Genomic DNA, 71,007 nt, shown 5'->3' on the forward strand with positions numbered 1-71,007 from the left:
AAAATGTTGTTTGCTCAGCCCAAGGAAGCTGGTTTTTCATTTAGCCACGATATCAGTAGTCACTTGGCCAGCCTCTCCATTGGTGGAAACACGATCCCCACAGCGGACCCTGCTGTTAAGGAGAAGGCTTTCTGTGCCCTGGATAACTTGAATGCGAGTGTTGAAAAACAGGGCCCGATTAAGATGTACATCAATGAAGTGTGTCGGGAGACTGTGTCACATTGCTGCAACTCATTTCTGCAGCAGGCCGGATTAAATTTGTTAATAAGCATGACAGTTATTAATAACATGCTTGCCAAGTCCGTTTCAGACTTGAAGTTTCCTTTGATATCAGAGGGAAGTGGATGTGCTGAGGTTCAGGTTTTGAAACCGTTGGTGGGTTTGTCTGAAAAGGCAGTCTTGGCGGGGGAATTGCTGGGTGCCCAAATGCTGCTCTCGTTCACATCCCTCTTTATCAGGAACGGGAACAGACAGGTTCTTCCGGACACCCTGGCCTCTTAGATGGCCATGTCGAACAGAACGGGACTGAATCCACCCAAAACCTGTTGGGCGAACACACCCTTGTGTTCTCAGTCGAGGCATCTGCAGTGGGTGCTACTGAAGGTCCAGCCCTCGCCAATCACCACATCATGGGGTGAAAGTTACACTTGCTAACAGGAGGACCACACTCTTATCGGCCAGGCAGGCAGGGTTCCCACGGAGCTCTGAGTAACCTCTTGGTTTTGCAGTCTGCAGGCAATGCACATAGTAAATTAGTCCCTTGCAGCCTCCTTCCTGTGGTAAAGGGATCATTTCAGCTGCCCGCTGTCGATAAAGAACATCACATTATAGCGTCACGAGGGACACCTTGCCTGTGGGGGTCTCCGTGTGTAAGCTGGACTGTTTGGTGGAGACCAGACAGGTATCGGAGCTTGTGCTGAAAATGCAGTTTGTAGCTGCTTAGGTTGACTTCTTTTCCATTTACTCTTTTCTTCTGCGTGAGCTGATGGATAGTGAACCTGTTCATCAAAAAGTACACGCCCCTTCTACGTGCTCTACTGACGTAACCTCATCCACCCAAGCCTACATTTGTATGTATCATCAATAAAGTTGTGTGCTTTGATTGCCGAAAAGGAGCCATGGTACTTGTCCTTGAGTTTAAGGTCTGCGTGGAGAGAACGACAATAATACATGATCAGCGCTAACCGAGGCTTTTGCTCCCCGACAGATGCATGCTTAACAGTGTTCACAGGAGGCAGGAGGAGAGGTGGGCTGCAGTGGTGCTCACGATAAGCCTCCAGAAGGGGCTGGAGGCGGGAGTGGGGGGCGTGGAGGGGAATGTGGTGGAATTAAGATGGAATGTTGGGAGGACTAAGAGAGACAACACCTGTGAAGTGGGCAGCACAGTGCCCAGCTCCTGGTGCAGAGAAATCCCTCGATGAAGGCGTCTTTCCTTGGCTGCTGGCCTAGAGACGCAGGTCAGCATCCTTGGGGTTTGGTCCCCTCCTTGGGGACCACTCAGCAACCCATCCCTGTGCATTCAATGCACAGTTACAGCAATAACGGTTGCCACTTGCTGAGTGCCTGCTGTGTGTAGTTCTCTCTCTCTTGTGAAGCAGCTGTTAAACCTACTTCCAGGCCCTCTCCCTTCCTTGGGATCCAAACCCAAATTCCTGGCAGAGAGAGAAGGGCTGGCCCCTGCTTCCTCTGGGGGAACCCCCTTCTGCCCAGTCCCCGGTACGTTTGGTGGGATCCAGGAAGGGGACAGAGGAGCCCTCCGTGGACTCTCTGTGGAGGTGGTGGGGCAGATGCTGAGGGTGCTTGGCGTGGCCGTGATCCGTTGGGAGACGTCTCCATCCCCTCTGTCCAAGATGCTGACACCCTTTGGAGGAAAGGGAGAACCGCCCTGCACACTGAACCACTCCATGGATCTGGGCAGCTCCTTCTGCTGCTCGCTCCCCAGCATTTCGGGACCCTTCCCAGCAAGCCTTAGCCCCTGCCTCACCAGACCAGGTTCCCTGCATGATTTTGATTTGTCAGGCAAGGGTCCTCTTCCCCAAAACCCTGGCCACCACAGTCGACGAGAAGCTCTCTGGGCAGTGCAGCTTCTGGGCCCGGTGCCTGCTCCTGGTCTCCCTGGAATGCCACCCTGGGCATCAGCGCCCTCTGAGTGTTCTGCCTTCTGATTGCTCTCCTCCATACAGAGCGTAATTTTTGTTTTATTTTTTTCTCCCTTTCCCGGAGTTTGGGTTGCAGATGGGTTACAACTGTCCTGCTTGTGCCCATCCGCCCCCCTCTTTGGGCTGACAGAGGGCATAAGTGCCTGTTAGGTCCCAGGACCAACTCTGGGGAATACTCCTACCTGGAACGGGGACACTGCCTCGTCCTAGGCCCTGGTGCCTTAGATGGCCAGGAGGTGACTTGTGGTTGCTGCGACAGCCCGCTGGGGCTTGGCATCCTCTGCTGGCTCTGGGGCCCTGTCTTGTTTCCTAAGAGTTGCTAATATGACCACCCCTTCTTGCCAAGCCAGCCTCAAACTCTGCTTCCTCATCAGGACCTTATGTGCCACTCTCAGCAGTTTCGACCACAATCCCCTCACTTTGAGGTGCCACCCTCGGACAGGCACAGCCCCTCACCAAGTGACTCCATGCTGTGCCACTGTAGCACCTCTTGTCTATGGGCTGGACAGCTGTGGTGAGGACTGGCTCTTGCCTGCTTTCTAGTGACCACTGGTTGGTCTGCGATGAAGATGGGTGCTGCACCACAGTGCAGAACAGTCCTACAGAGGATTGGCCAATCCCTTGTCTGCTACACATGCTGCATGTGTCACCTCACACTCTGTCCCTTCCCTCCTGTTTTTGCTCGTGGCCTTCTGTTTGCTCTGAAACGTTATTTTCCCTAATTGTCTCTCATTTTTGTGTGTGGCTTGGGATGTCCTTCCCCAGTCCCCGATTACAAAGAGTCTCCTATATGGTTTCCTGCTTCCTTCATTCCTTTCCACTTAAGGGGTTGTCTCACGGATCGACTTGGAATTGGCCTTTGTGATAGGTGGGAGCTGTGATCCAACTTTCCTTCTTTCCCCAGGTAGATAACCAATTAACCCAGCACTGTTTATCACTCCATGCTCCTGCTACAGTGTGGCACATTCATGCACCCAGCTGACCATCCCCTCTGTGGCTTCCTGGTGTTAAGTCCCTCCTGAAGCAAACCCTTTTCCCCTAGGAACCTCTAACTGACTCGGGGACCCTCTACTCCACAGGTGGTCCGTGACAGGTGGTGTGCGTGTTGGAAGAGAGGGGTGTGTTGGTGCCTGTGGGTGGCCTCTGCCCCAGGCACCTTCTCAGGACACATTCTGGCCCACAGGGAACTTAGGAACCTGCACTCTGCTATCTTAGCACCGTGGGAAACTGGGGACTGCTTTCTTCCCTCACCAAAATTACCTTATTTGTATGAGAGAAAAGCAAGTTTGCTATGTATAGACTTGCTGCACAGTCCATAGGGTAACCTTTAGCCACAGCTGAAATATGGCTATTGTCACATGTTGAACTCTTGGCTTGCAATGGTTTCGCTCAATCCTTCCCTTGATTTTTTTGGGGGGTAGTTTATTTGATCTCTCAGGAATTTTAAGTTCTCTGCTTCTGTCAATGTTTTCCTAATGGACTTTTATATTTTCATTTATAAGGATGGTCTTTTACATCCAAGTTTATGAGAAAGCATTTGCCTATATTTCCTTCTAATACAAACGCAGTTTTCTTTTTAGAGTTAGCCTCTTTGTTAACCTACTAGTAGTGTGTGTGTATGTTTGTGTATATTTGGTTTGGGGTAGACTTGTACACTAATTTTCTCTAAATGTATAATTAATTATACCAATGTCATTTACTGCTGAATCCATTTTTTAAGTTTTGATTGCAATTGCACTAAGTTTGTAGATCAACTGGCAAGGATTGGCATCTTTACAATTTTCCCATCTAGGCACATTTATTTAGATCCTCTTTGTCACTTAGTGAAGTTTTCTTTCTAATGATCTTTCACATTTCTTTTGGAGTTTATTCCTAGATATGTGTCTGTTTTTGTTGCTTTTGTGAATGGGTATGGTCCTTTCCTTCTCCTACAATGCTATGCTACTTCAACTCTGCTGTGCTTATCCCTTGTGCCAGCACACTGGACATATCTGTCTGCTGCTTTTTGAACAGCAGTAAAAAAGGGGGATGGTCAAGTGCCTCACCATCATTACTCCTGCAGAGGAGAGAAGGGGAAAAGGACAAGGCATTAGGCCCTATTGTTCTACGAATGCTCTTTTCCTAGAACTCTCCCTAGAGATCCTTTCATTTCTTTCATTTTACTGTTGTAGTTTCTTCCTCCCTTTCCACTGGCAGTGAAGTAGTTCAAACTGGTTCTTCTGGTTTATTCCATCCTGTTTCTTTAACCCTGGCAAGGTCTCCACTAAGTCTAGCCATCAGTATCCTATTGTTCTTTGTTCTTGGTTATCTGGATATGGGATGATTTTGAAGGAAGGAAAGGTAGTTTGATGGCTCAAGTTATTGCCACAAGTAAGCACTCCGAATAACCATGTCACAGAACTCCCCTCTGAGTAAATATTTGCATCTCACAAAAACCAATTGTCAATGTATCGATATAAATCCACAATTCTGTATTTTTCACTACCCAGGCTTTTAAATTGGGTAGTAGATGAATTTGGTGACTTTCTCAACTAGGGAGGACATGTAGAGGTAAGGGAAGTGATGGAGGATGTTCCCATCAGCCTTCTCTCTCAGCCTTTTCTACTCTGCCACTTGTGCTGCCCATGTCTGATCCCACACTTATCGCAGCTTGTGCCTGGGGAGGTGAGAAACTAACCTTAGTGTTTTGAGATTTTCTGAAATTGATCTCGTCATTTCTAATACCCACCACCTCTAAGGTTGTCATTTAGGGATTGATTTGAGCCAGGAGACGTGTGGTTGGCTGTTCTTCCTTCTCCCCTCTCTCCCTCCACAAAGTTCCTCTCTGATGGACACTTCCTTTAGGTTCTGAGTTCTCACTACCTATAGTTTGCAGCAAAGATCTACGGTCAGAGGCCGGCCTGGTGGCCGAGTGGTTAAGTTCGCATGCTCCGCTTTGGCGGCCCAGGGTTTCACTGGTTTGGATCCTGGGCACGGACATAGCGACATGGCACTGCTCATCAAGCCATGCTGAGGCAGCATCCCACATAGTGTAACCAGTAGGACCTATAACTAGAATATACAACTATGTACTGGGGGGCTTTGGGGAGAAGAAGAAGGTTGGCAAGAGATATTAGCTCAGGGCCAATCTTTAAAAAAAAAAATCTATGGTCAGAGTCTTCCAGGCCTGCTTCCTGATATGTAATGAGAGCTTTTGGATATTAGGAAAACTCTAAATTGATGGCTATGAATTTTAAAAATTAACTTTGAGAACTCTAAGTTTCTTGAACTAGATATAGGTAGTAGCTTGCTTCTCTTTGTGCGAGGTTATAATCCCAATTACTTAGTCTTAAAGGTGAATAGGCTATATGAAAACATTAGTTACAGGGGGAATGATTAAATTTTTTATAACATTATCCCTGTTACACGCTAAAGGTACTGCACCAGATCTGGGTTAAGAATGGGCAGAGACGCAGGGGCCAAGTGGACAGCTAGGACACTGCCCTCTATGTTTGCCTCAGTCCTCAGAGGGCCAGAACAAAGAGAGAGGTAGGTGTGGTTAGGAAGCTTATATCAGGCATCTCATATAATACAATATCCATAAGGCTGGGCAAAGAGAGGTCAACCAATTCTTTACATTTCATTTAAACTTCATTTTAAAAAATAGCACAGGCGGGAGGGCAAAAGGGGTGATTAGGGTCACATGTGAGGGGATGCACTATAACTAGTGTTCGGGTGGTGAACATGATGTGATGTATACAGAATTTGAAATATGATGCACATCCGAAAAAAATAAAAAGAAACAAAAAGAAAATTAGAAAAAAAAAAAGATAGCCCCCTTTCTTAGTTCTCCTGGAGCAGCGTGCTGTTGTTTTGCTGTCTAAGGGTATGTCTCCCCTGTTTGCAAACTGTGTGACCAATAAAGCTTTCCTAACTAAAAAAAAAAAATAAAAAAAAAATAATAATAATTAGCACAATAAAAAAAATCTATGCAAAAAAAATAAGTAACAACCTAGTGGTTCAAAATTCAAAAGATAACAAAGGGTATACATTGAAAATCTCCCTCTCACCTCTCTGTCTCCACTACTCAGTTTTCCCCATCAGAGGCAACGTTATTAGCTTCTTGTGCACCATTCTAGAGAGATTTGAGAGAGAGAGAGAGAGAGATTTTAAATATATATATAATGCATATTTATATATATTCACACATACATGATAGTTTGTCAATCCTTTGATATCACTGCATGAAAAATTTGCTTTTTAGTTTATAGCTGAGGAGTATTTTATTGCATAAATATGCCACAATTATTTAGTCAGTCCTCTATGTGTGGATATTTAAGAGGGTTTTTCCCCCATTTTTCCTTGATATTACAAATAATGATTCACTGCTTATATATATTTCTTTTTCTTCCCTTCTCTCTTTCCTCCTACCCAGTTTTGGTTGAATAGGTTATACTTCTTAGTGTGTATCTTTATAGTACTCAGTATACTTAGACCCCTATTGCCGGATTTGTCTGCTTTAGATGGCATCTTTTGACTCCAGCTACTAAGGATAAGAATATCAACATATTTACATTACCTCCCACCATCTTTCTCTTTCCTCTCCCAATTGTTGTTAATTATATCACTTCTACTCCATCTGGGTTTATTACCATTACATTTGCTCTGTAACCATAATCACTGCATTTGTTTGGGTCTTCGTCCTAAATTTACATAGATTTGACACTAATTGCTAGACTTTTGCTATAGTTTCTTTCTTCCCTGTGTTTCTGTCACTTTCGCCTTCATCTCTGTGATTAAATTTCTACTACATTTTCCCTGAGGCCTGACAGCTCATATTTCAGTTCATTCTTGTCTTGCCATCCCTTTCTTGAGCTTTGCTTAATTGCTTCATTAAACTTTCTAATTCATGGTGAAATATTTGGTGACATTTTTCATCTACTTTTTTTTCAGGTGATTTCTCTTTATCTGCCATGCATTTTTCAGGTCCCTTTTCTCATGTGTTACCTGTGTTTACCTCTTGTGCCAGTTCCACTTTGATTCTCCATCTTTGAGAAACATCAGGTTTTATTAAACCAGTTATTTGCAGAAGGTTCATCTAGGACAAGGACCAGGAGTGTCTTCCCTGATACCCCAAATTTTCCTTATGGCTCAAGTCATTAGAGAGAAGCAGCTGTGGAGTCGTTGAAAGCACAGTCTCTCCTCTTCCTTGCTGCTTGGGTGCAAACTCATCTCCAGTGCTATCTTGAGAACAGATTACTTCCTGCAAATGTGACTTGTCTCTGTGACTCCTTGTTTGGCCCAGTCTCTCTATGCTTCTCCTTATGGATCTCCCGCTCCACGGTGGCTCCTGCTATTAACTTGTGCATGCTTCTTGTCTTTAAGAAATACACAAATTTGTTAAGAGAGTGGATCTTACGTTAAGTTTTCTTACCACAATATAGAAAGAAAGAAGGAAAGAAAGGAAGAAATATACAAATAGTCTCTCCCCTCTCTGGAATTCGGTGTTTAGTGGCTGACTTGAGAATGCAGAATCACAGCTAGAGAGCTTCTGGAAAATTAACCGAACAGACTGTGAAGCATAAAACCAACTTAGAAATGCAGGAGATGCTCTCTGTGAAGGAGTTAGATCTAGTACACTGCAGGCTTGGTTTGGACAGAGCCTCTGGTCAGGCCCAGAAAGGCAAACAACTCCATGTTCTCTGCCAGCCTTCCTGAGCTTTCTCATACACAGCACGGTGGGCAAAGGAACACACACACACACGTTCTTCCTGCCCTGGCAACTGAGCTTGTGCCTATGAAGAGAAAAATGGGTGACATGAAAGATGCTTAAATCACATCCCGTTGCATCTTTAGTTGAAGTGGTTTTTCGTGATTAATTTTCTTAGCATTTACTACACTGCATTGTGTTTTCCGTTTCCTTTGTCTGTATTCCCCACTAGATGATAAGCTCTATGAACACAAGAATGGTGCCTGTTTTGTTTACTATTCAATCTCCATCTGCGTCACACATGATTAGTGCACAGTGTCTACTCAGTTTGATTGTCTAGTGTTCAAGCTGCAATTTTGGTTCTGGACGGGAGTTTGTGCTTATCTATGTACTTGTGAAATATCTTCAATAGATGCACAGTATGTTTGCAAAGAGAAATTTGTTTTAAAAATGTGTTAAATAATATTTACAATATGGTCCCAATTAATTTTAAAAATGCAGATGCACGAAAAAGACCAGAAAGTTACACACTCTGTATCTTGAGGTCGTGTTCTCAGATCTTTTCTCTTTCCAGGAATCTCATCCAGTGCCATAGCGTCAATTATCATCAAATATTAATGACTGGCAAGTCTATATATCTTGAGTTCAAGATTAATTTATTTGATCCCTTCAGGTTGCATATCCCACAGATATCTCATGTTCAACATATTTGAAATTGGAGTCATCACTCCTCAGTCCCACACCAAAACTCTTCACCCTCCTGTGTCCCCTGTCTCAGTGAACACAACCACCCCCCACCCAACTGCACCTGCTGGAAACCTAGTCATTATTGACTCTCCCTCGTCCCATATTGCTAGCTTGTCTCAAAGTCCCATTGATTCCACTTCGTTAATGTTTTTGATAAATGTTAATATTTATCAGAACAATACATACACGTGATAGCAAAGCAATTAGTAGAGAGTTTATGATAAAAATGAATAATTTCCCCTCCTGCTCTTCCCTAGACTCAGTACCACTCTCTAGAATCCAGAGGCAGCTTTTCTTAGCTTTTCTGATTTTAGCTCCTTCTGATGCAGTGGTTCTCAACCAAGGGTGATTTTGCTCCCTGCCCTGGGGACATCTGTCAGTGTCCGGAGACATTTTTGGTTGTCACAACTAAGGACAAGGGCGCTACTTGCATCTTGTGGGTAGAGGCCAGGGATCCTAAAATGCACAGGATAGTCCCCAGCCCAAAATTTTAATAGTGCCAAGAGTGAAACCTGTTCTTATAGTTATATTCAAAATGCCAAAAATGTACTTCTACCCCTAACGGCCTTCTGATATGAAAACGGGACAATTTAGCTGATTTGCCTTACAATCCTTCCTCCCTCTCTCATTCCCAGTGTTTATAGTGTTATTATTATTTTAGTTTAATCACACAGTCAACAATAATTTATTGAGCACCACTGTGTGCCAGGCACTATTCAAAGCATTTAGAATTTGGTGGCAAGCAAGACAGAGAGAGCTTTTATTAAGCTTGTTTTCTTGTGGAGGAAATAAGCCATAAAAATCAATTAAAATAAATAAAGTAGCTAAATTCAACTTGAAATGATATACATAAACTTTTATTTTGCTTCATAAAATTCCACCAGGATTTGTATACTTCTCACTTTATAAAATGAGGATATCAGCTTTGCTATCCTTCTTCTTTTATCATCTTCTTCTATATCTTACATTTTGTCAGTTATATTTTATTTAGTCTCATGCCTTCTTAAAAGCTCATCCCCACAAGTGATATGTTAATCATTTTCTGAAACTATACAAAATAGATTCGAGTGTTAGGACACTACTCGGCTCAGCAATGAGCAGCATTTATAAAGTCATAATCACCTAAATACTGTTCGTGATTTTCAATATATACAGTTCAAAGCAGAAAGCTTTAATTGGAAAATTGGTTGTTATAGAACACAATGTAAAAGTAAACTGGAGCTTACTATATAGGTATCTGTTTGTGTGTATGTGTCTATATATGACTATATAAAGCAGAAACCTCAGCCGCATTCTCTTCATTAGAAGGACAAGGTCCCCTTGCTTTCAAGACCCCGTGAACGCACCCCTTTAAGGATGATACCACCTGACTCCTTTAGATACTTTCACAAGTTCAACCTAAGTCTTTTTTGGGGTGTGAGAGGGTTGCCTTTATATCCATTTGGTCACTTCAGACTGTTTTGGGAGCCATGTAGCCATAGTCTATTTATCTACTGTCTTCTGGTGTTGTAGAGCGAGGTGTAAATTGCAAATAAATTTTATCAGGGTATGCATGCATCTTACTCTAGGAGTATATTCTTAGTAATTGAGGAGCTAGTGCAAGCCTGCTGCATCCTATGTGGCGTACTCAGAGCCCAGAAACACGTGGGATTAGCTTTTGCTTCAATCTAACAAAGAATATTTGCTTAGAAATGTTCTGGAATCCAAGGTCAAGGCTCTTGAATCACTTAAGGGATGCTGTTCATAGATTCGAGACTCAATAGATTCTTTTTCCTTATATTCCATCAAATGCTGGACTCGCTGTCTATCTCAATTTGCTGCATATTGGAGCATGTAAACTTTTCTTGTTTTGTTTTGTATCTGTTGTCTATTGCTGCAGAACAACCGCTCCAAAACTCAGGAGCTTAAAACAGCCATCTTATTTGTTCATTATTTTGTGGATCAGGAATTTGCACTGGGCTTACCTGTTGATTCTTCTGCTAGTCTTGCCTGTGATCATTAATGTGGCTGGAGTCAGCTGGAAGATCAGCATGGAGTCACTTGGTGAGGGGCTGTGCCTGTCCGAGGGTGGCACTTCAAAGTGAGGGGATTGTGGTCGAAACTGCTGAGAGTGGCACATAAGGTCCTGATGAGGAAGCAGAGTTTGAGGCTGGCTTGGCAAGAAGGGGTGGTCATATTAGCAACTCTTAGGAAACAAGACAGGGCCCCAGAGCCAGCAGAGGATGCCAAGCCCCAGCGGGCTGTCGCAGCAACCACAAGTCACCTCCTGGCCATCTAAGGCACCAGGGCCTAGGACGAGGCAGTGTCCCCGTTCCAGGTAGGAGTATTCCCCAGAGTTGGTCCTGGGACCTAACAGGCACTTATGCCCTCTGTCAGCCCAAAGAGGGGGGCGGATGGGCACAAGCAGGACAGTTGTAACCCATCTGCAACCCAAACTCCGGGAAAGGGAGAAAAAAATAAAACAAAAATTACGCTCTGTATGGAGGAGAGCAATCAGAAGGCAGAACACTCAGAGGGCGCTGATGCCCAGGGTGGCATTCCAGGGAGACCAGGAGCAGGCACCGGGCCCAGAAGCTGCACTGCCCAGAGAAGCTTCTCGTCGACTGTGGTGGCCAGGGTTTTGGGGAAGAGGACCCTTGCCTGACAAATCAAAATCATGCAGGGAACCTGGTCTGGTGAGGCAGGGGCTAAGGCTTGCTGGGAAGGGTCCCGAAATGCTGGGGAGCGAGCAGCAGAAGGAGCTGCCCAGATCCATGGAGTGGTTCAGTGTGCAGGGCGGTTCTCCCTTTCCTCCAAAGGGTGTCAGCATCTTGGACAGAGGGGATGGAGACGTCTCCCAACGGATCACGGCCACGCCAAGCACCCTCAGCATCTGCCCCACCACCTCCACAGAGAGTCCACGGAGGGCTCCTCTGTCCCCTTCCTGGATCCCACCAAACGTACCGGGGACTGGGCAGAAGGGGGTTCCCCCAGAGGAAGCAGGGGCCAGCCCTTCTCTCTCTGCCAGGAATTTGGGTTTGGATCCCAAGGAAGGGAGAGGGCCTGGAAGTAGGTTTAACAGCTGCTTCACAAGAGAGAGAGAACTACACACAGCAGGCACTCAGCAAGTGGCAACCGTTATTGCTGTAACTGTGCATTGAATGCACAGGGATGGGTTGCTGAGTGGTCCCCAAGGAGGGGACCAAACCCCAAGGATGCTGACCTGCGTCTCTAGGCCAGCAGCCAAGGAAAGACGTCTTCATCGAGGGATTTCTCTGCACCAGGAGCTGGGCACTGTGCTGCCCACTTCACAGGTGTTGTCTCTCTTAGTCCTCCCAACATTCCATCTTAATTCCACCACATTCCCCTCCACGCCCCCCACTCCCGCCTCCAGCCCCTTCTGGAGGCTTATCGTGAGCACCACTGCAGCCCACCTCTCCTCCTGCCTCCTGTGAACACTGTTAAGCATGCATCTGTCGGGGAGCAAAAGCCTCGGTTAGCGCTGATCATGTATTATTGTCGTTCTCTCCACGCAGACCTTAAACTCAAGGACAAGTACCATGGCTCCTTTTCGGCAATCAAAGCACACAACTTTATTGATGATACATACAAATGTAGGCTTGGGTGGATGAGGTTACGTCAGTAGAGCACGTAGAAGGGGCGTGTACTTTTTGATGAACAGGTTCACTATCCATCAGCTCACGCAGAAGAAAAGAGTAAATGGAAAAGAAGTCAACCTAAGCAGCTACAAACTGCATTTTCAGCACAAGCTCCGATACCTGTCTGGTCTCCACCAAACAGTCCAGCTTACACACGGAGACCCCCACAGGCAAGGTGTCCCTCGTGACGCTATAATGTGATGTTCTTTATCGACAGCGGGCAGCTGAAATGATCCCTTTACCACAGGAAGGAGGCTGCAAGGGACTAATTTACTATGTGCATTGCCTGCAGACTGCAAAACCAAGAGGTTACTCAGAGCTCCGTGGGAACCCTGCCTGCCTGGCCGATAAGAGTGTGGTCCTCCTGTTAGCAAGTGTAACTTTCACCCCATGATGTGGTGATTGGCGAGGGCTGGACCTTCAGTAGCACCCACTGCAGATGCCTCGACTGAGAACACAAGGGTGTGTTCGCCCAACAGGTTTTGGGTGGATTCAGTCCCGTTCTGTTCGACATGGCCATCTAAGAGGCCAGGGTGTCCGGAAGAACCTGTCTGTTCCCGTTCCTGATAAAGAGGGATGTGAACGAGAGCAGCATTTGGGCACCCAGCAATTCCCCCGCCAAGACTGCCTTTTCAGACAAACCCACCAACGGTTTCAAAACCTGAACCTCAGCACATCCACTTCCCTCTGATATCAAAGGAAACTTCAAGTCTGAAACGGACTTGGCAAGCATGTTATTAATAACTGTCATGCTTATTAACAAATTTAATCCGGCCTGCTGCAGAAATGAGTTGCAGCAATGTGACACAGTCTCCCGACACACTTCATTGATGTACATCTTAATCGGGCCCTGTTTTTCAACACTCGCATTCAAGTTATCCAGGGCACAGAAAGCCTTCTCCTTAACAGCAGGGTCCGCTGTGGGGATCGTGTTTCCACCAATGGAGAGGCTGGCCAAGTGACTACTGATATCGTGGCTAAATGAAAAACCAGCTTCCTTGGGCTGAGCAAACAACATTTTTCCCTGAATGAAAGGATACTTGGAGAGGTTAAGAACACAACTGAAATTTTTAAAGTTTTGAGTACTCCAAGTGTTTTTATGTTCATAGGGGAATGGGCGCTGTTTTATTCCATGTGTTCTGTTGGCCTTGCCCCCACCTGTGGGCCTGTCCTCAGTGCCACCGGGGGCCCCAGGTTCAGTCCAATCCCCATCCTCACTCCAGGGCCGAGCCATAGTTGCGAAATCAAACCAAATCTCGGGCTCCTCCTCATCCAGCTCCTGGTCATCATCCCATTCCTCTTCTTCCTCCTCCAACTTCTCACTGTCATCTCTTCCTATGGTTAGTCTGTAAACGCAGTAGCAGGCACCAGCCCCAATCATCAGTCCTGCCGCCATCCAACCCACCTCCCGTGCCCGGCCCATGTTCAAGTCAGTGCCTGCCTTGGGGCAGGACAGGAGAGGGCTTTGCTCCACCTGATTGAAGAGGATTCTTAGGGCCAGGTGAGTAATGGTGGAGGGTAGTTGTCTTCAGCCTCTCCCAGGCTCCCGTAGCTCTCTTGTGCTGAATCTACGGGTGAAAAATTGCATTAGGGCTTTGGGCTATGCCTGAGTTTGTGCCTCACTAGACAGAGTGGAGTTTGAGTTCTGGTTGAGAGAGGTGGATTATTAGGAAACTATTTCTTTGTTCTTTTCTGTCATTTTCCATCTACCCTCAGGATCCACCATTTCTCTTCCAGCCCCACAGAGAAGGGCAGGAGGTGGGGCTGTGCTATGATTGCTAGTTGGGTGACACGGAGAAGCTGACCGTAAGGTAAGTTTCCTCCTCCACCACACTCCACCCCCAAAGAGTCACAGGCAGTTTCTCCCACCAACCTCTACCAAAGTCAGGTAAATTCCTTCTTCTTCCCTTGTCTTCTGTTGTCAGTGCTCCTTCCACAGTGATTGACGGACAGTCTGGCAGCAGGACAGATGGAAAGGCAGATAGCTGGCAGTGGAGAACTGAAAGTGTCGTGGATGGATCAGCACTGAGAACACAGGTCCCAATACAAGCTTTCCTGAATTTTCGGCCTTTGAGTTTAAAATATTTCTCACACCCTCCTGACTTTCCTAACGCGGGCTTCCCCCGCCCCACCCCCCCTTGTCGTCCGCCATTTCCCCAGCAAAGGCCGCCACACCCCTTTCCCTGCACTGAAATGGGAGGGGGTGTGGAGAAAGAAGGGGCCGGGAGAGGGCGACTCGGACCCGGCCCCGCAAAGATCCCAGCCCTCCCTCCTCCGCCGCCCCCATCACCACCCCCACCCAGGGTCCAGAGCTCATTCCACCTTCACAGCGACCTGCACGGTCCCAAGGCAGTTTGCTCCTTCCGTCACCGTGACTTTTGCGGCCACCTACGGACCAACGGACCTACAAGCCTGCAGACAGATAGGGGACCTAAGGAACAGATTGCTTGGTGGACGGAGCAGCACTCGGGACGAGTGCCCTGATTGTGGAACCTTTCTTTCCTCAGAGTCTCTGTAACCGCCATTCACTCCCCTCACCCCCGCCCGAAGTCCACCAGTTCTCTCCACTAAAATGGGCACGAGGAGGGGCGGCAGTTTTTAGAAAGTAGGCGAGAAAGGGACATAGCCCCTCTCGGCCCGAACCTGGATCCATGGCCCTCTTGGCCCTCTCCTACCTCCACCTCCCTCCAAGCAGAGCTCACTCTCCTACCGACCTGCACGGTCCGGGGCGAGTTTCCTTCTTCCTCACACGCCTGCAGAGTAATAGGGGGCTGGTACCCAGACGGAGGCGACTGGCAGGACTTCTGCTCTAGGCAGCTCTTGGTCACGTGACGACCACGTCACCAGTGCGCTCTGGCCCCCAATTTCCACTCCCACAAGCAGTGCGGCAGGCGCCAGTCTGCCCTGTACCTCCCCCCAATCACACTGGGCCCTGTCACTCTTTTCCTCTCTAACAATACCAGAAACCAGAAGGGGCCCTGGCTCTCTGGGGTTTGAATTTGCCTTTCTTTAATTACAGGAAGGGGCAGCATCTTTAGCTGGGTCTACCATTCACTTATACTTCTTGGGGAAATGTCATCCTTTCCTTGGCTCTGAGACTCCTGCCCCCTTTCGTTAATTTCTACCCCTTCCCACATCCAGTCTATGCGTCAAAATTGGGGGCAGGGGAGACAGAAAAGGAAATTAATATTTTTGATAAATTTATGTTCTATTTTGTCCTTTCTTCCTTTTTTATGGACTTAAGGTATACTATTTTGTAATCAGAAAATACAATCAAGCTGTTTCACAAGGAGAAAAAAATCAAGACTTTAAAAACATATATATATATATGTGTGTGTGTGATAACCAAGATTTTCCAGTTAATAAGGAGGCGTCATTGATTTGGTTAGGTTAATTTGTGTCACATTGAAAATATTTTATTGTGACTGCACAGGAAATAGCAGTTTTCAAACGACTTATTAAAATTTAAAAACATATCCTTACAAACAAAACCAGTGTGCTTTCAATGTGATTTATAAATTGATGGATAAAATTAATCTATAGTGAGGTGGTCAGTGTTTCAGTTGTGACCATTTTAGATCAGTATACCGCTGTCTCTTTCATCTTCCTGGCTGAACTCTTAGTATGAGGCATCAGACGACCGAGATCTTCAGAGAAGCCTGCTTTCATTCTGGCTTTAAAGGACAGACTTTATGCAGACCCCAACTGCGGATGAATCTTACGTCTTCAGATGAACCTTACAAACTAGTAACTTCACAGATTAGCCTGCTACAAAAATTTCAAAGGTCTTCATTTAAAATCTCTTCTGAAGTTTCACGGTGTAACCCATAAATCATCCAGAAATTGGAGAATTCTCTGTTATCCCACTGATGGAAATGAGACTCAACGGATGGAATTTTCATTTAACTGTGACACTGGTGAGATATCTCTGGTGTCTGTCATTCATGTACCATGTCACCCTGGGAGCAGCTAGTGTCCTGCATCTTCCAGCGGAGACAGTGGTGCGGGTCTGTGGGTGACTGTGAATCCTTGCAGCACCCCTGAGATCCATGTCATTTTTCCCTCACAAAAAGCACAGTTTACAGGATCCCAAGCAGTCACCAGGAGAAAGAAGCCTTTTCATTCCCTGCCTTCTGGTCACAATTTCACTGCACCCCAAGCCCCTCAGAATAATCCCAGAACTCAGGGACAAGGCATGCAGAAGTTAGTCCCCAGACATCCAGCTGTCCCCACTAGGGAGTCATATTCTAAATATAGACCCTTCAGGCAGCCTCTTTCTTAGAACGTTGAAATATGACACCCAGCAGGAAGCTCCCTGGGTGAGGGGCCCCTGTGTGGAGGAGGCCCTTTGAGGAGGTGAGCCAGGGAGCCCAAAGCGCCTTGCTGGTGAATATTCAGAAGTTAAGATCATGTCACAACTTTCTGGTCTTCCTCAAACTTTTATAGTCCAAATTCATTCACCAATATCATACCCCATCTCTCTAAACCCCTACCTCATTTGTTTTGCAATCATCTCCTTATACTGTTCTCTTTGTCACCCTTTATTTACTTCTCCTAGACAAGTGAATTCTATTTATGAAGCCTTACTAACAGAACTTGCAGATTGAAGTGTTCATCATTTGATTTTTGGCTGCTAAGTACTTATATAAGTGGCTTTTGTTTGTTTTGAATATATACATTAGAAAGAACTAAGGAGTGTGTAAAGCTTAACAAAGCTTTAGGGATAAAGACTTCACTCTTACCTCTGCTTACTAGTATAAAATCTCTCCCCCACTTTGGTATATTTTCCGAGTCTTCCAATGTATAACCGCCGGCCATCATTTTCCCAGTCCCTCAGACCTGTCTTGTTTGAACCCACTCCCTCTCTCAAACTTCCTAAACCCCATGGAATGATAACCCTTTCAATTCTCTTCTTTGTTGTTTTGATCCACAATTTCTACCAAAGAACCCGGGGACTAGCATTTAAATTCTGCTTTGCTCTCCATTATGCATCCACCAACAAATATTTATTTAAGGTCATGTTATTTGCCTGGCGTACCATTTCAAAAGTGAAAAAGGAAAATCTTTAAGCGCTCCTCAGACAAACCTGTTAAAAGTTCCTGAGCCCACAAAAGACTCTGTGCAGCAACTGCCAAAAGGAACCTTTTGGCTTAAATCAGTATGTGGTCAAATGTAATGTGTGACTTACAAAGTACCCCAAACTGAAAAGGAGTCAGCAGATGGCAACACTAATGGAATTGTAGAGGGTGAGAAAAATAAATTATAGAAGACTGTTATCTTAAAAAGCTGTTATTACCTTTTGTATTGTATGTGTTTTTGTATCGTGCATTAGTTAATTTTGTTTGGTTGCAAGCAACAGAAACTAAGCCCAGTTAACTTAAACAATGAGGAAATATTGAAGACCAGGGTCAGCTCTGAGGGGTCTAGGTAGGAGAAATTGATGGATGGTCTTTCCAGGATGCCATAATTCCACTGATTTTCAGTTTTTTCTCTTGTTCAAGATTTAAATTTTAGTAAGAAAGTATTGAGTTGGTCTGCTTTGGGCACAATGCCCACTCTTTTGCTGGGGAAAAGGACGGGGTATGTAAAATGTAAAATGCATGTCCTTTCTTTTTCCAGAGACAAATGTAAACTGCTTCAGATGTTGTTGTTGATTTGCAGGAGACTTTTAACTACTTTGGATATTAATCTGTTGTCCAGCTGTGACTGAGGTGCTAGGGGCCTATTTGCCACAGCATGTCTTAGTTGTAATTTTCACTTTAACTGAACATTAGAGAGGTACAGTTCTGAAATGGTGATGCACAAGATTGTCTTCTAAGCCAAAGCTACCTGGCTTCCCTGACAGGATTCCACAAGGTTGCATCTACAGTTCAGGGTCTTGTCCTCATTGTTGCACAATCAATCCCTGATTTTGTCTGTATGCTGTGAGCAGATGCCTCTCTCAAGGAAAGACCCCCATTCATAGAGACATGTATAAGTCTAGATCTGAATGCCCAAACTCACGGATCTCTGCATTCGCTCCCTGTAAGTAGGACACAAGGGAAGCTAAATCTCAACAGGAGTGACAACTGACAAATTTACCCTGAGAAATGCAACTGTCAGGGTTACAGGAGGTTTCTGTCAGTTTTACCAGCCCATTCTCTCCCGGTAGGCAAGCTACTACAATCATGTATAGCTTAATGACAGGGTAGGTTCTGAGAAACGCATCATTAAGTGATTTCGTCGTTGTGCGAACATCATAGTGTACTTACACAAACCCAGATGGTATAGCCTACTACACATCCAGGCTATATAATACTAATCTTAGGGGACCAGCATTGTATATTCAGTCTGTCATTGACTGAAATGTCAGTTACACAGCCTACGACTGTACTTGGGAAACCACAACCTCAGAAGGTTGCGTGGTGAGCCTGCAATCAGAGCAAGGGCATTCGTTCACCTTAAGAAGTGGCTTTCAGCTAAGGAAGCTTGAAGTGCTCTTACACATCATGAGGATGGCTCTGCCAAGGAAAGCTAAATGTTCCATTCATCTTAGCCATGACTCTCTCTCCTCCAGACAGTGCTTGGGTGGGAACTACCAACACTTTCCTCTGGCTCTCCTTTTCATATATTCCTATGCTTGAATAAGCCCCTTTGCTGCGCATGATCTTCCTCTAAACACAGAATCATATAGTTGATGTGGTTTCTGTTTACTAAATTTCAGTCATATCCTAGTACTGCCTCCCAGAAGTTACATCCATATGAATTTCCCCGGAGTTTTGCCTGTTCCCAAACTTCCCATTCTCTTGATTCACTGTCATACTGCCTGTGGATTTTAAAAGTTATACTCAGATAATAACCTTATATCAAACTATTGGGGACTATCCCACTGTAGACCCCATGTTCTGACATTATTATTTTTCCCACTATAATAAATCTCAGTCATTGCTGACAGGAGAATCACTGAGTTCATCAAACCAGTCAGTGAAATGGTTTCACTAATTCACACTAACTGCTAGATACTGAGTTCGGTTTTGTCTTGGTCTCAAGCTTCCTCCAACACCTGTTCCATTTGAAAATGATATTCTCTATTTGTACTCAAGTATATTTTGTAATGTTCTTTGTATGCCACTCACTTTGTCAGTGTGCGTGCTTCTTTATCTGACAGATATCCACCACGTAGTTGTGGTTTCTACTTAATCTTTTCTGTGTCACTGGCTTCTGAGGCTCCATGCCATTTGCTGATGCAAGTGAAAGTCTGGAGCTCTCCTGTTTAGAAGACTGGCCTGGTCAGAAGATTATGCATTCTCAGACACACTGATTAGCTCATTCAGCGTTGTGTTATGTGCTAGGCCCCAGAAGATATTAAGATCGCTTTGAGTCAAGGGTGTAACACTCCCAACAAGTGATAAAAGTGAGAAAACTTTTGGAGGCCATCACCCAACATCACTCTCCAACTCCCACTCTTTTTTTTCTCAAATGAAAATAGCTTTATTGTAATTTTTTTTTTTCTTATAAAAAGAATGCAGGCCGGGGGAAGAAGAGGGCAGAACAAAAAGAACAAAAAGGTATCAAGAAAGTAAAAACCACACTCTCACTCCGGGTCTCCTTTTCTGATAGCTTTTCCGTTTCAGATCTGGGACTAGATTTCAGAGGAAATGGTAGACGTTAACAGCTGGGAGGAGGGGAGGTAGAAGGAGAGGTTACTGTCCCAGGAGCCTAGGGAAGGAAGAGGCAATTTTTCAGGAAGTACAAGTGGCCAGTAGCCCCAGGGGACGATGCTGTCCCTATCTGGTAATCAGAGGAAGGCAAACACAACTACAGGGAGCCGGGATTAGCAAAGAAGAAAGAGTAACAAGGCCTAGTATGGGGGAGGGAACGGAGGAGGGCGGGCCCTCTTCTGCCGCACTGCTGGTAGGAGGGGAAATTGGGGACCCGAGTTGGTGGATGACGTAGCTCTCACGTGACCAAGAGCTGACGTGTGCAGAAGTCCTTCTTGTTCTGGTCGTTGTTCCCGTCTGAGTACCAGCTCCCCATTGCCCTGAGGGCGATCGAGCCTGCGGCACAGGGAAGAAGGAGGAGGAGAAGGAAATTGTCCCGGATCTCTGCAGGTCAGTGCCTGGGAGAGTCCATAAGGTGGGGGTGGCCGAGGGCGTAGGGCGGACCCGTCGCGGGTCCGAGGCGCCTGTGTCGTCTCTCCCTCTCACCGCCGGCTTTCCAAGACATCTGTCCCGTCCGCAGCCCATTTCAGTACCGCGAAATGGTGAGCAGGGGGCTGTTTGCGGAGGAGCCAGAGATCTGGAGGTGGGAATATGCTGGGAGCCGGGGCCATAATCCGGAAAGGGAGCTCTGGCCTGGGTGTTGGCCCCCAATCCTCCAGGACAGTCCTGGCGGAGAAAGGCTGGACATGGGGCGGGGGAGGTATAACATGGCGTGTTAGCATAACTTCAAGAGGGGTAGTCGGGGTGGGAAACCTTTGACAACCAGGCCTCCGAATTAGGAAAGAGTTTCATGTTCTGGGGACCGGTCCGTCCACCAAGCACTCAGCAGCGGCTGTTTCTCGTCTTTCTGACTGTGGCTGTGTCTTCCTGACCATGGCTCTGTGTCTAGTGGGTCCGAGCCTCTCCCGGGTTGCTAGTCTTTCCGTAGGTTGCGGCATTACGCCAGGCAAGAGAAGAGGAAGGAAATTAACCCCGATCAGTGAAGGTCGATTTGAGGGTAAGACCATCGGGGGACCCTAAGAGGGGCGGTGGTGGGGGTGGGGAGAAACCAGAGACGGCAATAATCTAGGTTAGGTCTGAGTCTGAGTGTGTTTCTTGCACTCTCGGGACCGTGGCGAAATGGCGTGCGTTGTGTGTGTGTATGTGTGTGTGTGTGTGTGTGTGTGTCGCAGGGGGGTGGGGGCTGGGGAGAATGACAGAAAGGAAACCTATCAGATAGTTTGTTCATAATCCTCCTCTCTCAACAGCAGTTAGTCCCCATGTTTTCGATCTGTCATCCTGCAGGTCTGCTGTAGCAGGTGGCACCGCTTGAAGCGAGGGAGGAAGTTTCCTCGGATCAGCAGAGGTCGGTGTGGGCGTGGGGGCTGCCTGGAATGGGGGAGGGGTTGGAAATCGGCCGCGGTTGGACAGGCTCACCCAATCCTACTGTATTTCCCTAACATCCCTCCCTGAATTCAGGCTAAGGAAGGGGCAGGCATATGCATGTTTTGGATGGCATAGAGAGGTTAAAAAAATCTGACAACCTGGATAGTGAATCAGGAAAACTACGAATGAGGAGTCAATCTATCAAGCCCTCAGTTCTCACTGGCTTTGGTCTCTCTGCAGATCAAACGGGTTGTTGGGCGTGGCACACCTCCAGGGGAGGGAAGAAGGGGCAAACTGCCTGTCTGGAGGAGGTTAGTGCAAGGGTGCCGCTCCCTGGGGGTACCCTGAGATTGGGTAGCTGAAGCCTCATTGGAGACTATGGGCTTCACTGCCTTTATCTAGGCTTGACAGGGGGTGGGCTGAGGAGGGTAGGGGGAGGGTAAAATGGGGGGATAGAGAGAGTTTGTTAACAATCTACGTTTCCTACCACTTACTCATTACTACTCTCTTGGCCCTCTGTGCAACTCCCTGCATGGGGCAACACAAAGAGAAGAGAAACTCAAACCCATTTCCTTCCTCCAACCCTAGGTCCATCTCGAGTATCAGCTATTGTGGCCTTGAAGTGACTGAAGACGATCACCCTCCTCAGGCCTGCACCCAGGCCGATAGCCCTCCTTCCCCAGCCTGAGTGACTACTCTATTCCTTGGTCCCTGCTATTGTCAGGGACGATTGCATGGGCTACGCCAGGAAAGTAGGCTGGGTGACTGCGGGACTGGTGATTGGGGCTGGCGCCTGCTATTGCATTTATAGACTGACCCGGGGAAGAAAACAGAACAAGGAGAAAATGGCTGAGGGTGGGTCTGGGGATGTGGATGATGTTGGAGACTGTCCTGGGCCCAGATACAATGACTGGTCTGACGATGATGATGACAACAGTGAGAACAAGGGTATAGTATGGTACCCACCTTGGGCCCGGATTGGGACTGAGGCAGGGACCAGAGCTAGGGCCAGGGCAAGGGCCAGGGCTACCCGGGCTCGTCGGGCTGTCCAGAAACGGGCTTCCCCCAATTCAGATGATACTATTTTGTCCCCTCAAGAGCTGCAAAAAGTTCTGTGCTTGGTTGAGATGTCTGAAAAGCCTTATATTCTTGAAGCAGCTTTAATCGCTCTGGGTAACAATGCTGCTTATGCATTTAACAGAGATATCATTCGTGATCTGGGTGGTCTCCCAATTGTTGCAAAGATTCTCAATACTCGAGATCCCATAGTTAAGGAAAAGGCTTTAATTGTCCTAAATAACTTGAGTGTGAATGCTGAAAATCAGCGCAGGCTTAAGATATACATGAATCAAGTGTGTGATGACACAATCACTTCTCGCTTGAACTCATCTGTGCAGCTGGCTGGACTAAGATTGCTTACGAATATGACTGTTACTAATGAGTATCAGCACATGCTTGCTAATTCCATTTCAGACTTTTTTCGTTTATTTTCAGCGGGAAATGAAGAAACCAAATTTCAGGTTTTGAAACTCCTTTTGAATTTGGCTGAAAATCCAGCCATGAGTAGAGAACTGCTCAGGGCCCAAGTACCATCTTCACTGGGTTCCCTCTTTAATAAGAAAGAGAACAAAGAGGTCATTCTTAAACTTCTGGTTATATTTGAGAATATAAATGACAATTTTAAATGGCAGGAAAATGAACCCACTCAGAATCAATTCAGCGAAGGTTCACTTTTTTCCTTCTTAAAAGAATTTCAAGCGTGTGCTGATAAGATTCTGGGGATAGAAAGTCACCATGATTTCCTGGTGAAAGTGAAAGTTGGAAAATTCATGGCCAAACTGGCTGAGCATATGTTCCCAAAGAGCCAGGAGTAACTTCTTGATTTTGTAGTTTAGAAGCAACACACATTGTAAACTATTCCTTTTCTCCACCTTGTTTATATGGTAAAGGAATCCTTTCAGCTGCCGATTTTGAGTAATGAATATCATATTGTTTCATCAATGCTGATATTTACCCGAGTTGGTCTTCAGATCTAAGCTGGATGAATGAATATCACTACCTGTTCTGAAAACATGTTTGTTGCTTTTTATCTCGCTGCCTAGATCGAAATATTTTTACTATTTTTTCTGTGTAAGTGACAGTGAACCAGTTCATCATAAGTAAGCTCCCTCCTGTCATTTGCATTGACTTCATTTGTGTATCATCAATAAAGTTGTGTGTTAATGCTGGAAAGAAAAAAAAGAAAGAAGAAAGAAAGAAACCATCCTTGTCCTTTGGTTTATAATCTAGTTGGAGAGATAAGAAACATATAAACAAAAAGATAACTGAGAATATCTAGAGCATGTACTCATTATCCTATGTGTGCTCTGAGAGCACAGAGGAAGCAAAGGCTTCTGTGGGATACAGTAGTTAGCTGCAGATTCGTGAAGGAAGCAGCCATTTAAAATAAGTCCCGGACAGGAGAGGTAGTTAGGGCATTCCCTGAGATGAGAGTAAGGGGGGACTGGTGTGAGGAAGGCATAGAGGTAGGAATTCTCTTCCTATAACAGTGAGGAGACGACTAGTCTGCTTAGAGTGGAGAGTGTGGGGAACGGAAGTAAATAAATTTGGAAAGCTGGGAGAAGCTAGTTTGTGGAGAGCTGTTTGAATATTATCCCACTGAACACAGAGAGCCACTGAATATTTTTGACTAGGAAAAGAATTGGAATTCATGTAAAAGTCCCTCTCTCACCTACGTGCAGTGTCCACGAGGGTGTGACAAAATGGGCCCTTTCAACCCTGGTGGTAGGAATAAGTTTACACTGGTGCAAGGTTTGTGGAGGGCCATTTGGTAATACATATCATAAGCCTTGAAATGTGTAAACCCTTTGTCCTAAGGAAATAATTGAACAATTGGCTAAAGACTGTATGTACAAGGCTGTTCATCCCAGCACTGTCTAAAATAGTGAAAATTGGAAACAGGTGTCTAGCATATGGGATTGGTTAAAGAAATTAAAGAATGTTCACATGGTATATGATAAATATGTTGATTCAAATCTATATTGCCAGGAAAAGATATTCATCATGCATTGTTAAGTGGGAAAAGAAGATTAGATAGCAGTATTCATGGTACAATTCCTTTTTTTTTTTTGAGAATAATAAAACATATGTTTAAGTAGACACTAAAAACTCTGGAATTACAGACACCCAAATAGTAATAGTGGTTATCTTTGGGTGGAAAGATAACGAGTGATCTTTATCTCTTTACGTTTTATTCATTTATTTGTTCTTATTTATCTAAAATGAATTTTGATTCTTCAGAAATTTTTGAAAAAGGAAAGTGTTGGGAATGAAGCAGGTGATTGATTGGAGCATGTACTGAGTAGAAAAAATATTTAGATTAAAAATGAGATGGGTTGAAGTTTCCGCTTTGAAATGATAGATGAGTGGTGAAGATAGGGCTCATTGTGAAGATTAAATGAAGTAATACATGCAAAATACTTAGAATGTTCTGGCACATAGCAGTTAATTAAGAAAAGTAAGCACCTTTAATTTTCTAGAATGCAGAGTTGATAGTTTTTTTGGTTGACCTTTGTTTTGCTGGGGGCATTCTGCCATGTGTCAGTGTCTTTTAATAAATAATAATAACAATAAAGGCTAGCATTTATTAAGTGACTACTTTGTAGAGTTCTGTCATTCCTGCAAGGCAACTGTTAAAATAATTCCTCAAACGAATAGAGTTTTCTTATTTCTAAGGACTCAAAGTGTTTCCTAAGATGTGATCTCACCAGCTCCCACAACATCTTCCTAGTGGGTTTGGAGATGTTATCCTGCTTGATATGTGAGGCCAGGAAAGGGTAATATCCTCTGTTCACTTATGGTCTGGTTTTAGCCCCAGGCTTGCGTATACTTACTCTAACGTTCTCTGTAGTAGACACAAAGATCAGGGACTGATTCACCTAAAGTTGTGGGGTATGGTGACCCTACTGAATCATGTACATGTGAAGACTCATCTGACACCAGTTTTAAAGGCCGGGTGGGGAAGAGGGAACTAACATTTTTCTTGCTCTATTATTAAGTAGGAGAAAAAGACTTGAGAGGAGAAAGCTAATCCATTTACAATAAACTGACTTTGAGGTACCTGTGTGACATCCATGTGGCGACACACTATTGTCATTTGAACGTATTGATCTGGCGCTGGGAGGAGAAGACCAGGCTGCAAATAAAGATTTGGGAGCCAGCAGAGAATGAATGATAACTGAGGACATGGGAGCGGATGTGATGGCCAGAGAGAAGGTGTCGAGTGTAAGAGTGGAGGGCTGCAAAAAGAACTGTGTGAGGGACTGTGGCAGCTGGGGAGAGAAGCACAGAATTGAAACTGAGTGTATACCCTTCCAGACACGTTTGCTATCCATATACCTAGATATTATATCCATAAAATTGGATGACACTGTAGATAAATTTTCAGAGCCTGATTAAAACAATTTTTTTTTAAAGATTGGCACCTGAGCTAACATCTGTTGCCAGTCTTCTTTTTTTCTTCTTCTCCCTAAAGCCCCCCAGTACATAGTTGTATATTCTAGCTGTAGGCCCTTCTGGTTGTGCTGTGTGGGATGCTGCCTCAGCATGGCCTGATGAACGGTGCCATGTCGGCGCCCAGGATCCAAACGGGTGAAACCCTGGGCTGCTGAAGTGGAGCACGCGCACTTAACCACTCGGCCATGGGGCCTGCTCCTGACTTAAAATTTTTGTACTTCTCTCCTAAAAAAATATTCACTGGAGGTACTTGAGAAAATAGAGACAATGAGAAAAAACTTGTCTCCTCACCCAGATATGTAGCTTAAACACCTACAAAAAATATTCAGATCAAGCCGTGTTGAACTCGGGGTGCTGAATCACTTTTATGCCTGGGGAGAAAATGAGGTTCACTTTGAGTAATAAAAAGCCTCCGTGTGGCAGGGGCCCAGGCCTCACCAGCTCCATCTGCTCTCACAGGTCTCTTCTTTCCCATTCTTCTTCCCTCTCCCTCCCTCGCCCTTCTATCTTTATTTCCTCCTTCTGGGAGATCTTTGGCAGTAGTGTCTTTGTGCTTCTGTGTCTTTTGGGGTGGCCATTGAATTCCCACAACACCAGGTCATCTGCTAGTGGGCATTTAGTACAGAATAATAATTGCTGTTGCTGTGGTAACACAGTGACCCTGGATGTGACTGGATGCCACGATTGTTTGGAACCCTTGTTGAACAGAGACTGAGAAGGAACCAGTCTTAGCGTGGCGCAGCCCTATGTGCACTGCATGCACTTTTGATGTCGCACACCTGGTATTATTTAGAACTGAATCACCCGGAGGTTGGGAAGTGTGAGACAGATGTGTGACTCCTGGTCCAGGCAAGCCACATGCTGATGTCCCGATGTTTTCACATCGGAGGTTGCCACTCAATCATTTTGGGAAGGGCACAGTTCTAGGATTGTGGCTGTGATTGTGGCAGCTGATGGGGGCAGGGAGGAGGCAGTGTCCTCCCTTTAGAGAGGATGGCAGCTCCTGGGAAACCGAGGAAGGTGGAAAGTTGGAGGTTATCTTGCTCTTTTGATTTTCTTCTTATCTAATGATTTTAGGAATATAAGTGGTCTATCCTAGGCAAATGTGTTCAAAGGCGATTTTACAAAGATGGAGTATAGTTCTCTTATAAATTGTCACCCAAAGCATAATATTTCAAGGTTCAGGAAATTGTTTTTTTTTTAACTCATATTTTACTTGCCTTGTTTCTAAAGAGATTCGAAGTGTAGGTTTAGCAAATTGATGCGGTTCAGGGAAATTTTGTGTTTATGCCTGTGTTTGGTTAATTTCTCTGCTAAGCTCCCTTGAGAATGGCTTTTCTAGGAATGATTGTGACTATTTTCAATGCTGTCTTTGTACATTCCTTTTACATCACACCCCAGGCTGGAGGTTTTGTCTGGGTTCTCTGTTTAAACTGTGGCTCTTCCTTGCCTCTACACCAGACCTATCTTGCTGCCATCCTGGGGTGCAGAAAACTAGGAGAATGGCCCCTGGTCTGCCCTGCCCTGAGGTATGTGTGAAGCAGGGTAATGTGTAGTTACTTTCAGAGTGCCATAGCTCCACACTTGGCCTCTCCATTGGGTCCCTCTGGGGTCTTGTGTGAAGAGCTTGGGCAATGTGTGTGTCTAGGGACAGGCCTGGGGGGAGGGAGAAGGAAAGGGTCGGGAAAGAAGCCTTGTTGAAGGGGTAACTTTATCCTGAAAGATTCATGCAAATGTAATTCAGTCCACCATTGAGAGTGGGCTAAGTGTAACTCTCTGGCCCTGTTGACCATTTGCATTTTAAAATGTGAAAGAGTAGGTGTAACACAAGCATCTTTGTTTGGGCCTAGAGCCTCCTGCTTGTTGAGCATTTCTAAGCTTGCAGAGGACATGTTATCAAATGGGGTGGAATTTCTTTTTGAAGATAAAAAACCAGAATGATAATTTATGTTACTATAAGAAACGTAATACCCAGTAGACCAGATTATTATGTTGGCTGCTGAGAACATTCTCTCCTTAAGCTCAGTCTACATCAGAAACCAAATTATCATCAGAAGATTGTTTATTTAGAGCTCAGGGAATCAGGGCAAACTGACTTAGATGTTGGTGCTGTCAAAGGAGGAGAACCTGGTGTATCCATGTCTGCTATGGGGACTGACCTGTTGGTAAAATCAAATACTTGTATTCAACAGCTAGAATATATTTCTCCCTGGACACAATTATAAATTTTGTCTGCCGTGAGGCCCCTTTGCCAGAGGCAAAGCATCAATGGATGGTACTTTTATGACTATTAAGATGCATTATTAATTAGCTTTCATACATAATTTGGAAGATGTATACTTTTACAGCAGGAGAAAACTGTACTATTTGCAATGCATTCTCCCCTACATATTGGTTGGTCTGTCCCTTTTCTGCATTTTTTTGTTTGATCAGTAATGATAACTTGACATTAAATTTTTTTGAATCCCAAGAAAAATGAATTGTCACCTCTTTAGTTATTCTTTTCTATTTCCATTTCAGTCTTCTCTTCACTAAAATGTGATTTAACTATGTTCATGCTAATTTTTGTGGCTTTCTTTCAATAAGCTGTAATGAAAATCCAGACATAATGAAATGGATCCATAAAACAACCTTTTAATTTTTACTTTCTTCCATCATTTAAAATGAGTTAAACGGATTCTCTTTTTGATATTAGAAAAAATGGAATCTAAGCAAGACCAAATAAAACAAACTATTTAAAGTATTTTATAAATCTTAAATCCATTCAAACTGACTTGGAGAATGACTCTTTATAACCAGTTATTATTTGCTTCATCAGTTATCACCCCTTGTTAAGCAGGTTCATGTAATCTATAGCCAAAAATTAAAAGTATTAAATTACACCATGTCGCTTATGAAAATTCAATAAATTCTGGTTAGTTTCTTCTAATATAGAGGTTAAACCTTTATGTTATGCATGTCATAACTTATGAATATCTATAAATATATGTCACACATATATATAATCACATTTGTTTAGGTGAGGATAATTGGAGAAGTATTAAGATGTTAGTAATATCCTGGAATCAGCTATTTTTTAACTACTGATTGAAATCCCAGGTATATTTGTTTTAACTTAGAAAGGGGAAAAATTAGTGTTTGGGAGTGAAGTCCATATTATAGCCTCTGCATCCGTGAACAGGATTGTGCATCCATATGGACGTTTGACTACCACTCTGAGACGGATTTGGGAGTTCTCTGCACTCTGAGAGATTATTTTTCACAATGAACTCTATTTTAATCTTTACTGTCTTTTCTTAAACCATAGAAGTAACTCATCTACTAAAAATTAAAACAAATAAACATATAAATTAAAACATGAAACTGTCCTCTTCTCACCCATCTGTACAGTTAGCTACTGTTACCAGTCTATTGTAGTTTATGCACATACAAACATAAACGATATACATAGTCACATTTTTATCAGAAAAAGAACTCAGTTCATATATTGTTGTATTTTGAAACTTTTATTTCACTTAAAATACATCATATGCATCTTTCCATGTATCTCTTACCTCATTTAACTTTGTTCGTCGTGTCTTTCTCTGTAGATGATCGACATTTTAAGGCAGTCATATCACTCAGCCTTTCCCTTTATGGCTTCTAGGTTTTAAGTCATAATGAGGTAGGCTTTTCCCAACCCAAAATTTTAAAATAACTTTTTATATTTTCTTCAAGCTTTTAAAAATAACTCTGTGTGTGTATGTGTGTGTGTGTGTGTGTGTAGGTGTGTGTTTAATTCTTCTGGTATGTGCTTTTGTGTGTTTTATGAAGTAGAGATGTAATTTTACTTCTTTCTCCCAGCCCCAGACATTGAATATGCCGTCTTTTCCTCCACTTTTTGGCAGCACTTTTCATGCATTATTAGTCATAGGTTATTTACCATTGTTATTTTTCTCTATAAATGGGAACATTATTGCTGTTTTGGTATCTTTGAGATATGATGCACTGAGGACTGTTGGTGAAGTCCTATGCCACAGAACCTGTTTTATAAAAGATGAAATTAATAATTTTGGGTTGTGGTACTAGTAATTCATTGTGGTATGGGTCTATTATGAAGACATTTAAAACACCAAAAGGATAAATACAGTGCACTTTGGGCTATGAAAATGCCACAATTTGTAAAAGTTAGTCTAGCAGGTGACTTACATGAATGTGACAACACTTCACTCAAAGAAATTTTAATGCTGTCCTGGGACATAGGACAATGAATGAGATAATCAGTGTATTTGAGTGTTTGAAAATCTGCTAGCTAATTCAGTCTTCCAAGCAGGAGAGTTATTATATATTGTCATGTGTGCCTTGGAACCAAAGATAAGAAACTGATCTTTTTGAAACACGCGATGAACTGTCATATCTAGAGGGCTTGAGCACTATGAATTAAGACATTTCATTCATTGGGGGACACTTACAAGATAAAATAATATTCTTATCAAAAAACTGGAAGAGATACAGATTTAAACACACATTTTGGTACAAATAGAGAAAATAATATAATGAAATAAATATCAGTGGGATATTGACACTGAGACAATTGGTTTAAGTTGCAATTGATGAAAACATTCTGTGGATGAGTTTGATAGATGATACTCCTTTCACCAGTAATATATGTATTTTTAAGAAAAAAAATTAGAAAATGATGTTAGCACATGGTCTCTACAGTATAGTGCTCCCTAAAAACTTGCTAGAATAGAGAAAAGCTATTAATTTTTTGTATTTATCTTATGTCTCACCACCTCTTCTAATTTGCTTATTGACTTTGTGATTTTTAAATAATCTTTTGTGTTTTAGATGAATACAATCATATCAATTGTAAATAGAAATTAGTTTTAACTTTTCCCAATTTTACGCTAATTATTTATTTTCTTATCTTATTGTAATAGCTTTAATCTCCAAAAATACTGTTGAATAAAAATGGAGATTGTGGATAACCTTGACTCGTTCCTGGTTTTAGTGGAAATGACTTTATCATTTCATGATTAGAATGAGGATTGCTGTTGATTATTGGTAAAAAGCCCTTTCAATGTTTAAGTTATTCCCTTCTATTCCTCTTGGTATTCAATAGGAGTAGCTACTGATTTGTTTTCCTAATGGCTTTTCAATATCTACTGACTGAAATGTACTTTTTTCCTTTTAATTTTTTGTGAAATGAATTATATTGATAGAATTTTCAGATTTTGACCATTTTTGCCTTGTGGATCAATCCCTACTAGGTCATAGTATGGCTTTTTCTTGCTAAACTTCTGAGTTCTATTTGTTTATATGTTTTATAATTTGTTAATATTTTATTTTTATTTTTGTATTTACTATTAATATTTTTTATAGTTATCTTTTATGTATTATCTTTAACAGGTTTTAGTCTTAGGTTTGTTTGCTAGCTTTATAAAATTCATTAGTGAGCTTTCAGGTTTTTTCCCTTTTTCTGGTAGAATCCAAGTAACATTGATATTTTCTCTTCTTGAAAGGTTAGATATAACTGAACTGCAAAACCATTTGATCTGGTTCCTTTCTTTTTAGTGGTAGATCTATAATCACATTTCCAATCTTTAGTAATTTGTCTACTCAGACTTTCTATTTCCTGGGTTAATGTTGGTAACTTCTATTCTACTAGGAAATCATCCATTACTTTTAGGTTTTTAAATTTCATATCATAGATTTGTATGTAAAATTATAATTCTTTTAATCACATCTATTTATGTAGTTAAGCCCTTTATTAGTCATAATTTGTATACTTTTTCTTTCCCTCTGTTTTTACTTAGTTGTAGTCATGAAGAATGTATTTGTATTATTGGTCTTTTCAAAGAACCAGCTTTTTATTTATCACTTCTACAATTGTCTTTTTTTGGTCATTATTTTTAACTTTAACTTTTACTAATTTCTTCTATCTTTGGATTTGTTCGGTTGTACTTTTCTAATTCTTCAAGAAGAGTGCTTATTTCCTTTATTTATGGTCTTCTTGAATAATAATGGCCATTAAGACTATTTATTTTTCTCTGAGTACAGCTTTAGACATTGCCCCATAGGCTTTGATAGGATGCATTCTCTTTTTCTTTGCTTTCCTTATAGCTTGCAATTTTGTTTTTAATTTTCTCTTTGACCCAGGGGTTATTTCATGGAATAGTGCTATACTATCATTTTGTGGTGATCTTTTATTATTTATTTCTAATTTTGTTTTGTTAAGATAAGAGGATGTGCCTATAAATTTCTCTCCTTTTTAGAGTGTATTCCTTCTTTCATTTATTCTGATTGAGTTTTTAAATATGAAAATCATGTTTTTCAATCCCAGAAATTATTTTTCTTGCTTTAACTACATTCCTTTTAATGCTGTTATTGCTTATTTTACTAAAGATTGTATCTGACTCCTTCAGTAGTTCTATTTCAGTGGGAGATAATATGAATTTTGAAGTGCACAGGCAATGGATATGAATAGTCACTTATGGAAGTAATAGAAGAGACTGGTGAAATTTGGAGAAGGGAAAACTCCAAGGAAGGTCTTCTGGGAGATGTCTCTTGGAGGCAGGACCGGGATTTGATTGAAATTTTATTGAAATCAATTTTATCATTCTGTGTTTATTCCTCACTATACCCACATTTTCTTAAAACGCTGTTTCTTAGACCTACCTGGTGATGCCTACCTAAGTCGTAGATTAAAGATTTTCTGGAAAGTACCTTTAGACTGTTACCCATATTTCATCTGTTCTCTCAGTCTGTCTCCCCCACCCCTTCCGGGTTTGTAATGTATCACATTAGCACAGTGTTCCAGCCACCATTATTCTATTGTATGGTATGTTGGTTACTTTAGTTGTAGCTTAAAAGAGCTGTACTCAGAGTTTAGTGTCTAGGAGAAAAACAGAGTACAAGCAAATAAGCTGTGTAGAGACTGTGGCTTGATCAACAGCTGACACCATTTCCCAATGGGCTCATCCTGCTTATGTCTGCAAGGCAAACCTCTGAATAGTTGGAAAGAAGAAAATATACAATGATTTACTAAGGAAGGGTGACAGACACAAAAAACTATTGAACATTTCCATGTACTCTCTCACTGGAATCCTGGAAAGAGAGTGCCCTTTCCTCCTTTCCTTGAAGATGGTATCTTATGTATTCTTAAAATAGGGACTTAATATTCCACTGGAGATTATAAATATATACGTATTTACATGTGTGCATATATGATAGAATATTGTTTTAGATATAATCTTATGTTTTTGTTTTTCTCTCTCACAGTATTTCTTACTTTCCCATTTTTCCTATTCCCTTCTTCAGGAAAGGTTTATGGAAGGGCTTTGTGTTTTCCCAAAGCCTAAACACATGAAAATATGCTAGGTATAGTTGATGCTTACACTAAGATGTGTCTAGTTATGGTTTCATTTGTATTCAGCCTGTTCAAGACTCAGTATGTTCAATATGAGGATTTATGTCTTGCTTCAGTTGTTGAAAATGCTGTGCCACAATCTCTTCAAATATTGCTTTTTCCTCCTTCTCGTTGGCCTCTATGGAACTCTCCCAGGCATTCTTTCTACCATGTCTTCTAGTTTCTCATTCGTATTTTGCACCACTTCACCTTTTGTGCTGCATTCTGGGTGATTTTCTGAGAGCTATCTTTGAATGTCTTAATTATCTCCTTGCTTTTGGGTTTACCTCTGCTAGGGCCATACACGTTTTGCCAGCTCCAGATTAATTTTTACATTAGCTTATGTCCATTGGGTTCTCTAACATGTAGGAACTGTGAATTCAACCCCACACCTATGGGTGGAACTGGCCTGAGTCCTGATTGCTCCCAGGGGCCTCTTTATCCACCCATAACTTCACATAAAAGACAAGCTTTCTTGTTATATATCTTTGCTGTGAGAAAAGGTTTTCTAGTCATCATTTTATGTGCTGGTTGTGCTTCTGTGGAGTCTGGATTTGGACAGGAGCTCAGTAGTAGCTTCGCATCTTCCACTGCCTAGAGGCATTGCCTTCTCTTGCCATATGGGATTAAAATCCTCGTCTCCAGCCCTTAAAACCAATATCCATCTGTTTCTCTTTACCTCCTGCTCAGTGTTTTTAGTCCCTTAGTTGTTTCTTGGGGATTTCCATTTTATGATTATGAGTTTGACTATATTACTATTTTAGAGGGGGTGCATATTCTATCATTTCTGTGAGTTTCAAGTGGGAAGGGAGAAACTTTCCTCATCAGTTCAGTCTGTATTGACTGAAAGTTCCTCAGATAGGTTTGTTGGATTGGATTGTGCGGGTGACTTGTGTCATGCCTCTTAAGAGACATCTTTGGGGATGGGTGCTAACATTACTTTCAGCCAGGTAGGATAGGGTCATACCAAGCCTTCTGTATCCCAGCATAGCAGTGGCTGGGAAGTAGCAGAGAAAGTCTTGATCGTGTTGACAGGATGACAGGATTGATTAGGATGACACAGAAGCAAATAGAGATCACCATGTCTGAAGGGGCCACAAGGAAGGAATGAAAGTGGTGAATCATGTAGAACAATGATACTAGAACCACATGGATTCCTTCCTTACAACAGCTCTAAGGCATGGCATAAACATCCTTGAACTTAGACGCACTCGTGGAGAAAACAGTAGATCTTGAACTGATACTGTTTCAGTCACCCTCATGGAATGAGAAGACAAAATGGAAATTGTAAGTATTGCTATAGAAAATAAAAGTTGGATGTCTTACACACTTGAGTTTGTGGATTGAGATTTATTGCAGTTACACATAAATACATACATATATATGCACATACATATTTGTACATGGATAGTAAAACAGCTGGAAGGATATGCCACAATGTATTAGCCATGGCATTCTGTAGCAGTGAGATTACAAGACATCTATATTGTCTTATTTGCCTAGTTAACAATACTTATCCTTATTAAGGCTCAAATTTCACTTTCTTAGGGAAATTTTCCCTGTCCCTTATCTACCCCTTTAGAGTGTGTCTTGATCTTCTGCTATATATTCTTGTACACCTGTCTTCCATTCCTTCTTTGTACTTATATGGAATTATAGTTTTACATACACTTGTATGATTATTTGATTTATGTATATCCCCTACTAGTCTGTGAGCTTCACAAGTGCAAAGACATAGCCTGTTTTTCTCACCATTGTATTCTTAGTACTTTGCATAGGTGCTCAATAAAGACATTAAATGAATAAATGAATACATTTCTGCATTGTTTGAATATTTTTACAATGACTATTAATTTCATTATTAAAAGAAAATAGAAAACATCCTATTTAAAACAAAGAATATAAACATAGACCTTCTGGGCCAGTGATTCCTGTGTTGGTAACTATAGCTTCTCTCTCCTGAAAAATCCACATATACCCTCCCTTCACTCCCAGCACACAACCTTACATATCCTTTCCAGGTATTTATAGACTCGGCCAGAGAGCACCTGGTCTATGTTAATTGGTATGGTGAATGGGTGAGAGTTCTTTGGACACTGGTTTAAGCCTGGCTGAGGGGCCGCTAGGGAGGAGGGTAATGGACAGGCAGCAACCCTGCAGCGAGCCTAAGCTCCTTTTGGGTTCCCTGGAGTTTGGGCTTGAGAGGCCCACTAGACTGCACTCCTCAGGCTAGGTGGGAGGCAGCAGACAGGGGCCAGGGAAGCTTCTACTCAGGCACCATGAATAAGGACAGAGAACAGGTGTGTCTGAAGGGCCTTTCCTCCCAGCAATCACTTTTCCAGGCTTCATAGAGGCTCTCAGCTGCAGGGGTCTAGGAGGGTTTCCATTCGGTTTCCATTGGTAGGAATGGTGCTCCCATCTATGCTGGGGCTGAGTTATCTCTATGGGAATTTGGAAGACAGATGGAAGGGGCCAAAGGCATTTACTCAGGTCACCGCCTTGGTCACCTGTCCGTGTATATTTTTGGAGTGAGCAAGAGAGTCACATGCCTGAATGCAAATAATGAGAAGCTCTGGAACACAGGAAGGGGTCGGGAGACAGCAACTTGCCCCTCTCTTGACAGGACAGGGAGGATCAGATCACCTCCGCATCTCTCACACTCTCAGTTGGCTTGGCCTCACAACTCTTCCCTTTGCCCAGAGTTGAATCTCATTGTTTCAAAGGATTCCATCTAAAAACTTATCAAACACCTTGGTATGTTTATAAACACTTCTTATGTAGAAAAACAAAATAATTGTAAAACTTAATTGGACTAAGGCACTTGCATGAAATAAGGCCTCCTTAAGTTGGAAATATTTTTTATGATAGATTTTTCCTCAAATTGATTCCTTAATTTTTCAGTGAAAATAATTTCATTGCCTTTTTTCTGTTTTTGCTAACCAAAAGAAATCTGAAGATTTTTGCTTTGTGAAAATAGCGTTTGTTTTGCAACCAGTGGTTATAGAGGCTAAGCAATCAAGCACACTGTCGTATTTCACGCCTTCTACATCAGCTACATCAGCCACAACAGACACAGCAGACAAGGAACCTCGACCTTCGACCTCGAGGCAGGCAAACATAGAAGAAGGTGTAGATGTGAGTGACGTGCCTGCCCTGATGGATTCCTACGAATGGGATGTTGCTAGCTGACCCTCTTCCTCTCTCTCTGCACCCCGGTCTCCTGTACCTCCCACCACTCCAACCTCGGACGACTCAGCCTAACACGCCATCATCATCACCACCTCTCAGTCTTCTGGCATGCTTGTTGTCTTCCCGATAGTGGTAAGTGAAACTATACTATGCACACATTATTACTACTTTATATAGCCTGTGTATTTATCATATAATTCCTGCTTTGACTATATGTTAGTGTTATTTTATGTTTTATGTGTTATTTGCTATAATTTGATAGGTTATTTTTTGAGTCTGAGAATGCTCAAAAATTTTCCCGTATAAAAATAATGGTAATTGCTTCTTCGTCTTATGGCATTTCAACTTACGAAAGATTTCATAGGAACTCTCTACTTTCGGATAGTGAGGGAAATCTATATTTGATGGGTATATTTTTGTTTTTCTGAGTTCTTTTAAAACTTGTATTAATTTGTGTGCATTAATTTTTAATTTACATAGTGGTATGGTGCTGTGGTTCTCATTCTGTCTTTTCCCCCTCAGTAGTATTTAAAAAAAAATGTTACATGCCTCTGGTCTGTAGTTTCAAACCATTGCATGAAGTACCACAGTGTTCATCCGCTCTAATTTACTTCTTCATTTTCCTGGAAATGGAATCTAGACTGCTTCCAACTCCTTACTATCTATCTCAAACACTGTGGTGAATGTCCTCATACATGTTCCCTTATGGACCTGTGTGGGTAGTGTCCTGGAATATATATAAAATAAATGGAATTATTGGGCGATAGGGCATATGTATAATTAATTTGATTAAGTATTGTCAGATTGCTTTTTGAAATAGTAGCTCCCATCTAAAATCTAATCAGCTGTGTGTTCCTGTATCCCCATACTCTCACTAACAATTGGCATGTCTCAGCTTTCTAATTGCAAGCCAAATAGGTGTAAATGTATTTATAATTGTATTTTAATTAGCAATTATCTGATTAATAATGAGTTTGAACATCTCTTCATGTTTTTCTAAGCATTTTGGTTTTCCTCTTCTTTGAGTATACTTTTAATATATTTTGCCTACTTAGGGTGGTATATTCCTATCATTTCCTTTCGGATTTTCAGGAGGTCTCTGTGTATGCTAGACATTACTCTTTTGTTAGTTTAAGATATTGCAAATATGTTTTTTTCTATCTGTCATCTATTAACTTTGTCCATGATGTCCTTTATTGAATAGAGATTCTTAGTTTTTATGTAGTCAAATCTATTAATCTTTTTTGCCTTATGATATGTACTTCTGAGGTTTTGTTTAAGAAATTATTATCTAATTCTGGGCCACAAAGATATTCCCCTATATATATATATATATATTTTTTTTTTTTTTGAGGAAGATTAGCCCTGAGCTAACATCTGCCGGCAATCTTCCTCTTTTTGCTGAGGAAGATTGGCCCTGAGCTAAGATCCGTGCCAGTCTTCCTCTACTTTATATGTAGGATGCCTGCCACAGCATGGCTTGACAAGTGGTGCATAGCTCCAAACCCAGGATCCAAACTGGCAAACCCTGGGCCACCAAAGCAAAACATGTGAACTTAACTGCTGTGCCACGGGGCTGGCCCCGATATTCTCTTATATTTTCTTCTATTAACTTCATAAGTTTAGCTTTCTTATTTAGGTCTTTCATCCTCTGGAGTCCAGATTTATATTTGGTGCTAGAAAAGGGTCCAGTTTTATTTTTCTTCAAATAGTGAGCCAGTCTTCCCAATACCATATACTAAGCAGTCCATCCTTTCTTCATTGATTTGTGATGTCAATTTTATAGTGTATTAAGATTCTATATTTACTTAAGTCTGTTTCTAAGCCTTTCCACTTATCTGTTTATCTCTTCCACATACTTTTATTACTGTGATATGGCAAGGGCAGCTAGTACTCACCAAGTGATCTTTGTACTTCCCTACTTTCCCAGTCTGCCTTGCATTTATATTGAGGCCATATGACTAGATCTGGACAAGGTAGTATAAGCAAAAGTAATGTGAATGACTTCTGGGCCAAAGTAGTTTAAAATCCTGTATAAAAGGCCACGTGTTGAGATGGAGGAGCCACAAGATGGAAGAAGCCTGGATTATTGAGTAACTGTGTCGAAGACTGGAGAGCCGCCCAACACTAATTAAATTTTATGTAAAAAAAGAAATAAACTTTTGTTTATTTCACTGGGATTTGGGAGTTCATTTGTTACAGTAGCATAGCCAATTGTTATCCTGACTAATACATGGTTATGTAGTATATCTTACTATCTGGTAGAATAAGTCTCCCCTCTTTATTCTTATTTTTCAAAATTGATGTAGCTCTTTTTGAATTTTGATACTTCAGTATAAATGTTAGAATGTGTCACTCAAGCTTTGATAGATTTTTTTTTATGTTAAGCCAATTTTGCATTCCAACATTGATCATGAATTTTTTTATACATTGTTGGATTCTACTTGCTAGTATTTTGTTTAAAATTTTCACATCTATGTTTATAAGTGAGACCTATCTATGATTTTCCTTTTTCATACTGACTTTGTCTGGTTTTGATATAAAGGTTGCTACTAGTTGCATAAAGTGCATTGGATAGTATTACTTCTTTCTCTTCTCTAGAAGAATCTGTATAAGATTGGAATCATCTATTCCATCTGGGCCTGTTTTTTGGAGCAGATGGACTTTTAAACTACTGATTTAAATTCCTCGATGGTTATAGGACACTTTGGGTTTTCTGTTTCTTGTTGAGTCGGTTTTGGTAAGTTCTGTTTCTCAAGGAATTCATCCATGCTTTCAAATTCATTGTCATAAAGTTAATCATAGTATTCTGTTATCTTTTAAAATCTCTGCTTATTTATTTATTATGTCCTTGTGTTCATTGCTAATATTGTTTATTTTCACCTTTTTTTTTCTTAATCAGTCTCATTAAAGGTTTGCCTTTTTAATCATACCATTTGAAGGACCAACTTTTGGCTTTGTTGATACTGTCTAATGTGTTTTTGCTTTCTAGTTCATCTATTTCTGCTCTTCTCTCTTTCATTCTTGTTTTTAGGCTTATTATGTTGGCCTTTTTATAACTTCTTAATTTGGATGCTTAGCTTATTAGTGTTTAGCCTTTTTTCTAGTCTAACATAAGATTAAAAAAACAGCTTTATTGAGAGACAATTCACATACTAAACAATGCACCAATTTAAAGTGTACCATTCAATGTTTTTTAGTATATTCACAACGTTGTGCAGCCATCACCACAATCAATTTTTATCACCCCAAAAAGAAACCCTGAAACCATTAGCTGTCATTCTCCATCTCTCCTCCACTGCCCCTCCAGCACCTGTCAACCGTGATTCTACTTTCTGTCTCTATAGATTTACCTATTCTGTACATATCATATAACAAAAAATTTAAGCCCATAAATTTCCCTTGAAATACTGTTTTTACTGAATCCCACAAATCTTAATCTTTAGTATTTTCATTATTATCCAGTTACTGGTATTTTAGAATTTCCATTATGCTTCCTTTTTGAGGTATGAATTATTTGGAAGCATGTTTTAAAATTTCCAAACACATTTTTTTAAATGTTATATTGTTATTATTAAATTCTATCTTAATTGCATTTTGGTCAGATAAGATGATCTTTATGATACTTGTTCTTAGAAATTTGTTGAGACTTGCTATATGGCCAAGTCCATGTCAATTATTGCAAATGTCCTATGTATGCTTGAGAAGAAAATGTATTCTCTCATTATTGGGTGCAGGATTCTGTAAATGTCCATTAAATCAGCTTGTTGATTGCATTGTTCACTATTTTATATCTTTACTATTTCTTGTTCTCCTTGTCTTTTAAATACTTTAAAGAAGTAAATTGAATTCTCTCATGTGATTGCAATTTGTTCATTTCCTTTTATAGTTCCATAACATTTTTCCTTATATATTTTGAGGTTACTTTATTAAATGCCCATACATTTAGAATGATTATTTTTTGTGGTGAATTGAACATTTTATCGTCATTTTTAAAAAGTTTCATTTTGAAATAATTGTAGATTCACAGGGAGTTGCAAGGATAGTACACAGAGGTCTTCTGCATCCTTCACAGTTTACCCCAAAGGTTACATCTTACCTAACGATAGTATGATATCAAAATCAGGAAATTGATGTTGGTACAATGTGCGTGGATAGTTCTATGCCATTTTATCACACCATTGCAATCAAGATGTGGAACAATTCCATCACTGCAAAGATCTCCTGTGTGCTACCTCTTTATAGTCACACACGCCCTCCACTTCACCATCCCTGACTCCTGACAGCCACTAATCTTTTCTCCATTTCTATAATTTTTTCATTTCAAGATTTTATAAGTAGGATCATACAGTATGTGACCTTTTTTTTTTTAAAGATTGGCACCTGAGCTAACATCTGCTGCCAATCTTTTTTTTTTCTTTCCTCCCCAAAAGCCCCCAGTACATAGTTGTATATTCCAGTTGTAGGTCCTTCTGGTTCTGCTATGTGGGATGCTACCTCAGCATGGCTTGATGAGCAGTACTAGGTCCACACCCAGGATCTGAACCGTGTAAACCCTGGGCCAGTAAAGCGGAGCATGTGAACTTAACGACACAGCCACGGGACCAGCGCAGTATGTGACCTTTTGAGATTGACTTTTTTTCACTCAGTACAATGCTCTTGAGATCCATTCAAGTTGTTGTGTGTATCAATGGTTCATTCCTTTTTATTGTCAAATAGTATTCCATGGTATGGTTGTACCACTGTTTAACATTCACCTGTACTTTTTGTCTTTAATAACGCTTTGTGTCTTAAAATTTATTTTGTGTCATATTAATTTGTCTATGCCAACTTCCTTTTGGTTAGTGCTTGCATGATATATTTTTCTATCCTTTCACTTTCAAAGTTTCTACATGCTTATCTTTTAGCATGGAGCTGGATTTTTAAAATCTGACAGTATCTTTTAATTAGTAAGTTTAGTCCATTTTCACTTACTGTGATTGTTAATACATGTGAGCTATGTGCTTCCTATTTGTCTTACTTTTTTGAGGCTCCACTTTTCTCATTTCTCACCTTTTTATGGCTTAATATTTTTCTTAGTGCGTTTTTTCCCTTTAATGCATCAGACGTTATATACTCTCTAGTATCTTAATGGCCACTCTTGAAATTTTACTATTTATATGTAACTTAAGTCTAGAGCTAATCAATATATTAATAATAGGTGAGAGCCCCAATTGCAATTAATTTGAACTGATATAAACTTATGTTCTTAGTCAAGCACACTCAAAATCTATGTCTCCTCTTTTTTTTTGTTCTGATATTGCAATATCACCCTCATACCTAAAGTGTTTTCATATTTCAAAGTATGAGTCTCAGTGAGGGCATATGAGGCAAATTGCTCTTTCTTTTCCTTATAAGCAGGGCACAGTGGGAACTCTTTTCTAAAGACCAAGAAAAGCTCAGGATTTCCTAGATCACCTATTTAGGTTACCATTGTCCCAAGTTTCACTAAGGAAATCTAGTAAAGTGGTGCATTCAACTCATATTACAATAAACAATAGAGAAGTCCAATTTCCAAACTCATTTTTCGAGTTGTCTCGGTCTGACAGCCTTAAGTGGAGAGAGATTCTTGCAGTAGGGTTCCCAATTGCTCTATTTTATCTTTTCCATTGAATCAGGTATTCCATAATTTAGTCTATTCATTGTTTTCACTGGAAGTTGCTCAGTGTCCTTAGAAACAAATATCTGATCCTACCCAATTCCTCTTCTCCATCAAATTGTTCTATGGGAGCAACTACCTTGTTACCTAGAACCTATTGTCAGAGGGAAAGCACTCTCAGTTAATCATAGGCTGTTAGTTTTCAACCCCGGCTTTGCACTTTGCCCACCTCAGCTCAAATATTCCATGTTTTCTTGAGAGTCTATTGCTTTTTACCGTATTTCTGGTCTTAGTCTGTAGCCTTTTGCTTAAGCACAAAAATGGAATATAAGGAAAGGTATTGTGATATATCTTACAAGTAATGGAAAAGTGGAATACTTGGCCTGATAAAGGGTGGAAACAAGGGCAGCTCCAGGGACTTCAAGAGCAGGAGTTTGTATCACTTTATCCTTGTGCTCTACCACTAGAATGACAGCCTTGTATTCTCAGTCCTTGCGTTTATCAATTTTTTTTTTAAAAAGAACATAATCACTTCTTGATCCAATTGTTTACCCAGACCAATAAATTAAAGCAAGGAAGGCGGGACTATTCAATGCAAACATGGTTGTGAGAACTGTCCCACTTCACCCAAGCCCTGGACACACAATGTAAAAGGTAAAAACTATAGTACAGAATGTCTAAGGAATGTTTCAACAGTTACGTTTCGGGAATAATAGAACACTATATAGCTGGTGCTAAATTCCTGGTGTCTACTATTGTTTTACTAAGTTAGATCTTTCCAAAGAACTACCCTTTTAAATGTCAGCCATACCTGGACTATGCCATTGATCTTTCACATGTGATGTGATTTAAGACACAAAAACTTAGACTTCAGGAAATGAAATATTTGCCTATTGTGTGATTCCTAGCTCATTCATAAGGCCAGACTACATACCTCTGCAGGGGAATAAGTTTCATCTGAAGGAGATGAAAGTTTCCATTGCTAATCAAGGCAAAGGAAGCTGGTTGGATTACCCAAATAGCTGGGATCAAGGTGAGAGACACTGATGCATCCCTCTTCAGTATATGAGCACAGATATCACCTCTAACTCACCCAGAAAAAGACATTATAGTTCCAGGATTGACATCTTTTCAGATTCTCCTTATTAAGGGTTCAAAAAATCTTGGGTCTAGCCTCACCCAGGTTCACCTTGTTACCACCGCAGTGATTTCTTTATTAAATGGCCACGGCTTTGATGTCATATAGGTTACAATGCTCACTGTAAAACCGAGTAAGATTAACATTAGGCCCTAGAGGCCGCCATCATTTCTCTCCTAAAAGGAGATAAAGGAAAAAGGCTTTCGTCTTCATTATCACCGCTGATCAATTTAGGAAAATCCTTAAGTATTGCAAGCTGTCAAGCCTATATTTGTGGATGCAAGTTTTCCAAAATTCTAATTTTGCTTGAAAACTCCAATTTTACTGTTGGCGGCAAATGCCACCAGTTGCCTTCCTTGAAGGCTCATCTCAATCATTTTCAAGAAAATGTCTGCCCAATACCATGTCTGAAAAGCCACAGTTTTTCTGCCAGCCATTCTTTCAAGCAAAAACGATGTTCCACGAAAAAGCAGCTAAATTAGGGCACAACTCAAATAATCATGCACGTATTTTTCTTGGAGACAACCACTGTGTTAAGCTGTGCAGCAGAAGTGCTCTGTGCACCCTTCTTATTTTATTACACAGAATAGTAAAAAGACAAGCACTTAATGGGGCTGGCCCCATGGCCGAGTGGTTAAGTGCGCATGCTCTACTTCAGCAGCCCAGGGTTTCACCCGTTTGGATCCTGGGCGCCGACATGACATGGCACCATTCGTCAGGCCATGCTGCGTTGCCATCCCACATAGCACAACCAGAAGGACCTACAACTAGGATATACAACTATGTACTGGGGGGCTTTGGGGAGAAAAAAAAAAAAGGAAGATTGGCAACAGATGTTAGCTCAGGGCCAATCTTAAAAAAAAGAAGACAAGACAAGCACTCAAGCATCGAGATTTAATAATATTAATAATTTTATGATAAATAAACACTCTATTAAGGACATTTTAAAATGAAACTGTATTTAAAAAGATTTTGAATGTGTGGTCGTAAGGAAATCAATCCTAGTACAGTTTGGGGACACTGCTTTGATCGATCTTAAGGCACCAGCAATTTTACCCACTACTCCTTTTGTACCATTAGTGCAAATGTCATCCTAATGAAAATAGCAAATACCATCTTAGTATTGTTTTGAAAATAATTTTGATCTTACAGTTTCAGGGACCTGCAGTGGTCTGTGGATTAGACGTTGAGAACCACTCATGTACAATATGATTCCAATTCTGTGTAAAAGTACAGAGAGATGGCTTAGTAAACATCTGAAAGAATTTTCATCAACTTGCAACTGCAGGAGCCTTTTTTGACTGATGCCACCAACTTTTACATATGGTGAATGTCTTTTCATGCCAATAATATAGAAGTACATCACAGTTTTTAATCGTTGGATTATATTTTACTGCATGGACATACCACCCATTGTTTAGCTAATTCCATAGTGGTAGGTATTTAAGTGGCTTCTAACTTTTCTCTTTTAGAAACAGTACTCAAATGAGCATCCTTGTATATTCCTCTGTGTACAATGATTTGATTCTTTCCTGAGGAAAAAAAATCCTACAAGTGGAATGCTTGGCTGAAAGGCGGGTACATCTTTAAAACCTCTTATGCAGATTGTCAAATTGCCTTCCAGATAAATTGTACCAGTATATAATATCAATGTGTCCCTTTTCTGTGTGCCTCCCTCCCAAGAGTCCCTATCTCTATCCCTGCCACAGCCTACCACACACTTTCACAAAAATGAGGATTTCGTGAGGGGTGTCAGGAAAGCAGGCTGGGTTTGGAGAATGTCTGGGATGTCTCCCATTTTCTTCTTCCATTGCTTCAGTGGGCCAGTGGGGAGAGGAAGGAAGATGCATCTGCTCTTAATTGAACTCAGAGGTTGGGGTAGGTTCCCATAAAGGCCTCACCACTGCCTCTCTTGGAAAAGAAGGCAGACCTAGACCGCTAACCATAGGGGGAAGAAAAACCCCACTCTTTGCACCAAGAGTCATTCTTTCTGTCACACTGCTTTTTCTCATCACTAGAAATGGTAACTCACTTTGGCATTACTTGGTTGCCAGAACTGCCCAAGAAAGAGGGCTTTCTCTGTTAGGACCTGCACCAGATTATATGGTTCTCCCTCTGTGGACCTACAGCCAAATCAGGTAGCAGATCTTGGTACTTTTTTTTACGTGCCTTTTGTTACCATCATTCCATAACAGTTCCTATAGACACCACCCCATTTTGTTCTTCATCTCATGCTTGGTTTATCATCACTTCCTAACAAATATTCTTGTTTCCAGTCTCCATACCTAGCCCCATCCTAGCTCCAATCCATTTTGCACATTGCTATAAGATTATTTTTCCTTTTGTCAAAAATGTCCAATAACTCCCAGAATATGACAGGATATTATTTCAATATCTCAGCTTGGGGTTCAGCATCTTCCTCAAACTTTCTTCACCCTGCATTTCCATCTTTATCCCTCATCATTCCTTTTCCCGTAGCTTCCATTCCAGGCAAACTGGTTACCTTCCTATCACAGGAACAGATTTCCCACCTCTGTGCCTTTCTTCAAGCCGTGTCCCCCTCCTGGAATGCCTGTCTGTGTTTTCTCATGCCATCCTTCGGGGCCCAGCTTGTGTGCCCTTCTTCCTTGAAGCTTTCTAGCAACGTTTGCTTCATTTAACCAGACAGCATATATTTGACAATGAACAGATGTCCAGATGTTACTGTTAGTAATCCTTTTGTATTTATGTACCTTATCTCTCCAGTTAGATTTTAAATTAAAGCACGAGAACAATTTTTTGTCACTTGAAACATACAACTTTATTGATGATACACAAATGAAGTCTTTGGTGGATAAATTCAAGTCAAAACAAATGATAGAAGTGTAGGCTACTCATGATGGACAGGTTCACTGTCAATTCACATAGAGGAACCAGTAAAAATATTTCCATTCAAGCAGCACGATTAAAATCACAAATGTGTTTTCAGTAAAAGAGGACTATTTATTTGGTATCCATAAAATGGTTCAGCTTAAAGCTGGAGACTGTCACAGATAACATCACTCTGGATGATGCATTATTCAAAACTGGCAGCTGAAAGGATCCCTTTACTATTTAAGCAAGTGGAAAAGCAGTAACTTTCAATTTTCATTGCTTCCAGACTGCAAAACCAAGAAATTTCTTCAAGTCTTTTAAGAGCACATAGCCAATCAGAATTTGTCCACTAGTTTTATAACTTTCACTTTCACCAAGAGGTCGTGGTGATCTGCTAAGGCTCGAATTTTCTTAACACACACTCCAGATGTAGTGCATAAGTAAAAAAGGGAACCTTTATTGAATTCTCTGTAGTTGAATACTTCTGCTCTGAGATTGTCGTAGATGATCTCAAATAGAGTAAGGGCATTAATAAGAATTTCTGATTCCACATAAGAATTGTAGAGGGAACTAAATGATGACGGCACTTGGGTACTGAGCAGTTTTTTTAACATATCTGGATTTTCAGCAAAATTCGAAAGTATTTTCAAAATCTCAACCTTGATTTTTCCACCTCCCTGAGATAACAAACGAAAAAAGTTTGCAATGGAATTGACAAGTAGGTGCTGGTAGTCATTAGTAATAGTCATGTTGGTTAAAAATTTTAGTCCAACTACCTGTACTGCTGAGTTCAGATTAGAGGCCATGATATCATCCATCACTTTATTCATGTATACCTGAAGCCGGCCCTGATTTTCGTAATTCTCACTCAGGTTATTCATGGCCATTAAGGCTTTTTCCTTAATGTGGGGATCACTTTTGTTGATCATGTTTGCAATAATTGGGAGGCCTCCCAATTTGCGAATTGTGTCTTGGTTGCACGAGTAATTGGCATTGTTGCTCAAAGTGAGCAAAGCTACCTGTTGGATGAAAGGATCATCCGATTTCTGAAGCAAAGCAAGGACTTTCCTGAGATCTCGGACACCCAGAATCTCATCAATTTCATAAGGAAAGGGGCGCTTCTGCACAGCAACGGGTCTCCTCCCTCGCCCTCTCTGCTGGGTCTCAGGCTCAGAGTCTGACTCAGACTCTGTGTCAGTCCACCCGGACTCCCCTTCCTCAGAATCGGGGACCTCTGCCAGGAAAGCTTGTCCCCCATTAGCAGAGGCTGCAGCAGCGGCTGCAGCCCCATCCCCAGGTCGGAAGCCCAGGCCCAATTCGTCTACTTCAACCTTGTTTTTCTTGCCTTTGCCCTTGCCTCCAGTCCGGGACCTAGTTCCACCCTTTGCTCCACCTTTGGGTACAGCTCCAGTCGCTGACCCGGCCTTAGGTATAGCTCCAGTATGAGCCCCAGGGGTTGCTTTCTTGGCCGCTGCCACTGTTCTAGGGGACCCTGAAGTCCCAGGAGCCTCTGCAGCCCCAGTAGGTGCTGCTGCCCCAGAGGGCGCTGCCAGTACGGGAGCCTCTGCTGCCTCAGTAGGCACTGGTGCCCCAGGAAGCACTGCTGGCACCCCGGAAGCCTCTGCTGTGCCAGGGACTTCTGCCAATTTGGGAGCCCCTGCCATTGTGGGGGTCTCTACAGCTGTGGGAGCTTCTGCCTCCCTGGGAGGTGGTGCCATTGCAGAAGCCGCTGTGGCCCCGACTACTGATTCAGTCTTAGACCCAACCCCGGCCCCTTCTGCCCGCTGGGCCTGACTTCCTCCCCCACTCTGAGCCCCAGCACTGGATGCAGCCTGGGCGACTGCCTCACTTCCAGCCACGTTCAGAGCAGTGGCTTCATCTTGGGCCCTGTTCTTTGCCTTAGTGCGGACTGGGGTTGGAGGACCAAATCCTGGCCCAAGGTCAATTGTGAATCCAGCCCTTAGTCCAGCTCTAGCCCTGGCTCCAGTCCCGGCCACAGCCCGGGTCTTGGGCTTGGCCAGTCTCTTTTTCGTCTGGTTTCTTCCCCTGGCGTATTTGTAGACACAGTACCAGGCACTAGCTCCAATCACTATCCCGGCGGCTACGCAGCCAGCATCCCGAACGCGGCTCATGTTGCAGCTGTAGTAATTCTCTGACCCAGGTCGTGGAGTTGGCTTGCCCAAGAGGGATGCGTGCACGTCTGGGTGAGGTGCTTCAGTTCAGGCTCGAAAGTTCCGCCGAGGCTGCAAACTGAGCAGGACCTGGGTTAAAGGATAGAAATGAGGCTTAGAGCTCTGGCTCTCTTCATGCCTACTCAGGCCTACTTAGAGGAGAGTCTGAGGACATAATGCTTGGCGGGTGGGCTAGTATACAGATACAGGAGTCAAGGCCTGTGTTTGCTGATTCAGGACCTGGGTTATCCAATGTTTTCTACATCTTCAGCCTTAGCCCACCCTGCTCAATGACAACACATATCACTTCCCAGCACCTAAGTGGGGGATGAGAGGCAGTATGGATGTCAAGAAAGCTGGTGGAGAGCATGAAAGACAGTAGAGATCCCAGATTCTGCTCTGATACCCCTACCCCCACTTCAAGGTCTCCAGATGGTGCTCATGCACCTACCAACCCACTGGCAGCAGAAGCAGTTTGCTCTTTTCCACCAGGCCTGTAGTCGTACACGGCCCAAAAGGCAGACAGACCTGCGGAGAGACCCCAGACAGGGCGTTTTTGGGTTTTTGGGCCTTTGGTAAATGGATTCCACTTCCTTTCCTGATTTGAATCCCTGGAGGCGAAGTTTGCCCCTCTCAGGGCTCCTCTTTCCCTATCTCTTCCTCTTCAAACCATTAATTAAGAAGGCGGATACCACACCCCTTTTCTTGCACCAAAAAGGACTGGCCAGGGGCACAGGTGTCTTGTAAAGAGGGAGATGATGAGGAAGAGGAGCCCCTCGTGTCAGACTCTGCTCTGGTTTCTGCCACACCCACACTAGGGGTTCCCAGACAGTTCCTCCGCACCCACTGACCTCCAAGGATTCAGGGATTTCTCTCCTTCCTTCAGTTCAGTTAGGGCTCCATCCTAAGGACAGACTGAAGGGCAGGAATATAGACAGCAGACGTTGGAGACTGAGAGCCTGGTGGATGGAACAGACCGAGGACAAAAGTCCCAATAATTGCCTTTTAGCATTCACATACCAGAATGACAAATGGTTCCACCTCTCAATTCCAACTCCTCACCCCCGCCTCCACCCCCAATCCCCACCTCCTGCGCAGACTCCCCTGGCACTCAACCCCTCCTTCCCTTTGCCCCGCCCCCCCGTCCGCCATTTCTCCCAGACAAGCAGCCACACCCCTTCTCCTGCACTGAAGGGGGAGGGGGCGGGGCGAGGGTGCGGCGAACGCTGGATGGGACGCGGGACGAGGGATTATCGTGAACAATCTAGTGTCCCTCTCTTATGACCACCCGCCCTTCAGCCCAAGCCCCAGCGCCTAGGGCTAGCCTTAGCCTGCAGAATAGGGGCCCCAATATCTGTCCTTTCGGTTTGAGGGTCGTGATTTTCCACTGTTTCTCCGCTCTGGGCTCCGCCTCCTACCCCCCACCCAAATCTCCCGTTAACCGCCATTTCTCCAGCAGCGTACCCGAACTCCTTTCCCAGGACGGAAAAAACGGGGGTGAAGGGTTGTGTGGGTCGGAGGTGTCTGGAAAGCAGCCTGGGAGTTAGCACGGCAGTTTAATACCAGATTGTCTCAGGGACCCCCCCGCCTGTGAAACCCAAACAGCGCCAAACCCGCCATCTCCCCTACAGTGGCTGGCACACCCATTTCCCAGCGCCCCCAAAGGACAGGGGTTGGCCGGGGGGAAGGGAGGCTGCGGGGGCGGTGGCTGGGGAAGGTATCTGCAAAGTGAGGGTGGGAGTGAACAAGCCAGATTGTTTCCAAATTGCGTGCCCCTCCGGTCCCCCTTTCCCAACCTCCCCACTGGCCTTATGTGCGCTGCCACGTTTATTTCTCTTCCCTCCTCTTCTCAAAACAGGACGGGATGTGGGGTGCGGGGCCTGAGTGTCAAAAACAAAAACAGAAAACACTGGCTGGGAGAGGAAGTAAGCGGATTCTCCGCAAGTACATCAGAGTCGTTACGTTCCCCCCTCCCCTTCTCCCCGCCGCCCACCAAAATGAGCTGCGACTGAGCGCGGGGGTCTGGAAAGCCGGCCAGGAGCGGGCGAGGTGGAGGCGCCCGTGGCCTCAGACTCCCGCATCTCTGGGCTACCCCTTTCAGAGGTGCCAGGCCATGCCCACCCTCACACCCACCTGCCCGATCTGGGGGAATTTTCTCCTCCTCCTCCTCGCCTGGGTTAAACGCACGGCAGTGCGCAGCGCAATAGAGTTGGTACCCAGAGGAGGACGGAGGACGGCGGTCAGGGCTTTAAGTACCTTTGCCCACGTCAGCTCCTGGTCACGTGAGGACCGCATCGCCAGTAAGCTTGGGTCCCCAATTTCCACTCCCTCCAAGAACAGAGCCCTCTCCTTTACCCCTGCTCCCACCTTACCCCACCACATCAGGTCCTGTCACTCATTTTTTTTGTCTTTGAAGTCCCAGAGGCCACAAGTAGCCCCTCCAGTCTCTCATGCACTAGTGCCCACCATTTCCCTTGCAGTTGGGCCCCTGCTCCAGTAGGTAAGGGGCAGAGTGTGAAAAAGGAGACAAGGAGTGGGAGTGGGGTCTGTACTGCTGTAACACTCCTCTGTTTTGTTTTTAAAGCTATCACCACCCTTTATCGTAAGAGTGAGAAAATGCAGCAAAACAAGAGTTCAGTGTGGGACACAGCAACCAAAAAAGTAGGCATGTTTTATAAGAAAGATTTCCCACTAGTATTGGAAGGCACCATTAATTTTGGTTAATTTTTACCACATAGACAATGAATTCTGTTGGCCATATAGGAATAGTTTTCAAAACATGCTAAGGTACTTGAACATCCAAAAATGGATTTTTTCTCAACAAGGTAAGCATGTTTCCATATGATCTGTAAATTGATCCACGGAGAGATACTCAGTTGTCCGATCTTATTTATTTTGGACAAATAATTTCCTACTTTTTCTCCTTCTGGGACAGCTTTTAAGTTGGATAAATAAATGATCCTGTCTTGTTCTGTTAGAGAAATACATTTATTTAATGTTGCTAAACCATTGCTGACTGCTGCGGGAACCTTCTGTAATTTGATGGCTGTAACCATGGCAGTTTTGAACACCTGTCCCTGGATTAGGTTCCAGTTTCTTGATTCAGCTCTGGGCAAAAGGAAGAGCTGTCAGGCCAAGGAAATGACCGACAGGAGGGATGCGGAGATGGTCCAATGCTCCCCGCCCTGTGTCAAGAGGGGAGGGAGGAAGGTGCTGTCCCTCTACCCCCCTCCCTCTCCCGTATCCCAGAACCTCTCATCGCCTGCAGTCAGGCACCTGACTCTGTTGCTCACTCCAAAAGTAGACATGGACAGGTGACCAGGGTGGGAAATGTCGCCTTTACTCAGGTGACCAACCTGGGTAAATGCCTTTGGCTTCTTTCCGCCCTCCCTCCCCCACATTCCCACAGAGGGAACTCAGGGGTGCACAGAGGGATTGCTGCTCCCACATAACCCTGCAGCTGCGGGTTTCCAGGAAGCCTGGAGAAGTGATTGCTGGGGGAAGCACCCAGGTCAGCCCGCTCTGCCCTCATTCATGGTGCCCGAGTTAAGGTTGCTCCTAACACTGCTGCTACTACCACCTGGCCTGAGAGGTGCGGCCTGCTGAGCCTCTCAGCTCTGGCTTCCTTACCCAGGGCACTCAGAGAGAACCTAGCCTTGCTGCAGGGCCACTACCTGCAGCCCACGCCCGCCTCGGTGCCCGCTCAAATGTATGCTCTGACCCACTGGACTCTCCCCACTGACCATAATGATTAACCTGGAGTAGGCGTGCTTAACTGGCCACCTCTGTGGTCTACTTGAAATTGTACACAATGTTTTGTTTGTGAATGTATGTGTGGCTAAGTGCATGTTTTTCGAGAATAGAGGTTATTGACCTCCCTAGTTTTTCAAGGGGTCTGCGTTCCCTCTCCTAGATATTAATAACCAATACAATGGCTTAGGGACTCTGTGTTATCTGTAACAGTCCAGATTAAGAATCTCTTGGGGTTTTTTTTCCTGGTAATAAAAGTAATATATATTAGTGGGTAAAAATTATTCAAAACAATAAAGAAATATATAAAGTATACAGGGAAAGAGCTCTGTGATATTTTTTCCATTCCCAACCATTGCTAACAATCTCCAGTTTTCTTTTTATTCACATATTAGTAAGTGTATTTGTGCTTATTTATCAAGATCCAAATTGAGCAACAATAAACAAATAGTAAGCATTTGGAATTAGAATTGTAATTGCAATAAATCTGCAGATTAATTTGAGGAGCGTTAACATCTTAAAACTGAGACTTCTGCTCCAGGAGTATGGTATGTCTCCATTTTGCTGAGATTTATTTTTATGTTTGTTAATCAAATTTCCATAAGTTTCTTTAGCTAAGTAATTCCTATTACTTGTTAGGTTTTTCCTAGGTATTTAGTAGTCTTTGTTGCTGAAATGCTATTCCTTTGTCCATCTACAGTTTCTGGTAGGTAATTTTCTGCTTTAGGAAAATGTTCTGCTATTATATATTTATTTCATATATGCCAATTTTTGTGATCTGTCTTATGAATTCCAGTAGTTTTCAGGTGATACCTTTGGTTTTTCCAGGTATGTATACATAATCATCTGCAAATGAAGATTTTTTCATTTCTTCCTTTCCAATATTTCTACCTTTTTTTCCTTTCCTTTTCTGCATGCGTTACATTAGCCAGAACCTCCAGAACTGTGGTGAGTAATGGTGGTACTTGAGAACCACCCGATCCTATTCTTGAAGGAAATGAGAATGCCGCCTTTGTTTCATCATTTAGCGTAACTTTTGCTCTTTCTGATAGATTCTCTCCTTTCTTCAAGGTTACTTTCACTTATGTTTACCAGTACCAGAAAAAAGTAGTACAAAGAAATAATGTCAGTGAGTGAAGGCAAGTCATAAGTTCTGTGGTCTTGGTAACCCACAAGGAGTGAGGAATCTGCCAGTCAGAAGAGCCTCTGGTATATGTTCTTCATCAGGTTAAGGATATTTTCTTTTATATGTAATTTAACCTAACCAAGAATGATTCATTAAATTATGTATAATTCTTTACTTCATAAACGAAGTTTCCTTCTCTTGCTATTTAACTAATAGTTTTTTAAAATTTAGGAATGGGTAAGTGTATCAAATGCTTTGATTGTAAGGTTTCCTTTCTCCTTCATTTTCCTGCTGTAACGAATGATGTAGATAGACCAGTCTCCCTGTCACTGTAGTCTCCCTATAGTCTATTCTCAACACATCCCCTTTGTTCAAACTCCCCACCCACTTCACATGATGTTTAGAGTAAATGCAAATGTCCTTGGGACAACTGACCAGGTCTTATTCTATTCAACCTTTTTACCTCTCTGCCTCTTCTTCTACTGCTCTCCCTTTGGCTCAGCCATCCTGGCCTCCTTGATGTTCCTGAATCATACTGGCTTGTTGCCTTCACAGAGCCTTTGCACTTGCTTGTCCTCCTGCCTGTGAGATTCTTCCCCCAGATATCACCATACTTAGATCCCTCACTGACTTCATCTCTTTACTCAAAGGTCACCTTTCTAGTGATTCCTTCCCTGGCCACCCTATTTAAGAGTTCAACCCATCTCAACTCTTCATTTCTTCTTTTCCTGCTTTTAATATTTTTTTTAGTATGGATCACTAGCAATATACTATACATTTTGTTTATTTATCTTGCTTATTGTTTCTCTCACTACAATGTAAGGGCCATGAGATTAGAGATTTAGGTCTGTTTTATTCACTGCTGTAACCACAGCATTGAGAACAAGGCATCACATGTGGTAGGTGCTCAGTAAATGTGTTGAATAAGTGAGTAAATGAATGGCTTTCAAACACTGAATCACTCTCTTGCATTCCAGAAACAAAGCCTAGTTGGTTATGCCACATTAGCAGATTTGTAAACTCTCAAATGAGTTTTTACCTAAATCAGGGTCTTGTCATGTGACAAGATGTAGAAGACATTACAATTTCTTTGAGTGGCATGTGTAAAACTCATTATGTACTGAGAATGATTGTTTATGATACATACTTTTTTTTTTTAAAAAAAGTGAATCTTTTTTCTTAAATAAAAAATAGTTCTATCATATTTTCCAATAATAAAAATAATACATATTTGTGTTTTAAAAAAAAAGGAACAGAATAGTGCTAACAAGAAAGTCACAAAATCCATTCCTTCTTTCTGTTTCCTTTCCTGACACCCTTCCCCCATCCCTATCTCCAGGTATTTTCAGGGCTGGGGAAGTGAACATTAGTGATTCTGAAGATAAAAGCTGGAGGGAACACAGAAAAGGATGGGACAATTCCCCCAGAAGCAGTAGAATTGTCCAGTAGCCCAGGAGAAGATGCTGCCCCTTCCAGTAATAAAAGAATGACATGTTTGTTGGGTGTGCAAAGACTAAAAAGAGTAACCGTGTCCTGTCGGGGGTGGCGGGGGGTGGGGGGGGTGGGCCACTCTCTGCTTTGCTACTATTAGGAGGGGAAATTTGGGACCCGAACTCACCAGTGATGTTACCTCATGAGACCAGGAGCCTATATGCTGAAGTCTTGGTCTAGATAGTGGTTCCTGGTTAGGTAACCAGCTCCGTGTTTCCTTGGAGGTGGCATGACTGTGGGCAAGGAAGAAGGAGGAGGATGAGGAGGAAACCCATCCTGGTTCCTTTAGGTCTGCATAAGGCTGGGTGGTGATTGGAGACTCCTGGAGTGAGGGTGGAGAGTAGCAGCACAATTTTCCAGTTTGGAGGCACTTCTCTGTTTCCCCATGGAAACACCTGAATCCAGCCTCTTTTTCATTTGGTGTTTTGTTAAAGGCAGAGCAGTGCCAGCAGCAGAGATGGTTGGCATCATTGACTTAAGAAGGCAGAGAGGAGGAAGCAGTTATTGGAGAGCAGGGCAATGGGATGGGGGACTGCGATTTGAGAGACCGGCCTGACAACCTGAACCGGGAACAGGGAAAGGTTGGGGTTTGGACCCACATTCCGGTGTTAGTGCATCCACCAGAGCGCTAAGAACCCATTGTTTCCTGTTTATTTCTGTCTGGTTCTGGCTTTGGTCTGTCCATGTCTGCCCATCTGTACATCGGTGGTGGTTGTCAATGCAAAAGAAGGAGAAGCCCAAAGCCTCACTTCCTCCCCCCCTCCCCAAGAAACCCCTGTCCCCTAGATCCAGCTTGACTGCAATTTCAGACTCCTGCCTCAGACAAGCTCTCACTAGGCTGAGAGAGACCCCTGAGAGTCTCGCAACAGCTGCTGCGTAGGCCATGCTCAGGATCTGGGCTTGACAGCAGCCAGCTTGGTGATTGGTGCTGGTGCCTGGTACTACATATACCAACTCACCTGGGCTTGAGAGCAGAACAAGAAGAGACCAGCTGATTTGAAAGACATTAATCCTAACTATGAAAAGTTTAGAAAATACAGAAAACTATAAGGAAGAAAATAAAAATAAGCCACCAATAATTACCATTCCTTGTCTTTCTGTGTAAGAATGTGGATGTGCATGTTTAACATTATTGCAATTACACTGTGTATGTTATCCTGGAATTTTTTTTCAGGTTACATTGCAGGGTATGCCTTTTATTAGCGAATGAAAATGCTTCATAACTATTCTTTTAATAGATTATTTCATAATAAAATATAAAAATCAAAATCTTCCCCTTTTCCTGGCCTTTCATGTAGCAGGTATGAAACTTAGTTCTCAGACTCAGGTGTCAAAGAAATATTAGATGATTTTATTTTCTAAAAAATTATGTATACTTACAAGGGGATGTCTTTCTGCACTAGTCATGGCTGTGATATCCATCATCCAAGTTTCCAGGTGGGCCAGTTGGGCAGCTTCTGTGCCATGCTTGGCATAGAGGGCACAGGAATTTGGTGAGGCTGGAGCCCAGAATAGGTTCCAGCCTCCAAGGTGCATCATATGGCCATCAGCCATACTCTTTTCTGTGGGCTGTTAGAGAACAGGCCACAGGTCCTATCTGCTCAAGGGACTGAGAAACCTCTCTCTTTTCCCCTCCAGTGGGAGGGGGGATTTTCTCTTTCGTGTGAGAGAAATCCCTTACTTCCCAAACTCCATTATTCACAATGGATTTGGGGTTTGGGGCAAACAAAATCTGAAAAGTCCTGCCACAAACTGACTCTGAGGCCAGGAAGTACAGAGTTGGCTTGATTGAGAAAGGGAAAGTGGAGAACATGGACAGACATAGAAATGAAACATAAATTAACACCCTTGTGTCCTAAGTGGGGTTCCCTAGACGAACGGCCTGAGGTGGGGATTCCTGTGAAAGTGGTTTACTGAGGGAGTGTTCTCAGATGAAACCTGTGTGGAGGTGAGGGGAGCAGCATAGGACAGGGGAGGAAATTAGGCACAGATGTAATTCAGCTGAAGTGTAGCCTCAGCCTGAGCCCAGGGCAGCTAGCTCTGGGACGTGAAGGGCACCAGAGAATTGATCCACCTTGAGACAAAGGAGCCAGGCTTTCATATTCACTGACTGCAAGCTTGGGTGATGCATGTGTGAAGTGGCATGAGGGGAGAGGGGTTTTAGCTTTCAGCTATCCTCTGACAAGGGTGCAGCTATGAATCTTTGGCAGCCAACGCTCATAGCAGCTGGGGGATGGATGTATTGGCCCAGTAAATGGAATCTGGAGAGAGCATCAATAGTGACTACTACCTCTACTATAACTAGCCAATCTGCATTCTTACAATGAAAATGTGCCTCCTATCCATATGCTCCTCCCACCAGGAGGCCCTAACTTAAGCTTTACTAGCTATCCTGCAGTCTATCAGGAAATGCCTAGCTTTTCCATAAACAAATCTAAAAGAGGAGCATGCTTGTGCTTCTCTAATTTGCTAGTGGTTGTCTCAGAAACACTCTTCCTCAGAGGCTAGTTTTCTCCCTCTAACCTGGCTAAGAATCCGGTCTCCTTCAGTGTAGGAATTGTGGAAGGGGACTGTGTGGCAGAGCAGAGCACCTCGTAAAAATGTGCTCTGCCTGTAATGAGATTAGAAGCTAGAACAAAGGTTGAGGGACATTTAGATATAGGATGTGTGGCTCTGGGCCATTTTAGAACAGACTTTAGCAGGTGTTAAATTGACTGCCATACAACTCTCTTCTGAATTTTTTGAAACTAGTAGAGAAGTTGCTACAGGCAGGGCAGGTATTGTTCACCTAGACAATCAAAGGTGACTCAAGCACTATCACCTACTCTGACGAATGGGCTTCTCATTAATCTAATACCCACTGGTGGCTCTGGGCTCTTGGGGATAGAAGGTGCCTTGGAGGAATTTAAACTTTGAGCCCCCATCTTGCTACAATGGAAGAAAAATCAGCCTCATTTATTTTTGTGGCTCCCTTACACCTCAAGTGCTGTCAAATTCAGGAGCTAGAGCATCACAAAGGCAGGCACATCGACATGGTCTGCTGAGACACACATTGTTCGAAATTGCAAACTCATTTCAGGCTTGATGGCTCTGGTGCTTCTGCTGTATGCTAGAGGAATGGAAGTCTTTATCAAAGCTGGAGTTGCTGACCATCTCATGGCTGTGCTATCTGAGGCTTGCCACATCTTTGAGACACTATTGGAGGAGGGCACAAGTATCTCCTTGTTCAGGAGCCCCTCATTTTTTCATCTTCAATAATTCTTTCCCAGGACAGAGGAAGTTTTTTTGACTGAGGAAAAATTCCTGTCTCTTTAAATCACAAGTTATCTTGCTCAACTTGACAGATGAGATCAGGAGAAGGTTAAGTAAATTAACCAAGACCCTATAAATAGTGATGGGTCATTCATTGGATAAGTCCTTTCTCATTTCAAAAAACATATATCCAGTTAAAATAATTAAATACTGAGAAATTGCGCTATAATTCAATTTACTTCTCACTCCTCTCCCCAGCCAGTTTCATTTATAATTAAAACTTTTACCTTTTAATGTTGTGAGATAATTAAATATTACAGCACATTATAGAATATTATGTAAGAGTCTATAAAAAATGTCTAAATAACAAGGATTCCCAAGTCCCAGCTAATGGCCTATTTTTATTCAGTGCAAGCATTTCTCTCACAACCACATTTTCATAATTCAAATTGGATATAAGGTGACTGATCAACTGGGAAACCTAATTTGCATTAGGTAAAGAGTATTGGTATTGATGCCATCAAAATTGGGAGCGACTGTCACCTGTAGTTTTTTTTAAGCTTAACACACCAACTTGGTTGGGATGCCTTTAAGCTTTGTTTATCCTAACAGTGATAAAAGTGATAAAAATTGATAAGAATGTGTAAGAAGCTTTATGTTAACGATAGAGCTTTTGTTGGTAAGGAGAAGAAAAGCCATTACTCCCGAGCAAATGTTCCATGTAATCAAACCCTGAATTTGCTCATTGAGGTCTATGTTTTATAGCTGTATACTTATAGCTCTAGTAAAAACTTTATTATTGAAATTCTTGCAGCAAATATAACTTTGCTATTGCAAGTCTCAACTTTTCTAGACATTAATTCTATTTTCCCCATTGAAACAAATGTTTTTAGAAGGGGATTTTGAAAAATGCGTGTTTCTTTGAAATGCAAATAATGCTTTATAGGAGAGCAGGGTGTACTTGTGAGTCATGTGAAACATTCGGTAACCATGACAATCCTGACTACTAAGTGGAGAAGTGCCTTTCTCTTATCTGGATCTAGGCCCCCCCCCCCCCCCCCCCCCCCGCCCCCAGGGATCTGGAATCCAAAAAAAATGTGTTTCACCTATTTTAGTATTATTTTAAAGGGTAAATCTGGAACTGGTTTACTGGTTGACCCTATAATCAAAATCTCATCAATAAGGACTCTGGGACTCCAAACAAATCTGCTGGAATGTGAGAACTTCCCATGTCATGTTGTAGTAGATCAGATGGTATCTTGGGGAAGGGAACTCTTACCTTGGGCTATCAGAATCAACAGCCAGAACTGCTCCATCAGGCCTCAAACTAGCCCTGTGGCTTCCTCCTGGTCTAGAAAGTACAAAGTTTATTATAGGTCATGAATACGTTATGCTTCTGACACTCTTTCTTCCTACTGATGCCTGGCATAAAAGCCCTGGGATGGCAGGCTCCAGATTGTCCTGGAACAGGAAGGATAAAGGTAGAAATGATAATAATAATAATGATAATAATAATGATAATAGCAATAAATGTGATGAAAGCTTTCTATGAGTTATCCATTTCAATTTTTATAAAATATCTTAGGGATAGGTATTTCTTTATAGATGAGGAAATAGAGTCTCAGAAAAGTTAAGCATCTTTGCTAGCATGCACACAGGTAGAAATTAGTTAAGTTAGAGTCTGAACTGTCTCCCAAACCCGTGCTCTTCACCACCAGATTATGCTGCATCTTAATGTACATGTCTGAGAAGTCCCCACCTGCAGGCTCTGGCAGACAGAACTGCACAAACAGCCTGGAAGAGGGGAAAAAAAGGAAAAGAAAACTGCCTTCCTCCAAAGAGGAAGAACACCGGGAGTCCTCAGAGGCCCAAAGAATAGAAGGAGCATAACAGGATGACACCTACCCACCCAGCCTGCCTCCCCTCCAGAAACACAGACACACAGCAAGTAGGAAACGGAAGGAGTAAGGAAAGAAAGCATATTGACTTGGGGATGTTACAAAAGTCCTCCTTCTTTCCCACACCATGTCATATACATTTGGCCCCTGTTGTCTGCGCCTCTGGTCTTCTCCTGTTTCCCATTTCCCTTCTCCATTTTCATGGTCTGCCTTCCTCTAGTCAGCCGATCCACCCTCGGGGTTCTGCAGGCTGATGACACCCACATTTTTATCACCCAGGGCAGACCTCGCACCCCAACTCCAGATCCACATGGTCAACTGGTCACTGAAGAGCTCCATTTGGACAACTCACAGGTTCCTAAAACTCAGCTTTTCTCGACCTGAGCTCCTCCCCTTCGTCCTCCAACTGTTCCTGCCCCCTCCTTCCTCCTCTTCCTCACTTTCAGCCAAGGGCACCAACAACCCAGCCTGCTGCCCAAGCCAGAGCCCCTCCTCTGCCTCACCCCCACATGCCATCCATCTCCCTCCGAAGTGTCTCTCATCAGCCCACACCTCCCGTTTGCCACTTCTGCCACCCTCGCCTGGCCAGCTCTCTTCTGCATGACTGCAGCAGCCTCCTACCTGGTCTACCTGCCTCTGCTGCAGGGTGCAGGTGGGAACGGCTCCAACGTACTCTGCAGCCAAAGAGATCTCCCTCAAATCTGAGTCCTTCACGTCTCACGGAAAACACCTCAATGGCTGGCTTCCCACTGCATTGGAACTTATTAGGGTCAAACAACCTTATGGGGCAGGCAAGGCCTTCCACAGCCCTGCCCCTGCCTACTCCCCCTTCTTCGCTTCTTTGGCCATAGTGAACTTTTGACCATTCTCTCAATGCATCCTGCTCTCTCTCACCCCCTAGCTTTGGCACGTGCTGCCCCTTCTGCCTGCAACACGCCCTTTCTTCCCCATTCATCTGGCTGGTCCCCACTCAACCTTGCCTGGCACGTTGGGTGTGTGCATGTTCTGCTGTCATACCTGGGTAGGCAGTCGTCTGATTGTGTCCTACAGTCTGCTCCTCACATCCATTGTGGCTGGCTTACACTTGCTTAGCTTTCAGAGGGAAACCTTATTTCCAAGCCCTTTGTTTGTGTGTGTGTTTACCTCACTGATGCTGCTATCTACCAAAATAATACCCCTTCTTTCACTTCCTAAAAAAAATTGGCTATGGGTGTATGATCTGTCTCATCAAACTGGGTGATAGAATGACTTCATAATTTATTGCCAGAAGTAGATTTTAGCTCATTTTCTCAGTCCGAGCATTCCTTTAATTTTCCAGTGTGCTTTCTCATCACTGGTCGTTATTGGTACCCAATGATGTGTTGTGATCTAGTAACTCATGCTTGTATCAGTGTTGTCAGCCTGGATGTCACTTTCTCCAACTAGTGTGACTTTTCTTCAAGATCCCATAGCTATTCTGTCTGAAATTTTTACCTGTAGAATCTTTGGCCATTTCATCTTTGAGTAGCTTTTTGTTTTATTTTTATGTCTGAACCTCCTTCCTTTTTGCTTTCCAACAGATACACAAGCAGGAGTGTCTCCTGTCTTAAATACCTTGCTAAGTAGGTTGCATTGTCTATGAATCTGCTTTTCTTTGTGTCAGGAATGACATTAGGCACAAATTAACCTTTGTATTTTATTTTTTACTCTTAGTTTTTAACATCCGTAAAGCAAGTTTGACACTATCTTACCCTAGCTACCAGTTAAATTATTCTTCTTATAAATTCTTTTCCCGTCAAGTCCTGGTTAATTCATTCTTTTTCTGAGATTATATCCTCATCTTTATTAGATGGTGCTAAATGGAATATTTTGGTTTCACAAGCTAGTAATACAATGTTCTCATTAGTAAAAGAACTGTCCCATTTCTGATTAAAGCATATTATTTCTTTAGTAATTGCTCACTTCAAATTTTTAATTTTTATTTTCCCTGTTTTCTAGATTTGACATTAATTTCTGTGTTGCCCTTTCCACATGAACTAATGCCTGTCTCTTGCTCCCAAGCAAGGATATATGTATGTACTTCCCTTATTTAGAACCACTGGTCTTCAAGAGGGGTGCATAGGCCCTAATAGGTGTATAAGACGTTTTTTGTTTTTTTATCTTGCCCTTTCAAATGATAAGGTTTTCTGTTTTATAATTTACATAATGTATTAGTACAATATTATATGTTTACTATTTATGAATAGATAAATATACATTCATTGATGTGCATGCTAATTATTTTGCCAATAGAAGCCCATACTAAAAAACTTTTGGAAACCACTGACTTAGAGTATTAACCAGCAGACGTGCATATTCTAAGATACAGCAATTTGCAGTGTTCTCAGATACTAAGGTCTAGAAGACATTGAAGTTTTTCTGAGTAAAATGTACAATGCATTCACCAAATGTTGCTTTTGTAAATTCTAGAGTTTCATAGCCCAAAGCAACCCATATCAAATCTTGCATGATGAACAGCATACATAATTAATTCAGCAGTGCATGATTAGTATCACAACCCTACATTATTAATTAAATTCATAATAAAACTGTTTCATTAACTCTACAGGCCTAATATTAAAACTTGCAATTAAAAAATTTCGTTGCCTGTAACAAACAATTATTCTAATTTACAGGATAATAAGACCCTAAGCATGTTAAAAAGTTCTTAATAATGAGTTTATTTTGAAAATCAAACTAGCAGAGGCTAGGTGTACTCAAGCTAATGATTATCAGACATACTCAAATGGTAGGCCTTATCCTTTTGGCCTCCAGCTGTAATAAGAGATTTGTTCTCAGGTGAATGAGCTTTTATTTATTCACCCTCCAAACAAATCTAGCCACTACTAGTACCACTGTTAGTTATTTAACTTAAGTTATATTAAATAAGATTGTATTTATCTAAATTTGAGTTCTAATTTCTCTAATTTCTAATTCACATGGTATATTTCCAATTACATCAACATTTCAAAACTATTAGATTGAGCCACCATTTATATAGGTTGAAATGCTAGCACCATATTTTTGAAAAAATAAATTTGATTCAATCAAAATATGCATCAATAACATTCATAGTTTTTCCTATTGGGAGAGCATAAGTAGTTCAAATCTTCCAATTACTATTTCTTGAATGAGAAATGTTTTGTTTCTTAGAAAGAGTGCCAAATGATGAAGAGGGTAATGATCCTTTGGAAAAAGTTCCAGTGGGGATAGCGAATGTGAAAAAACTTCATAGCCCTATTCGGTTTATCCTCCAAAGGTGGTTTGTGATGTATGTCGTCAAGAGCTGTCATGCAAAAGTATGGATCCTTGTCTATTAATCAATGTGGGTTAATTTTGGATCTTTTAAAAAAATAGTAAGCTTTATTGAAGCATAATTTATGTACAATGAAATTGACTATCTTTAAATGTATAATTTGACAAACTTTGACAAATATAGTCAGTCATGTAAAAACCACCACAAGTAAGATATAAAATATTTCCATAGGGGCCAGCTGGGTGGCGTAGCAGTTAAGTGCGCCCATTCTGCTTTGGCGGCCCAGGGTTCACCGGTTCGAATCCTGGGTGCGGACATGGCACCACTTGGCAAGCCACGCTGTGGCTAGCGTCCTGCATATAAAGTAGAGGAAGATGGGCACAGATGTTAGCTCAGGGCCAGTCTTCCTCAGCAAAAAGAGGAGGATTGGCAGCAGATGTTAGCTCAGGGCTAATCTTCCTCAAAAAAAAAAAAAATTCCATAACCCCCAAAGGAACCCATTAGCAGTTACTCCCCATTTCTTCACACTCCCACCCACCAGCCCTAGGCAAATACCAATCTGCTTTCTGTCTCTATGAATTGGCTTATTGTGTATATTACATATAAATGAATCATACCATATGTAGCCTTTTGTGTCTGACTTCTTTCACTTATCCTAATGTTTTCAAAATTCATTCACGTTTAGTATGTATCAGTATTTCATTTCTTTTTATCGTCAAATAATATTCCATTGTATGTATGTACCACCTTTATTTATCTATTCATCAGTTGATGAAAATTTGGGTTGTTTCTAATTTTTAGGCTATTGTGAATAATGCTGCAATGAACATTTACATACAGGTTTTCTTATAGATGTATGCTTTCATTTCTCTTGGGTATATACCTAGGAGTGGAATTGCTAGGTCATATGGTAACTTTATGTTTAACATTTTGAGGAACTGCCAAATAGTTTTCCACAGTGGCTGTACCATTTACTTTCCCGCTGGGAACGTACAAGGGTTCAAGTTGCTACACATCTTCTGCAACATTTTGTATTGGCAACCCTTTAAGTACAGTCAGCTTAGTGGGTATTAACTGTAATTTCATTGTGATTTTACTTTGCATTTTCCTAATGACTAATGATGTCAAGCATCTTTTCATTTGTTTATTTGCCTTTTGTATATCTTATTTGGTGAAGTGTCTGGTTCAAATATTTTGCCCATTTTAACATCAGGCTATTTGTTTTCTTGCTATAGAGTTTTGAGAATTCTTTATACATTCTGGATACAAGTCCTTTATTAGATATATGATTTTCAATATTTTCTCCCAGCCTGTGTCTCATCTTTTCGTCATATGACAGTGTGTCCTACAGAGCAACAGTTTTTAACTTTGATAAGATAAAATTTACCAATTTTTAATGGATTGTGCTTTTGGTGTAATGTCTAAGAACGTTTTGTCTAAACTAAAGTCACAAAAATTTTTTTCTACGTTTTCTTCCAAGAATTTTAGAGTTTATATTTTACATTTAGGTCTATGATCCATTTGAGTTGATTTTTTTATATGGTGAGAAGAGAAGGTCAAAGTTTTTCTGTTTTTGTTTTTTGCATATGGCTATTCGATTTTTCTAGCAACACTTGTTGAAAAGACTATATTTCCCCCATGAGATTACTTTAAAATTTTTGTGGAAAGTCAATTCAATTGACCATGTAAATGTATGTCTATTTATGGATTCTCTGTTCTGTTCCATTGATGTATATGTACATACTTACACCAATATCACATTATTTTGATTACTGTAGTATATAGTTAAATTTTAAAATCAAATTCAGCTGTACTTAGAGAAGATAACTTTATTTCCTTTAGAACTGAACAGATGCCTAATCCATTATTTTTATTCTTAGGCAGCATTATTTTAGGTCTAGGAACAATTCAACCAGACATGATAGTATGTGGAACTAGACCAAATTATTTTTCCCTGAACAGAGAATCCATTCTAGCTTCTATTAGACAAAGTCACTAACAATTTATTACTGTGCCTGCGTCTCATTAGCCCTATGGTCTGGCAAACTGCTTAGCACACTGTAGCTGCTCAGTACATTATTAAATAAATAAATAAATAAAATAATACACGAATTACAGCAATTTTTCTCTCCCACTGTTTTTCCCTCCTATTCCCGTAGTACCACTGGGCCTGTAGGTGAGGTATTTTTCTTTCTTTCCTCTTCCTTGCAATTTCCAGACCATATCTCCTTTCACCTTTTACACATTCCATTTCCTTTGAAGCCTAAGCTATTAGACCAAACCACCCATTATCCCTCTTTGTTGCGATTATCTACAATCCACTTGGTTGTTACCTCTCATTCACTGAAGACTTTAGCATCTAGTTCACTGTCTTCTTTCCTCTTCCCTACTAATTTTGTCATTCTTGGTGACTTCACATAAACAATCCATCAAACATGTTTCGTTTCTCTGGGTCTTATTCTCCACCCTACATCAGCTAAATACACCCATTTGTCATACTCTAGACCTTATTATCACTAATAATGATACCATCTCTAAAATACTGATTTCAAGAATTCCACTCTCCAACCGTCACTTCTATCTTTCCAGGTCACTTGCTCCAGTATCCCTACCCCCTAGATTCTTCAATTCCGCTGGGATCTCCAATCCATTGGCTATACCATGTTTCACTGTTCACTATGTATACCCTCCTCCTGTTTTCACTTCTCTCCATCCCAGCTTATATCTATGGTTCAATTCCGTGATCACTCATTTACATACATCCTTAATTCCCTTGCCCCTCTTTGCCTCAATCTTACATATCTGGGAAAACCTGAACTCCAGTTAAATCCAACTCTCCTCTTACACTTCTTCTGCTCCTGATCAGCTAAAAATCACTCAACTCTGATAACTATTCCCCCTTTAAATTTTGACAAGCGGGTGCTGAACATCGCCTAGCAATCCTACTATATTTCCATAAGAAATTTATTTTCCTAGTCCACAAAACACTATATAGCATCTCTTATTCTTCAAAGCCTCCAACACCAAATACAAAGCCTTTAACATAAATTTGTACATATTTCCACATCAGACTTTATTATCGTTCTTACAAGAGAAAAATTTACCACTCAGACAGGTTCCTGCTGTTTCTTTCTGCAATTTCATTGCTGCACTTCTCTTGTAGTTTCTCTGCTATTCTACAAATTCAAGTTCATGTCAAAGGAAGATAAATCATGGAGTTCCGTTCCCAATTATTCAGACCACCACATCTCACCGAAACATTGAAAAATGCTGGATAAAGTATTTTAAAACTCTTCTTAAACGTGTCAGTTGACAAGATTTTAAGAAATTACCAGGCCAAAATCTAAGTGAAAGCAAAGACCTAATTGGTAAGCAAAGCACCGAAACTATTTTTACCCTGAGGGCATTTACCAAGCTAGTGAACTTGAGCTAAAAGTTTCATGGGCTACTGAGATTTGAGGGACAGAAGACAAAGCCTAGAATCTGCTTATGGTGAACAGCCTACTAATCTAAAAGGAGATGTCCCCTAATAAAAGTGTGGATGCTAAAAGTATAAGGGCGATCTTCCCCACTTCAGGGAAAGTTCCTTTGACGCTGAACAAATGGGAGGGTCTTAGGATATTGCAGACTCTAGTGGTGCTCTCATATAATTTGCAACCTAAATTTCTAACACCTGGTAGTCAAAAACCTTCATATTACTATCAGCAAGGTAGACTTCAAGGCAAAAAAAATTACTGGGGATAAAGAGGGGGACATTCATAAGGGTAATAGTTCAATTCACCATGATGAAACAATTTTAAATTCGTTTGCACCTAATAACATAGCCTCAAAAAGTATAAGCAGAACTAGACAGAAGTATAATGAAAAATAGACAGATATACAAAATAGTGAGGGATTTTAATATACCTCTTAGTAATTGATAGTGCAAGGAGACCAAAGCAGAAATCAGTAAGGATATAGAGGAATCGAACATCACTTTACTTTATGGGCTTATTTTTTTTTTAACTCATTACTGTTCTGCATGAAATAATTATTCTGAGATTGAGAATAGGAAGTTAATAATAGGTATGTTGACATATATTGATAGATGTCAACAAAACTACATTCATCCAGTGACAAACTTGTGGGTATTTATTGAGTACTTTGCTTTTTCCAAATTGTTAATTATATCTTTAGGATAAATTCCTAGATTCATTGATCAATTCATTCAACAACATTATTGAGTGCATACTATGTTTCAGGCACTGTTGCAGGTACTGAGGATGCATGGGAAACAAAACAGACAAAAATCTGTGTGCTCATGGAGCTTACGTTGTAGTGGGGAAAGGCAGACATTAAAGAGTAAAATAACAATTATATGATAGAATATGTTAGAAGGTGCTAAGAATTGTGGAATAAAAATGGAACATGTTAAAAGGGATCGGCAGGTCAGGGGAGGGATTACAAATTTAAAAGAAAGAAGCAGGTGGACTTCATTGAGAAGGTGACATTTAGGCAAAGATTTGGAGGAAAAGGATTGAGCCGTGCAGATATCCGGGTGAGGAAAGATTTCAGGTGAAAGCGACAGACAGGGCAAAAACCTTGAAGTAGTGTGGGGGAAATTGCCGTTGCTGCACCCAGATCTCTTTGTATCCCTTTTGCTTCTGTGCATCCGTCCCCCAACTTCTGTGCGCTTTGCTTCTAATGGCTGACACCTGTGATTCTTCTGCCCTTGGGCTGTTGGAGTTGCTTGATTTGACTGCGCAGAAAGCTGGAAATCCTGGGAGGTTATGTTCCTCAAGGTGGCCACATAGGCAATGACTGACTGGTTTGGAGATAGCAAAGCCCAGCTCTCTTGCCTCCATGCGGGACAAACTGAGGCACAATTTTACACTTTAGAGCTCCCTTCACGATCAGGCTGAGACTTCCTTCTACTTTGTCTGAAATCTTACCCTTGCTTGGCTTCTTTCCCTTCTCTTTCCTGCCTCACCCACTCTCTTTCTGGTTTCCCCTGGGAACTTTTCCCTAATAAATCACTTGCACATGAATCCTTATCTCAGGTCTGCTTCTGAGAAACACGAGCTGAAATAGGTAGTAAGTTGTGAAGTTGTGTGTGAAACTCAGGGCCGTGTCACTCTTAGGTCCATGATCTTGGCTAATTTGCTTATTTAGTCGCTCTAAAGCATATGGAAAACAGGACTAATATAAATATACATGTAGAGAATAAATATAAATTTAAAATGTAAAGAAAGGTATAAGCATGATTTTGCTAAACATGATTTTCTGTATACTGTATTTTGAATATAACACATTTAAAGTTTCATATCTATCAGTTACAGAAAAACTAGAAAATAAAGGTAAACAAAATGGAAAACATACTAACATCCATAATCTCATTACCCAGAGATAGCCATTCTTATCATTTTGGTGTTTAACCTTTCAGAATTGTTTCTTTTATATATACATGTGTAGCTGGCATGAATCTTACTTTACAGACTTGTGTAAGAAATGCCACATCGTTATTTTTAAAATGTGAAAACAAATCTGACTTCAGGCTTCTATCCCACTTTACTGATGGAAAATGCAGTCGCAGTTGATTGTTTTTTGTTGTTGTTGGGAATGAGTTCTCCCTCCCCAAGATCAGACCAAACTCCAAGAGTGCCCAGAAAAGGGGATCCTATGGTTGCTGCTGCTATGTTCATTGTCCAAGCCTGGATTGTTCTAGAGAGCAGGGAGCTGTGGTGTTTCTGTGCCAAGATTGGTCCCAGGGCTCTTTGCCGAGGTCAGAAGTTTTAATGTTTGAAGTCCAACCCTCTTAATTGTATCACGGAGATGTTCTCTTCTGAGTTCCCGTCATCTGCTCCTTTGGGCCCTATTTGGGAGTGGAGTTTCCACCTAACAAAGGATCTGTAGACTTCTAGCATTCTTCCCAGTCTTGCAAAACTCTGTCTGGTTGCTTTCCTTCTCTCTCTCAATTACCTCTCCCCTAAATCTCTTTCCATCCCACCCCCCAACCCGACCCCCAGAACAATCCTCCCTAGGAACTCAGGCTTTCAGAAAACACAAGCCAGGAAGGGAGGTTGTTGGCAGACAGCATCTGCTTTCAGTCCTATAGCACCGACTTCCCCAGGGGTAAAGGAGTACAACGGGCCCGATTTTCTTTTTGGAATTGGAGATGAGGGTTGAAAGAGAAAAAGTATAATGAACCAAACACAAAATAATGAATTGATATCTCAATACATTCTCCTGCCACACATGTTTTTCACCAAACTGAGATCATATTGAAAATACAGTATTTTTGCTTGATTTCTAAAAACAATATACCATGTTGACAATAGTTTTGAAAAATACTATTGTCAACAATATCTCATTGTTTGGAATAACCCAGTGTATACTTGTTGGTCTTTTAGGTTGTGTTCATTATTTTTGTCATTATAAATTCTGCTTCAGTAAAGAACCTTTTAACTATATCCTTTCACACTTAAATAATCTATTTTTTTCACATTGGCAATAGCTTCACTATTTTTGCTTAGAAATTGTTTAAACTACTGTAAATATTTTTAATACAGAAGTACAAAATAAGAGATTCTCATAATCCCTACAGCCAGAGATAAACAGTTTGGTCTATAATTTTCAATTTTTTCTGTGCATATTTAGCAATACTTATAATACTTAAATTTTTAATTGAAAGAAAATTACTGCATATTGTTCATGGTTTTATAATCTTTTGCTCATGCAATGTAATATTCGAGACACCTTTCATATCTATAAGTATAGGTTTAAACCATTCTTTTACATGGCTTCATAGTATTCCATTGTGAGAATATCCTGTAATATTTCTAACCACTACCTACAGTAATTTGGAGTTTCTCATTTTTCCCTACTACAAGAAACTCTTCAGTGAACATCCTGTACATTCATTGGGGTAAACACTTGATTGTTTCCTAGCAATAGAATTGCTGGATCAAAGGGTAAGTACATTTATAATTTTGATAGATAATATCAAATTATCTCCAGAAACGCTGTATGCATTGATGCTCAAATCAACAGAAAATGAGAGAACACATGCTTATCAACATGGAGCATTATCAGTCTTTTTCATCTTAGCTAATCTATAGGCAAAAAAAAGATTATTTTACTTCTTGACTATCAGTGAAGTTGAACATCTTTTCCTATGTTTATTGGCTATTTGTATTTCCACTTTTGTGAATTGCCCCTGGGGTGTTATTTTTTTTTTCCTTTTGTAAGTTTTTTTTATACTAAAGGTATTAACTCTGATGCATTTGTTGCAAATATTTTCCCTGTGATTTTTGCCTTTTACATTGCCTTTCAGATAGAAAACCAGTATCACATTGTTTTAATTTATATTTCTGATTACTGGTGAATTTGAGCATATTTTTATTGACATGTTTAGTGTAATGCCTTTTAAAAAATATTCAAAATAACATATGGATTTATTTTAAAATGTATGCCATCAAAAATCAGTGTTCTTTCAATTAAACAAAACATGTAAAAGGAAACTGTTTCAAGTAGTTGCTAATGAAATCTGGTTAAAATTGAATACATTATACAAAATAAAAGGATAAAGTTTAAAATTTTTCATATGTTTAACTGATAAGATGTTTCTTTAATTTTGTAATTCTAGGTCTTTTTTCCCCCCTTTCTGGAAGAAATACCTTTTCATCACACAGATTATAAAATGTCATACAATGCAGAAATGGCATAAAAGAAGTTTACCAAATTCTCTGCTGTTATAACAAATATTTTGGAGCACTTTTATAATGAAAATCAAATCTCTCCCTGAACTCTCTGATCTTATCCTCCTGAGTTCACACGATGCTGTTTATCCTTCATACTATTTCCTATGCATGGATTTTATTCTTTGAATTTTTTAATTGGACCACATTACACACATTCAGACTCAAAATGTGACAGGGTGAAGGTAGTGAGCATTTTCCTTGAAAGCAGGTGGCACAAGAAGTGCACGGCTGCCCGCCTGTCCTATTTGGGAGATGCTGGACAGCTTGGTAAGTGTAGGAGGAAAC

General features: G+C 41.8%; 4 protein-coding genes across 21 annotated transcripts in view; 2 read left to right on the plus strand and 2 right to left on the minus strand.

Annotated features, from left to right (window-relative positions):
• Positions 1 to 1,115, plus strand: part of LOC100060576 (protein ARMCX6) — a 1,155-nt gene extending 40 nt beyond the window's left edge. The window contains exon 1 of the mRNA XM_001492798.5: positions 1 to 1,115. This exon is cut by the window's left edge and continues 40 nt beyond it. Coding sequence (XP_001492848.2) covers positions 4 to 501 — 498 coding nt within the window. The 5' untranslated portion in view covers positions 1 to 3 and the 3' untranslated portion in view covers positions 502 to 1,115.
• An 11,024-nt stretch (positions 1,116 to 12,139) lies between these two features.
• Positions 12,140 to 15,157, minus strand: LOC100060676 (protein ARMCX6). 6 transcript variants are annotated; one of them, XM_014729038.3, is made up of 4 exons: positions 14,948 to 15,088; positions 14,556 to 14,645; positions 14,107 to 14,258; positions 12,140 to 13,801 (listed from the first exon to the last, which is right to left on the minus strand). In XM_014729038.3, the coding sequence occupies exon 4, from the start codon at positions 13,654 to 13,656 to the stop codon at positions 12,754 to 12,756; it is 903 nt and encodes a 300-aa protein (XP_014584524.1). In that variant the 5' UTR covers positions 13,657 to 13,801; positions 14,107 to 14,258; positions 14,556 to 14,645; positions 14,948 to 15,088; the 3' UTR covers positions 12,140 to 12,753. The 6 variants fall into 6 exon arrangements, with proteins under 6 accessions (XP_014584524.1, XP_014584523.1, XP_023489173.1 ...); XM_014729037.3 differs by having other exon boundaries at positions 14,107 to 14,232; positions 14,948 to 15,087; XM_023633405.2 differs by having other exon boundaries at positions 14,107 to 14,232; positions 14,556 to 14,664; positions 14,948 to 15,063.
• A 4,378-nt stretch (positions 15,158 to 19,535) lies between these two features.
• On the plus strand, positions 19,536 to 24,952 carry ARMCX3 (armadillo repeat containing X-linked 3). Of its 6 annotated transcripts, none has more exons than XM_001494103.5 (5): positions 19,536 to 20,323; positions 20,851 to 20,930; positions 21,218 to 21,278; positions 21,539 to 21,609; positions 21,887 to 24,952. In XM_001494103.5, the coding sequence occupies exon 5, from the start codon at positions 22,033 to 22,035 to the stop codon at positions 23,170 to 23,172; it is 1,140 nt and encodes a 379-aa protein (XP_001494153.1). In that variant the 5' UTR covers positions 19,536 to 20,323; positions 20,851 to 20,930; positions 21,218 to 21,278; positions 21,539 to 21,609; positions 21,887 to 22,032; the 3' UTR covers positions 23,173 to 24,952. The 6 variants fall into 6 exon arrangements, with proteins under 6 accessions (XP_001494153.1, XP_005614403.1, XP_014584528.1 ...); XM_014729042.3 differs by having other exon boundaries at positions 20,165 to 20,323; positions 20,823 to 20,930; XM_070256992.1 differs by having other exon boundaries at positions 20,208 to 20,475; positions 20,823 to 20,930.
• Positions 24,953 to 45,942: 20,990 nt separating this feature from the next.
• Positions 45,943 to 50,467, minus strand: ARMCX2 (armadillo repeat containing X-linked 2). Of its 8 annotated transcripts, none has more exons than XM_070256990.1 (6): positions 50,326 to 50,431; positions 50,001 to 50,072; positions 49,657 to 49,728; positions 49,044 to 49,151; positions 48,648 to 48,720; positions 45,943 to 48,282 (listed from the first exon to the last, which is right to left on the minus strand). In XM_070256990.1, the coding sequence occupies exon 6, from the start codon at positions 48,151 to 48,153 to the stop codon at positions 46,357 to 46,359; it is 1,797 nt and encodes a 598-aa protein (XP_070113091.1). In that variant the 5' UTR covers positions 48,154 to 48,282; positions 48,648 to 48,720; positions 49,044 to 49,151; positions 49,657 to 49,728; positions 50,001 to 50,072; positions 50,326 to 50,431; the 3' UTR covers positions 45,943 to 46,356. The 8 variants fall into 8 exon arrangements, with proteins under 8 accessions (XP_070113091.1, XP_070113088.1, XP_070113087.1 ...); XM_070256987.1 differs by having other exon boundaries at positions 48,644 to 48,720; XM_070256986.1 differs by lacking the exon at positions 49,657 to 49,728 and having other exon boundaries at positions 48,644 to 48,720; positions 50,326 to 50,467.
• Between the last annotated feature and the right edge of the window lie 20,540 nt (positions 50,468 to 71,007).

This window comes from Equus caballus, chromosome X, assembly GCF_041296265.1.
Source record: "Equus caballus isolate H_3958 breed thoroughbred chromosome X, TB-T2T, whole genome shotgun sequence".
NCBI lineage: Eukaryota > Metazoa > Chordata > Mammalia > Perissodactyla > Equidae > Equus > Equus caballus.

Bases quoted from the DNA above. Each gene is read 5' to 3' on its own strand.
- LOC100060676 (XM_005614343.4), bottom strand. From the start codon at position 13,656: ATGGGCCGGGCACGGGAGGTGGGTTGGATGGCGGCAGGACTGATGATT.
- ARMCX3 (XM_001494103.5), top strand. From the start codon at position 22,033: ATGGGCTACGCCAGGAAAGTAGGCTGGGTGACTGCGGGACTGGTGATT.
- ARMCX2 (XM_070256986.1), bottom strand. From the start codon at position 48,153: ATGAGCCGCGTTCGGGATGCTGGCTGCGTAGCCGCCGGGATAGTGATT.